The 72,089-nt window shown below is 34.2% G+C and overlaps 4 protein-coding genes across 5 annotated transcripts; 1 reads left to right on the top strand and 3 right to left on the bottom strand.

The window, feature by feature from the left end:
- The first annotated feature begins 25,972 nt into the window (after nucleotides 1-25,972).
- LOC114257119 (alpha/beta-Hydrolases superfamily protein) lies at nucleotides 25,973-31,073 on the top strand. 2 transcript variants are annotated; one of them, XM_028196860.2, is made up of 6 exons: nucleotides 25,973-26,556; nucleotides 28,306-28,795; nucleotides 28,934-29,273; nucleotides 30,038-30,136; nucleotides 30,222-30,342; nucleotides 30,579-31,073. In XM_028196860.2, the coding sequence occupies exons 1-6, from the start codon at nucleotides 26,343-26,345 to the stop codon at nucleotides 30,791-30,793; spliced, it is 1,479 nt and encodes a 492-aa protein (XP_028052661.2). In that variant the 5' UTR covers nucleotides 25,973-26,342; the 3' UTR covers nucleotides 30,794-31,073. The 2 variants fall into 2 exon arrangements, with proteins under 2 accessions (XP_028052661.2, XP_028052662.2); XM_028196861.2 differs by having other exon boundaries at nucleotides 25,984-26,556; nucleotides 28,426-28,795.
- A 316-nt stretch (nucleotides 31,074-31,389) lies between these two features.
- Nucleotides 31,390-33,600, bottom strand: LOC114257120 (Calcium-dependent lipid-binding (CaLB domain) family protein). Its single transcript, XM_028196863.2, has 3 exons — nucleotides 33,462-33,600; nucleotides 32,824-33,301; nucleotides 31,390-32,017 (listed from the first exon to the last, which is right to left on the bottom strand). The coding sequence occupies exons 2-3, from the start codon at nucleotides 33,278-33,280 to the stop codon at nucleotides 31,452-31,454; spliced, it is 1,023 nt and encodes a 340-aa protein (XP_028052664.2). The 5' UTR covers nucleotides 33,281-33,301; nucleotides 33,462-33,600; the 3' UTR covers nucleotides 31,390-31,451.
- Nucleotides 33,501-37,923, bottom strand: LOC114257121 (Acyl-CoA N-acyltransferases (NAT) superfamily protein). Its single transcript, XM_028196864.2, has 4 exons — nucleotides 37,442-37,923; nucleotides 34,955-35,013; nucleotides 34,471-34,527; nucleotides 33,501-33,955 (listed from the first exon to the last, which is right to left on the bottom strand). The coding sequence occupies exons 1-4, from the start codon at nucleotides 37,880-37,882 to the stop codon at nucleotides 33,796-33,798; spliced, it is 717 nt and encodes a 238-aa protein (XP_028052665.2). The 5' UTR covers nucleotides 37,883-37,923; the 3' UTR covers nucleotides 33,501-33,795.
- A 2,886-nt stretch (nucleotides 37,924-40,809) lies between these two features.
- Nucleotides 40,810-68,355, bottom strand: LOC114257118 (cytochrome P450 714A1). Its single transcript, XM_028196859.2, has 5 exons — nucleotides 67,987-68,355; nucleotides 45,146-45,372; nucleotides 43,415-43,671; nucleotides 42,742-43,117; nucleotides 40,810-41,446 (listed from the first exon to the last, which is right to left on the bottom strand). The coding sequence occupies exons 1-5, from the start codon at nucleotides 68,162-68,164 to the stop codon at nucleotides 41,012-41,014; spliced, it is 1,473 nt and encodes a 490-aa protein (XP_028052660.2). The 5' UTR covers nucleotides 68,165-68,355; the 3' UTR covers nucleotides 40,810-41,011.
- Nucleotides 68,356-72,089: the final 3,734 nt, after the last annotated feature.

Raw genomic sequence — 72,089 nt, 5'->3', positions numbered from 1 at the left:
AGATCAACAGGAGAATCCCTCTTTGCCATGACTTATGGCATAGAAGCAGCCATTCCACTGGAGATCGGTATCCCGGGAATTAGAACCCAGGGAGTAGAAAACGGGACTAATGATGTACTCTTAGCCCGAGATCTGAATCTTTTAGAAGAAGGAAGAGAGAAAGCTGCAATCTAGCTTGCAGCATACCAGCAGCAACTTGCAAAAGCTTATAACAAGAAGGTCAGTCCAAGAGAGTTTCAAGTCGGCGACCTAGTCCTGAGGAAAGTCGTCGGCAATAAGAAGGATCCCAGAGAGGGCAAGCTTGGCCCAAATTGGGAAGGACCCTACAGAATCATTTCGGTACTGGATAATGGGGCATATCGGCTTGAAGATAATGAGGGTAAAGAGTTGCCAAGACCTTGGAACACTTGTAATTTGAAATTTTTCTATCATTAGAATTTCTTTGTTCCTTTGCCATTTGCCGAAGTAAATAAATAAAGATTCAGTTCTCTTTTCATGATACTTGACAGTGTCTCTAGAAAACATGCATAATGAGAACCCAAGTGGAACTCAGGTTCATATTAGGAGGCAGAAAGAAGAAGAATATGTTTAACACTTATTGAAATTTGTGGACAATTTACAAGTTAAGTTAAACCGAAAACATTGCTTAACACTTGTTGAAATTTGTGGACAATTTATAAGTTAAGCCGAAGTCATTGTTTAACACTTATTGAAATTTGTGAACAATTTACAAGTTAAGTCGAAGTCATTGTTTAACACTTGTTGAAATTTGTGGACAATTTACAAGTTAAGTTAAACCGAAAACATTGTTTAACACTTGTTGAAATTTGTGGACAATTTACAAGTTAAGTTAAACCAGAATCATTGTTTAAACACTTGTTGAAATTTGTGGACAATTTACAAGTTAAGCCAAAAACATTGTTTAACACTCGTTGAAATTTGTGGACAATTTACAAGTTAAGTTAAACCGAAATCATTGTTTAACACTTGTTGAAATTTGTAGACAATTTACAAGTTAAGTTAAACCGAAATCATTGCTTAATACTTGTTGAAATTTGTGGACAATTTACAAGTTGAAGTTAAGCCGAAGTCATTGTTTAACACTTGTTGAAATTTGTGGACAATTTACAAGTTGAGTTAAATGTAAAACACTTGTTAAAAGTTTACAAAGTTAAGATTAAAACCAAAAAGTTTGTCTATCTAAGGTGTGTCACCCCGAGAAGATTGTACAAAGAAGGAAGAGTATGTGAAAAACATACAGAATATTCTAAGTATAGAATCACGCCAGAGCAGTCAAGAAAAGACAAAAGTACAAGCAATCAGTAAATGAGAGTTGTATTGGCATTCAACAAAAAGGAGACACATCGGCCATATGGAGGGCTTACATTGTTTTAAAAAAAACAAAGAAAAACAAAGTACAAAAGAAAAGAACTAAGGTTCCTCAGTGTCGACAGTGAGCTGGGTTGGGATCTCGGACGATTGTTGAGAAGCAACCTCGGTCGCCTTCTCTGCCGTTAGCTCAGCATCAATTTCTTGCAAAGTTTCTTCAATACTCTTGTCGGCGAAGAGGACGTCGGCCGATACCTTCTCATGAGCAGCGTCTTTGGGAACCTCATCACCTTCCTCATCTTGAGTCAAGTCTAGGACTTGCTCCTTCTGAAGAGGGGACTTGGCCCAATCAGCATCCTTGGATTTTCTCACCAAGGCCTCATCTTCATCCTCATCACCATCCTCAGACTCAAATTCGCCGACGTCTTGACTTGGAGGTGGAGATAGAGGGAATGGAAGAGGAATGACGTCAGTTTTCCTCAAGGGAAAGTCCTCAGGAACGTTGAGCTTTTTCAGAAGGGGCATCCAACCAAGGGTGAAACCCTTGTTGCATGCCTCATTCACCTATTTTTCATAAGCCTCAGTGACATCGGCCATGCCCTGGCCGTACGCCTTTTCATCGGCGTCTTTGATTTCAGCCTCTTTGGTGGCCAAGGCTTCCTACAGCTCTTTTTCTGCTTGAGGCATCTTCTCCTCAGCCTCTTTTCTTTGGGACTCAGCCACCTTTCTGATGGCTTCAGAAGATTCAGCTTTCTCTTCGGCTTCAGTTTGGGCTTTGATTGCAGTCTCGGCTTGGTCTTCCAACTTCTTCATTTTTTATTGTAAGCCTTTATTGGTCTTTTGAAGAAAAGAAAACTCCTTCTTCATATTGACCAGCTTCTGCCGATTTTTGAAAGATTGAACAGAAAAAGAGTGGGCATGCTGGATGGCCTGAAGAAAACACAAGGTAAAAGTTATTGCAAAAAATTTCTAAGTATAAAAATGAAAGAAAAAAAGTACCAGATGAAAGACACTTACTTGAATAGAGCGTTGAAGCATCAACGCATAGTTTTCGTATTCGCTCAACTTGGCGTTTCGCTCCAAATCGCCCGGTAGCAGCAGAGCAGTACTGAGCGCAACGCCAACATTAATATCCTCGGCGCTATCATTTTCCATGACTGGCTTATCCTTCAAAGTAATTTTGGGGGCCTAGAGGATAGCAGGCTTCTTAGACCCCGAGGTCGTTGTAGAAGATGACCTCGGCTTTTTGGATTTTGGGGATTTTGATGGTTGGGCTTCAGAGCGCCTCTTCCCAGCAGAGGGTTGAGGTTTTTCACTCTCAGCCAACTTTGAGATAGGCAAGGTATCTTCAGACTCAACCTGAGTTACCTTAGCCTTTGGTTGAGCCTTCTTTATTCTTTTCGGCTTTGGTGGAGGTTGGGTTTGTGCTGGTTGATCATCCACAGACGACGGAATGCTGGCCAAAAGATCTTTTGCAACTGGTTTTGGGCGACCCATCTCGGCAGTAGAAACTGCTCGGCATCGGAGGCGGCGTTGTGATATTGGAATCAAATATGAAGCCGAGGTTGATGGTTGATCAGCTGGATTGGAAGTTGACCCTTGATCTGTCCGAGATGTGGACGCAGTCTGTGGAGTTGTAGCAGATGGTGGAGAAAGGCTTTTTTTTTTCCTCCTAGGGACGTCGGGCAAAGCAGACCTGTATGTTGGAATAAAGTTGAGAAGCAGAGGCGCCTTTCGTTTGTGAATTGGCAAGTTCAGAAGTTTTTTCAAATCCTTGCTGGGATAGAAGGATTGGCGAAAATTCTTTGGTGGCTGAGGAAGAACTGCAAAGATAAAAACAGCACAGACATTAGAACAAGAATATTGAAAACTTTATGCAAGAAGATAAGAAAACTTATGAAGGGTGGCCCTTACCAGCTCCTTCCCCAAAACAGTTCGGCTTAAGGGATAAAGATGGAGGTCGTCGTCTGGCTGAAACTCCCAATTGCCCGAGACAATGAAGTAATCGTCTCCAGCTCCCTTGTTGGAGTCTGGGAGGTTGGCTATGATTTTATGTTTGGTGGATCTCGGCTTAAGGTAATAGACATAGTCCGTGTCTTTTCTAAGGCGACACGTGGTAAAACAGTACTGGAAATCGGCAAGTGTAATCCTGGCATTCTCTTGTTTGACTAAAGCTATGGTACCAGTAATAACTCGGTAAGAATTGATGGCGAGTTGCATTGGGTTCAACTTATAGAAGTGAAGGATTTGACAGAAAAAAAGGGTCAAGTGGAAACCGAAGTCCACACTCAATAAAGGCAACCACAGGGAAGGGCATGGAGTTGTCTGTAGGCATGATGGAGTCATCATCCTCAGCCAACCTCAGATTGACATCGGCTGGAATTTCAAACTCTTGCCCAAAAAAGTTTAGCTTAGAAGGGGTGTCTACCCGATGTTTCCACATACCCATGATATCAGGATAACTAAAGGTATTGGATTTTAGAAAGAAGATGTATCAAAAAAGGGTTATTGGGACCTCGGCAAAAACCTAGGTTTGAGCTGGTACAGAAATTTGTAAGGGATGTTTCAGTTTTGCCCTAAATTGTGGGTTCTACAAACAAATCCCAAACCTAAAACTATGGAGATGAAGATCAAAGGCACAGATCTGGAAAATACACAAAAAACGGAAAGCAAGAACGGAGTTTCAGAATCAAGAACAGAGATGGTCTATCAAGAGCATAAAGAATACAAAAAGTATATGGCCAAGATCAATGGCAAAAAATACAGGGAAGTGGTGTAACAGTGCGTGTGTTCAAGATATGGGCAAGGGCCAAATCAAGGAATAATCGCATTCAGATTCACAAATTGAACATTCGAATAAAGTAGTAATATCAACAAGTTCCAGAAAAATAATCAAAAACTGAAATAAGAAGGAACAGTTGATTACCAGAAAAAATAAAGTCGGTGTAAGGATCGCCGAAGTTAGACGATGGTTACAGAAGTAACAAGACGGCGGAAGCTTCATCGGGAGGAAGAATGAAGGCCGTTACAGAGCTTTCGGTCTGGAACAATGGAAGAAATGAGAAAAGCTAGAGAGAGAAAAAGTTTTTCATAAACGAGAATAAGGTGAAAGGGAAAAATCGAAGGGATGTTTTGTTAAAAATGGAAAAGGCGGCAAAAAGTAATCAATACGCCTGGAAGAACGTATGCGTCAGACGGCGCACGTAAGAGAGGGACGGCTTACAGGCGCGTCACAGGCACGAACCAGTAAGAAAGAAACGCGTGGCTAAAAACGGTTGGATTATGGTGTATGACAGCTCATACGCGTGAAAGGGTTCTTGAAGTTCTTGTTCTTCAAACAAAGACATGTCGGCCAAAATAATAATCTCGGCTGAGATACTATAAACCGACGTTCTAAAAAAACAGAATTATATAGGTTCCATCACCTCAGAATACCGAGGCAATAGAACCTAGGGGGCAGTTGTGGGGATATATTTTTGAGTACCAACACGTAGCAAGGTGACGCCGACGTGTCAGCCGACGTGTTACGTGTCCAGGTCGATATACTGAGGTCATCTCGGTTAGGCCGAGGTGATCTCCGAAGATATCGGAATCCGAGATAAGCGGATAAGAGATAAGGGACAAGAGTCCTAGAATAAAGAGGAGACTTAGCCAAGATAAGGATAAAACTCTTTGGGAGTTTATCTTTATCTCTGAAGGAGTCCAAAGTAAGTACTAAACAGGAATCCATAGAAGTCAGGCTTCTATTGGGATTAAGATTGAGGGAACTATAAAAGAGAGGCACCCCCCATGGGTCTAAGGTACGCAATTTAATGCTTTGAGCATTGAGTTTAGCATTATTGATTTATCTTTGAGAGATATAGTGACTTGATCGTCACAGTGTCCCCGGGTGGACGAACCACCGCCGAAATCTTCTCTTTCTGTTGTAGGTTAGTCAGGTGCCATCTATTCTACTGGTGCTCTCCAACTGGTTACTAAGCGGGCAGTGTGGTCAGAAAATCACCCACACACTAATCTTCTCACATTTGATGAAAAAATAAGATATGCAACAAAATAAAACCCACCCTCGACAATTACTTTGTTTCTATATAAGTAGGATGGCTCAAGTGGCCCAAATGATGTGCCTTGATGATACGACGATGATGTGAAAATTAAATTTATTATTATTATTACTTTATATTCTTAAGATATTAAACTTAGTTGTTGTTGATATTATATAATTTCTTGAGATACTTTATCAACTTTTTTCCTAGCAAATTCTATATCTTTAGCAGTACCAGTATTTAGTAGATCTTGTAAAAAAATTACGACGTTATTGACAGTTTGCGATTAGTACTAATACTTAATTATGATCTAGTAACAGATCTTGGATATAGAAACGGTGATAAAAACTTATAAAAATGAAAAACTTATTACTTCACTTCTTATAATTTTAAGATGTTTTGATTTTAGACCCACAATGCTTCCAAAAAAAAAAAAAAAAAGTATCTATAGATTTTGATTGTTATCTGAACGTAGTTGGCGTAGGACTCTGGCATTAGCAAACTTCCAGTTTACAGAGGTGTCTAATCTCAACGTTTTCTTTCTTAGATCAAGCTCAATACAGATCTGTTTCGTTTTCTACCTCAGACTGGTGCAGATCTAATTTAATATTAATTCTTGCAAAAACTTTCGTTGATAATTTATACTTACATTTTTCCAATGATATGTTATTTTTAATACTAGCAATTCTTTAGATATAATTTATTATAGATTGCCCCGATGTAATAGTCAATTTTTTTTAATCTATTTAATTCACTTTTTAATTTGAAAATATAATCTAAACTGTCTTTTATTTCACATCTTAGTACTGTAATTAAATGCATATAGATACTAATTCTAAATTTATACGAAAATATAATTTTTTATAATTTTTTAATAACTATTTATGTTTTTTTTTTGTAATTGTTTTTAAGTTTTTTAAGGTTAATTTATAATTTAATACTCTCTCCGTCCCAAAATAATGGTCATTTTTGGAAATCTAATTTTTTTATAGTACAATTATTATATTTTAAAAATATTAATTTTTCAAAATTACCCTTTAATATTAATTTTTTTGAGAATATCAATTGTCAAAATTGTCCTTTTTGTGTTGTTAATGAATTTAAAAGGAGGGCAAAATAATAAATTCATAATATTTTCTTTCTTAATTTTTGAAAAGGAATTAATATTTTAAGATAATAAAAAATAGAATAAGAAACTAATATTTTAAAGCAAAAGAGATAAAACCTATTGGTGATGTCACTTGATGAATTGTCCTTGGTATGATGAGATGATGGCCTTCCACCCGTGAGTTGGGCAAATTAGGGCTAAGAATTTTGGCCACTAAGGGCTCTCGGTCAACTATATATTTTAGTCAAAAAATTATTATAAATTATCGCATCATCCTCTCTATTTTTCAGTATATTTTTTCGTAAAAAATTAAAAATTTATTAAAGTAATCTCTTCCCAAACAAGGCCTAAGGAATTATTGTGAAATAAAATATCAAAAAAGGATGGATATAGATATATATAGGTAGGAGTTGAGAAAAAAATTTAAAAACACATGGGAGTACAAATGTGTCTGTAGTGGGGTGTAAATAAAACTTACATTCCCTCTATATGTTAATAAATTTTTTCTCAACTTTCACATGCAGTTCTCTAATGTTGTATTTGCTTAGGAGATTTGGAAGGAGATTCGAAAAGAAAAAGAGAACAGAGAAAGGGAAAGAGAAGCATAAAAGTTACATACCTAAAATCCAAACTCAACCTAACATAATGATAATCAAATTCAACAAGCATCAATATTCTCCATCTTAATCTTCTGGAACACAAATTCTGGATATCCTAGACACCTAAAACCCAAATGATCTATTAATCTAACAAATCTTCAATATCTTGACATTTGAAGTTGCAAAATTGAAGGAAATTCAAAACCCATTTTAAGAAATTCAAATAGAGAACAGAGATTCCATAATCAATACCAATGAGTTCTCTCCCTATATGTGTAGATTAAGAATAGATTGAAAAGTGAAGGACGTTGTGCATCTATTGTCTACTGTCTCTCTATAGGAAGTTTGTTTGGAAAGTTTCGGAGTGCAATGTATGTGACCCCTCCAAATCTGATCGCATCTGGTGTCTGAGAGAGAGAGAGAGAGAGAGAGAGAGAGAGAATGGAGAAGGAGAAGAAAAGAAACGACTGTCGGAGTAGGCTGCAGCGGCGAGGGTGGGGACTGTTGGAGGGGAGGGGGGTTGAGGTCGTCGGAGTAGGTTCCAGATCTGATCGCATCTGGTGGTTGCAATGTTCTGTTTGGTTGTAATGTTATGTTTGGTTGGGAGATTTGATGGAAGATTTAGAATGAAAAATAAAAAGAGATTTGGAATGAAAAATGTAAGTAAAATGTAAACAAAATTTCTATAATAAAGCTGGATTATAATAAAGCTGGATAGTTTTTGAATTTGTTCTAACAGAGGTTGAGATATATTTTTTAAAAAATATTCTACATGTACGTTTTTTATTTTCCCGCTTTTTTCTCTTATTTTTTTTTTCTTACCCATCATTCTATGATCCCATGAACTCACATTCCTCTCTCTTTTCTTTTTATTTTTTTATTTTCTCCCATTTTTATTTTTCTCTTTATTTGTTTTATTTATTTATTTTTTCTTTTTTGTTCACTTATTTTTATTCATATTATATGGAAAAGTCTGCGATCCAAGAATTATGAGCCAAATTTTACTTTTGTGTAATGAAGATTATATTAATGAATTTTTTAGTCCACAAATTAAATGAATTTGAATAATTAATTATTATTTTTAAATATATTAAATACTTGATAGACTTCGTAAATTTAGACTTCGTAAATTTAGACCTCATATGAATTTTCAACATCTCTATAATAAAGCATGATGGTTTTTGAATTTGTCTTATACACATTTGTCCTACTAGGACATTTGGACGGCTTAGATATATTCAAAATATAAAAACAACAACTGAGATATGTTTTTCAAAAAATATTCTACATGTACGTTTTCTATTTTCCCGCTTCTCTCTTTTACTTTTTTCTTTTCTCATCCATCATTCTATGATCTCATGATCCTACATTCCTCTCTCTTTTCTTTTTATTTTTTTATTTTCTTCCATTTTTATTTTTCTCTCTATTTGTTTATTTTTTTTTTAGTTTCTCCTTTTTGTTCACTTATTTTTATTTATATTATATAGAAAAGTCTGCGATCTCAGAACTAGGAGCTAGATTTTACTGTGTGTAATGAAAATTATATTAATGAATTTTTTAGTCCACAAATTAAATGAATTTGAACAATTAATTATTATTTTTAAATATATTGAATACCTGATAGACTTCGTAAATTTAGACCTCATATAAATCTTCAATATCTATATAATAAAGTATGATGGTTTTTAAATTTGTCTTACACACATTTGTCCTACTAGGACATTTGAACGGCTCAGCTCTGTTCAAATTATAAAACAATGGCTAAGATATATTTTTCAGAAAATATTTTACCTATATAACTTCTACTTTCCTGCTTCCCTCTCTCTTATTTTTTCCTTTTCTTACACCCCTCCTTCTATGATCCTATAATCTCGCATTCCTCTCTCTTTTATTTTTATTTTTTTATTTTCTCCCGTTTGTATTTTTCTCTCTATTTGTTTTTTATTTTTATTTTCTCATTTTTATTCAATATATTTTACACATATTTCCATACAATGTATGTATGCCCCGTAATACACTAGGACATTACGGGCATACATACAATTTCTATATAATTGTATAAGTAAAAGCAGTATTGTATGTATGCCCGTGGAAATTGTATGTATGCTAGGCACATCTATCTATTTAGATATATATTATATAAGCAAAAACAAGTTTTCGTGAGAAATTTTGTGAGAACTCCAAAATTTTATAATAAATTTGTGATTTTATCAAATTAAAAAGTAAATTTAAATAGTGTTGGGATTACAATTATATTCTAATCATAATATTACTTACACCGTGCCTTCAGGCACGGGCATACACTAGTATGTTTATATTTTACTTAATTTCACACACCTTTTCTCTTTTTCATTTCAAATCTTAGGATAATTTTTTTTTTCTTTTCATCAAAACAATTCTCTGTTACCTTACACACAAGAAGACGGAAAGGAGGCCACATTAAAACACAGATAGAATTATAGAGTTTAATTTGTCAAATTTAAAATATTGGGGTTTAAAGTGTAAAATGCGTAAAATCTTAGCCTTTTTTTAGGGTAAATTACAAATACATCCCCTGATGTTTACTTAAATTACAAATTATTCCCTGTGGTCCTGGAAGTTACATTATACCCCCTAAAATTTCTAATTTCATAACAAATATGTCATTTTATTAATAAATCATCAAGTTAATTAATAGTTTTAAATAATGTTAAAATTTTATTTCAATTAATTATTAAGATAATTTTATTATGGGTGAATTACACAAACGGTCCTTATAGTTTGGAACTTGTGTCATTTTCACCCCTGACTTTTCAATTGTGACACATTTAACCCTGAATTTTGAATCTTGTTCCAAATAAAGACAATTGAAGATATCATTGAATTTTTCAAGAGTAAAATTGTCAATTTGATAAAATATAAATTAATTTGACAAAAATATAAATGTCAAAAAAATATTTTTGAATTTTTAAAAGTTATTTCTACCCACTAAAAATAAAATTATATAAAATTGATAAATCTTTTAGACATTTATTTATTTATTTATTTTATCAAATTAATTTTTATTATGTATTTGGATAATAATCATAAAATGGGTGGTTGTTTTTGTTTTTGTTTTCATTAAATTAGTTTCTATTTTTTCAAAAGTCAAATATGGCGGCAACTTTGATATCATTATTAAACCAATCCATTAAATAAAAAAAAATATTCAAAACTAAAAACATTTCATATATTAAATGTATCGATTACACATTAAAAGCGTAACAACTAGCCATTACATAATCATCATCTAAACATATAATAAAAATTAATTTGGTAAAATAAATAAATTTCTAAAAGATTTATCAATTTTAAATAATTTTATCTTTGGAGGGTAGAAATAATTTTTAAAAATTTAAAAATATTTTTTTAACATTTATCTTTGTCAAATTAGTTTATATTTTCTCAAATTAACGATTGTATCTATGAAATTAAGGAATGATATATTCAATTGTCCTTATTTGGAACAAGATTCAAAATTCAGGATCAAATGTGTCACAATTGAAAAGTCATGGACCAAAGTGACACGAGTTCAAAACTATAGGGATTATTAGTGTAATTCACAATTTTATTATTATATAGGTGAACAGTCAGAAATTTCACTTTTTCAATTAATTTTATTAAATAAAAAATTTTGACAGGGAGATATTTGTAATTTTTCAAACCACAGGAGTCAATTCGTATTTTAAGCAAACCTTAGGAGGTGTATTTGTAATTTACCCTTTTTTTTATGTCACATCATTGTCAATGTGTCATTCTATGTCTAATTTTGAATATAAGTTAGCCATTGAAATAAATTGAAAAATAAAACTTAACATAGAAGACCAAAGTGAAAAAATGACCAAATATAAAATGATAAAATATAATTTATCCAAAATTATAAAGGTTTGGAGGTGCTGGCAATTACTGAGAAAAAAAATCCAATGAAATGGCTATACCATGTTATGGGGGTGTTTGTTTCTGATTATTTAATCTAACTTGTAGCTTTTAGCTTAAGAAAAGCAGAAGCAAACTGTTTGTTAGACTTCTATCAGCTAAAACTTAGGCCTTTGTTTGAGAACATGCAATTTTAATAACTTTTTAACTTTTTACGAATAGATGTACAGAAAAGTAGAAACAGTGATGTGACAACTTATAATGACTTTTTGGTTATAATAGTTACTCCCCAAACGAGGTCTTAAACTTCTATCAACTTATGCGGAGGGCAAATAAGCTGAATTTCAGAAGTTGCTCCAAGGTGCTTCAGATTCTCAACCCCAAGCGGAAGAGGGTAAAAATACTTAAATGCCCTTAGTGTTTTAAAGTATTTACTCTTATACCACCCATATATACTCTTTTTAGCATTAATCTTTCTCTTTGGAAAGAGAAAACGCATCAACAAGCAGCAACGCAGCAGTAAGACCTGCGGCTCTGTTTTGCTTTCGGCGATGTGTGGCTCTGGTTTGTTTCCGGCTTTGGTTCGCTTCCGGTGACGTATGGCTGTGGTTCGTTTCCGGCTTTGGATATTTTCTCTCTTTCTCTCTTGCACTCTCGCTCTCTTTATTCATCTATTTTCCTTCATCTCTTTCGATTTTTCCTTTTCACTCTTGCTTTGGATTCGCATACATGTATATATATATGTATTGTTTTGGTTATTTGTGATTTTTTCTATTTCAAATTTGTTGAAATTGGAGAAATTAAGACTATTTAGGGTTTAGGAAAAATTTGGAGAAATTTTATTCATGCTTTGATGTTAAAAATTTGTGTAGGATGTTGATTGCCATTGCATTGGTTTTTGGTTTATTAATGTATCTGAGACTCTCTACAAACCTAAATTCGATCTCAGTCTTCTTCAAATCAAAAGGTTTGAATCAATTAGTTTCTAATTCTTCTTTTTGATTTTTTTTTTTTTGGTTTTTTGTTGTTAAAATTCATATTCAGAGCTCGACAATGGAAAATTTTAGAGTTGCTCTATCTAAATAGTGTTTGGTTGCCCAGAAAATTCTGGAGAAAAAAGAATGAAACAAACTTTTGGATCTCACATTAATTTTAACTTATTTTCCACGCATACGTTGAAGTCAACTGGATGAAAAATAATTGCTTAAAAAAGTTGTAAATTTTTTTGAGGTATCTGTAGACACCCCATTTTTGACCGACCTTGAGACTTAGACGTCACCAGTTGAGCACTTGGTGATATTGCGTAATGTGCTTGTTCAGAAGTTTCAGAGTCACGGCCGTGAGCCCTACCTCCGGACTTCCGAACCCTCTTCTGTGCCTTGTCTCGGTTTGCGAACCAGACTCGGTTTTCTCTGTTTCTTTTCCTAAGGGAAGGGAGAGGTCCCGTAGACCATCTTTCAATGTCCGTAGGCTACATTTGGTGGCCGTAGGCCATTTTTCCCATTTCGGAGTCCGGTTTCCGATTTTCGGGGCCGTCAGGCCGTGTGCCTCGGTTCGGGACCGCTTAACCATCTCCTTTTGCTCCGGTTTTTGGCATACTTCCTATTTGCTCCCTTTTGAGGGACACTGGGGTCCTGGAAACCCACTTCGTGGCTGAACGCCATTTTCGATGCTTAACAGCCCATTTTTGGGATCCCGAACTGCGTGTTTTGGCCCCCGAACATTCGTTTTGCATCGGTTTTTGCTCATTTTTGGCAGGTACCTCTGTTTCATCACTAGGAAGGTCATGGAAGGGTGGAAGGCTAGTAATTGTTGCAGCAACTAGTTATCTCTCCTCCGGAGCCTCCCGGCGCCCGTTTTTCCAACTTCCGGGCTAATGTTGAACACCCTAGGGTTAGTGTTGCCAACTTTCAACCACATACCTGTGATCTACACACCTTGGAGAACCCAAAAAAGTCATGGCCGGCCACTAATTGTTCTTTCCATTTTTGCCCCTCCTCTTTGAGGCTAATGTTGAACACCCTAGGGTTAGTGTTGCCAACTTTCAACCACATACCTATGATCTACACACCTTGGAGAACCCAAAAAAGTCATGGCCGGCCACTAATTGTTCAGGCCAATTTTTCACTTGGCCGGCCGGCTAGGGGGGGTGGCCGGCTGGCCACCTGCAGCAAAAGTACTTGGCCGGCCTGCTTCCTCACTGTGTGCACTTTACAGCTGTGTAGCCCTTTCCCCCAGATAATATCTGTATCCGGGGGATATTTTGTGGGGAAAGCTTGCCTCCTTTATGCCCCACCTTTACACCCTCATTTTGGTCCTTATAACCAGCTGCCAACATGCATTATAGAGGTTAGAAAAATTCTCCTTCAAGCCTCCATACACAACTCCATCTTCATCCTTCTCAATTCTTTGAAAAACCTTAAGTTCTTAAGCACCATTCCTTCTACACCACCAAGCTCTACCACCACCACCTCATTTCCAACAACAAGGAAGGTTTCCCAAAGACAAAAGAAGCTGCAAATCCATCCAAGAAGCAACAAAAGTTTAAGTCTTCAAGGGTGAGTGATACTTTTCCCCTTTTGACCCTTTTTCTTGATTTATTTGTAAGTCCCACTTGCTTTTTGTTTCAAGCTCCGGCCCTAACTGATAAGGGCCCTCTTTTGAGCTCATATTCACTTTTTATGAAGGGCTCAACCCTGTTTGAGCCCTCCATGACACACTTGCTTCATTGATCCTCTTATATGTCACAATCTTGCATGCTATTTTTGGCCCATGAGAAATTTATTTTCGAGCATGTTTTAAACTGATATTGGGCTTATTTTGAACCCCTCTTCAACATTGAAGAAGGGCTTAACACCATTTGGGAGTTCCATGATATACCTACCTTTATACTCCTCTTTTCTTCCCCATTCTTGCATGCAATGGAAGCCTATCATGCTTTTGTTTTTAGCCATTTTACAGTTCTGAAAAAGTCCTTATTTTGGTCCATTCTTCATTTTTCATTTAGGTCCTTTCATGGTTTGGGGCCCCCATAGGTCACTTCATGTTATATCCCTCTTTTATTCCCCATTCTTGCATGTTTAGTTAGCCTACCATGCTTTTGTTTTTGGCCATTTTACAGTTCTAGAAAAGTGTTTATTTTGGTCCATTCTACATGTTTTATTAAGGGCCTTTGTCTGTTTGGTGATTATTTTGCATACCTCATGTTATAGCCATTTTTGAGCCTCATTTTGCATCACATTTTTAGCATGTTTTTATACTGATTTTGAGGCTGCCATAAACTGTAAATATTCATATTTCTGGTCCCTCTTCAATGTTGTAGAAGGAAATTTTTCAGTTTGGGTTTTTCTTATATCACTTACTTCATTACCCCTCTTTTGGCCCCTATTCTTGCATGCCATTTTTGCCATACCTATGCTTGCTGTTTGGCCATGTTTATAACTGTGAAAGTGCCTTTTTTGGGACTTTCTAGCTTCTGTCTTTGCATTGCATGTCCATGTTGTGCATGTTTGGCATAGCTATAGGCCACTTCGGGCGCCTAAATTCGCATTTCGGGACAATTCCATGCATTTCATGTCATTTCGCCTCATTTCGGGACTGTTTTCCCCCATATTTTAATGCTGAAATTCCATTAGACTGATTGCTATCATTTCCATATTATTACATCGCATTTTGCCATTGCCTCGGTTTGCGTGCCCGTGTGCACGCATTTCGAGGCACTTCATTTTCATCAACCGGCATCCTATGTGAGTGTGGCTGAGGCTCACTCATGTTGGTATAAGCCCATATCATGTTTTCATGTCATTACATCGCATTCCATCATTGCCTCGGTTTGCGTGCCCGTGTGTACGCATTTCGAGGCACTTCGTTTTTATCCGCCGGCATCCTATGTGAGTGTGGCTGAGGCTCACTCATGTTGGTATAAGCCCATATCATGTTTTCATGTCATTACATCGCATTCCGTCATTGCCTCGGTTTGCGTGCCCGTGTGCACGCATTTCGAGGCACTTCGTTTTTATCCGCCGGCATCCTATGTGAGTGTGGCTGAGGCTCACTCATGTTGGTATAAGCCCATATCATCATTCCATGTCATTACACCACATTTTGTCATCGCCTTGGTTTGCGTGCCCGTGCGCACGCATTTCGAGGCACTTCATTTTTATCCGACGGCATCCTATGTGAGTGTGGCTGAGGCTCACTCATGTTGGTATAAGCCCATATCATGTTTTCATGTCATTACATCACATTTTTCCATCGCCTCGGTTTGCGTGCCCGTGCGCACGCATTTCAAGGCGTCTCATTTTCATAACATTCTATCATTGCCTCGGTTTGCGTGCTCGTGTGCACGCATTTCGAGGCACCTCATTTTCATCATATTTTTCTATTGCCTCGATTTGCGTGCCTGTGTGCACGCATTTCGAGGCACCTCATTTTCATTGCATTCTTGTATTTTCTCGGTTTGCGTGCCCGTGTGTACGCATTTCGAGGCATCTCATTTTCAGAGCATTATACATACTAGGTTGTATCTTAGATTGCATTCTGTCATTTTCTCGATTTGCGTGCCTGTGTGCACGCATTTCGAGGCATTTTATTTCCATAGCATTGTATATGTTAGGATTGTATCTTAGTTGCATTTCATGCATATCATGCATATTGCATCGTGTCCGGAATAGGAGTTAGCCCGGGCACGGAAAACGAGGTACATTCCGTACTCCGAGTGACGGAATGTGTCTCAATTCCCCAGTCACCGACACTCCGGATTATCCATGATGGAGTTAGGTTTTAGTTGTAGTTTCATGTGCATTCATCCTATATTGAGTTGTGCATTTCGACTCCTCGGCCACCATGCCTCGGTATGCGTGATTGGTGGCACGAGGATCGAGACATGCATATATCTGTGCAAATACATTGCTATGCCCCTTTCCTGCTCTCTGTTGCAGTAAAACGAAGAATCAGCAACTTTTCGGGGCTTGGCACGCATTTCAAGAACAGGTGTAAACAGAGGCTAATTGGGGCATTCCGGTAGATTTCCGCGCAAGACAATCCGGACATGCATCATCCATCAGAAGCAAGGCAGTCCCCAACTTGCACGCCAGTTTTCATTTACTTTCTTAGTTAATTCACTAATTAATTAGGATTTTTTGTAATATTTGGACTGTATTATTTATTCGGACCCTCTGCGCGAGGGCACAACTGTAATAAGTGTGCGTGAGTGTGATGTATGTCTTCCAACCCCACGTCTTTCTCCCTTTTATTTATCCGCTTATGATGGTTAGATTAGGGCATATTTAAATTAGCATACAGTATGACAGCATGTTTGCATTCATCCATCTGTATTGCATGCACCGGGCTCGGCGCATCATACTAACTGCATTGTACTTTCAATTTCAAAGTTGAATACATGATAGTTGTAACATTCCATATGCCATCTTAGAATAGCCGAGCCTGCTATAGTTGCATTTTGCATGTGTTGCATTAGACATTTTTGTATACTTAGGATTCATGCATGATTTCTAATGTAGTTTTTGTTTTTGGCTTGGAGTACTCGGTAAGTTTTATGCTTTAGCATCCTTGCATGCGTGTGAGTGAATGCCATGATAGCATGCTTACCATAAGGCTATGTGCTTATATGATATAACTGCCTGAATGCCTGTGGGTGAAGGTTGGGTTATCTGAATTGGAATAAATCATCAAATGTTTCAAACCTACTTGCGGGTAGCAAACCATTTTCAAAAACAAGCATGAAATGTTTCGTTCCAATTCAGGCGACCCGGTCTATATTTGTATACTGTGCGCATCACATAGTAACCTAGGCTAATAAACCGGAATAAGAACATACAATGTTTTCAAAAATTGATATCATGGTTAGTAGAGGCCGGTCTATGACCGGGCGAGCGGGGGTGCTCACGAAGTGACCTTCCCCAATCGTACCCAAGTTTCCGAGCCGAGGCAACTTTGGTGATGACGGACACGTGGCCTCTTGGCATCGAGTCAGGGTTTCCTAAATTTTCCAAAATAAAATATTTAGGTGGCGACTCTGTATCTGGCAAAGCAGTCCATATTTGGCACTACTTTTTCAAAAAATCAATTTTCTCAAAACGATTTGCCGGATTTGGACTCTTTGGTTCAGATTAGAAACCGTGACATTAAAGAGTCCGAGCTGTAGTGACCCCAAATGAACAGAACGGGAGCTCACCCTCCCGGGGCGTTCGGGGACGTCTACAGTATCTTGATGAGGCCAAATTTTGTGAGAAGCCATTAACATTGGCCGATGACATAGACATACTATTCTCCGATGTTTCTAGAACTGGTGAGTGGGCATACACCCCAAGCTCTGGAGTGTTTCTTGACACTGAGGGATCTCACACCGTGATGATACTGATACGGAAATCCATCTGTCTGAATTGAGAAACCAATGTTGTCATTAAAAAGAGGGTCCATCAAATAAGCAAAAAGGGAACAAAAAACAATCGACTGTCAGTGAGTTGAATAAGACACTTAACTGCATTGTCGATGCTATGGAGGCATCATCTTCAACTGGTATACAAAATGCTGCTATTGCAAAATCCACACACAATAACTGAGTGTTTGGCTAAGATTAGCACATTCTCTGGCTTTAGTGAAGATGATGACCTTTTAGTTTTGGCTGCAAGGTTGTTCATGAAGCCCTCACTTCGTGAGTCTTTCATGGCTTTGCCTAATGATGTGTTGCGTTTGAAGTTTATTAATCTTGAAATTGTTTTGGAAAAGGCTCGCATTCCTGGTTATTGTGATTAGTTCATTGTACGAATGTTTTTTTTTTTTTGATTAGGACTATCTTCGATTAATCTGGCTTGATGTTGTATTTATGTTTGCCTTATTGGCAGATTTAATTTGTGCTCTTACTTGTGGAATAAGAAGTATTATTGCAAGTTGTATTCTCCCACTTGTGTGCTATGTGATTATTTGTCCCTACAATTCCAAGTCACAGGTTTTAGCTATTATTTGTCCAGTTGCTCGCAAGATTGGAAAACAATTTAAAAAAAAAAATATTATTTTAAATGATGGCCATTGCAATGACACTGTCTATATATACTTTCATGGTGAACTTGTTTGCCATTCTGAATTGTTAAACAACAAAGAGGCATTCCAATCTTTCCAGGTGTGCTGCTGATGTTTGTCAAATTTCATTTTTTGTCTATATATTTCCTCTAATTTTATATTTATTTTATGTATTAAATTAATTTCTTATTGAATGAATGTGGTACATGACCCCAATTTCTATTCAGTATAAAAAGATGGATAATTTCAATGATGCTAGTGATTATGATAATGATGACAATGTCGCCGGATCTTCACAACAACCAAATCATCCGTATGGAAATCCCTACCTAATGGCAGCAGCAGTGGCAGGAGCAATGTATGCAGAAAATTACCTAAATAAGCAACCATGTAGGACATCTGTCCTCATAGGACATCAATGGATGTTAGAATTGTAATATGGTAATGCTATAAGAATATAAGAAAATTTTAGAATGGACAGGGATTTTTTTTTATCAATTGTGTAATTTATTAGAGACTAACTATGAACTACAAAGTGAGGAAAAAGTTGGGGTTCAACAAGAAGTTGCTATTTTTTTGTTTGTTGTTGGTCAACATGTAAACAATGAAAATGCTCAAGAAAGATTTCAATTATCTGGTGAAACTATTTCAAAATACTTCCACTCTGTTTTAAAAGCATGTGTGAAAATGTCCGTGGATTGGATGAAGCCTTGGCAGAGAAATGGGGTCCATCCGTACATAAAGAATAGATGAAAATATTACCCTCATTTTAAGGTAACTAGAAATAATTACTCTCTCTCTCTCTCTCTCTCTCTTAAAAAAAATATTTTATGATATTTTTTGTATGTAGAATTGCATTGGGGCAATTAATGGAACACATATCAAACCTCATGCGGAAGCAAAATGCTTACCCCGTTTCATAGGTAGGAAAAGATACACTATACAAAACATATTGGTAGTGTGTGACTTTGATATGTGTTTCACCTTTTGCTTGCTTGGTTGGGAGGGAAGTGCACATGACACGCAAAGTTTTTGGGACACAATTAGGAATCCAAACACCAGAAGGAGGTATCTATGTAACACAAATTAAGATTTATTCGTTTATTCTATATTAGTTATATTTGTAATGAGTTCATATTTAACTTTGTAGATGAGTATTATTTGGTTGATTTTGGCTATCCAAACACAAAGGGTTATCTTGCACTATATAAAAGAGAGAGATATAATTAGCTCAATTTGACCATCGGCTTCCTCAAACTGCACATGAAAGATTCAACAAAACACATTCATTGCTCAAGAGCGTAATAGAAAAATCATTTGGTATTTGGAAAATAAGATGGCCTTCTATGAGAGATATTCCATGCAATTACAATTTTGTTTGTCAACGACAACTTGTTTGTATTGCCAGGGTGATCCACAACTTTATTAGACGAACTAATTTAAGGGATATTGCATTTGACTCCTATGATAAACATATTGAGTATGTCCCTATTGACGAAGAAGCAATGGTAGGGGAATACCGACATGGACATCCGGTTCATAATGATGATTATGAGATGAATTCGAGAAGATATGAGATTTTAATGTCAATTTCTGAAGGAAATAATTATTAAAATATAATAAACTTAATTTTGTGTAATGTTTATATCATTGTTATTATCTAAAAACAAAATCATTATGTTAATTTGGTGTTAGAATGATCTCTTAATATGTAATTAATAGCAAAAAGTCAAGATAAATTCAATTTACAACTAACAAGGGTAAGAAAGACATTTACACAGCAAAAAGTTATTTCATAATTTATTTAACAAACACTACTCAACAACTTAGATCTATAATCCAATAGCTACACCACACAGATTAACAGCTTATGATTAAAGTTATAATCTATAATCTGTTAAACTATAAGCTATAATCTATTTTAACAGTTATATCAAACGAGGCCATGTGTCAATTAATGAGATCAGTTGGACAATATAGTTACAATTGCATAGTAGAGTTCGCTTTTCTATGTTATATATTATAATTGGATGATGATTCTACATGTCAAAGATGGAGTTGTATCACTGTTGTATTGAAATTTATTCAGCAATTATTTTTTGAGAAAAGTTATAAAGCAAAAGCATTTATTTATTTCTAACTCCCTTATTATTAGTTCTTATCAGCCAAAGGACACAAAACTAACTCTCACTAGTATAAATCCTTCCATAGTGTATAGTATTTTTTTAGACAAAACTACCCCTATAGAGTGTTAGTACTTGAAATCAAGTAACACATAGCAACTACGTTGTTTTCATATTTTGAAGAAAAAAAAATTAATTACTTTTGATCTAGATCTCTAGTTTTGTTAAAATTTATATTTTTGAAATCCTTTCATCAAGATCTATCAAACAAGATATGTGATGAATATGAAATTGTGAACAAAAAAAAATTGATGAATTTTCACTAAGTTTGCTATTCTTTGTCAGTAAAATTTTACTGAGTTTAATCAATGAAATTTCATTGAGTCTAGCAAGTGAAATTTCATTATTATTGACTGAAGTTAGTGAAATTTCAATGTCTATGTTTGGTATTACTGAAACAATGAAATTTCATATTATTGAAACATTGAAATTTCACTAAGTCTAGTCAGTGAAATTCCAATGTCTATTTCACTGTGCAAAGATAGTGAAAATTTAGTATTTGTGTTTGCTATTATCAAAACAATGAAATTTTGCTGTGGAAAGTCAGTGAAATTTTCAATTAATGCTAAAATATTGTAAAATTAAAGGTGAATTTCAAAAATCGGATATGTATTTTGAAGTAAAGTTTTCAAATTGAAAACTAAAAAATAATAGAATAAAGAAAAATCTATTCAAAAGAATCAAAGTTGTTGATAGCCTAATATTACAAATATAGTAATATTCATACATATATTATAAGGGAAATGATTTGTAAATAGAAAATTATACAAAAAAAAAAACACATTCAACATAATGTATCAATTGCATTTATAAAAATTAGGGTAAATTACAAATACACCCCTTGAGATTTAAGTACAGATTGTCCCATATGATTTGAAAAATTACAAATACCCTATTGTCAGAATTTTTTATTTAACAAAATTAACTAAAAAAATGAAATTTATAATTACTCTCCTATATAATAATAAAATTACTTAAATTATTAATTGAAACATATTTCCAATATCATTAAAAACTGTTAATTGAATTAATAATTTATTAATAAAATGAGCGATTTGTTATAAAATTAAAAACTTAGGGGGTGAAATATAATTTCTAAAATCACAAAGAATAATTCGTATTTTAATCAAATCTCGGGAAGTCTATTTATAATTTATCTTAAAAATTATAAAGATTATGGTGAATGTTTTGATTGGAGATGAAGGAAGTACATGAAGCCACATTATTATTTATGAAAATTTTATATATAATTATACTTATATATTATTATCAATATTATGTATGCAGTAATGATAGGGACTCCACAAAATACAACTCCATAACCTTTAAAATGATCTGAACTATTTATGTCACTATCAAAGATAAAAAAAAAAAAAATTAAATACATAAAAAATCAATACATTAATAGAGTAGTAGGAATCCTCCTTTGTGCGATCCAAACATTTTCGTTATGCATGTTATATCCTACTTAGCAGACATTAACTAGGACCCGAATAGGAAGGCTTTTGATCCAACCAAGTTTTAATGATTACATGTACACCACATGCAGTGTTGAGGGCTCTGGGGCAAGACGTGTGTACCTAATTTTTTTAAATTTTATTTTATTTTTGTCAATAAAAATTTATATTAAAGTAAAAATTGCCTAATTTTTTAAATTTTATTTTATTTTTATCAATAAAAATTTCTATTAAATTAAAAATTGTTAAACAATACTTATAAGAAAATCATCAATAAGCTTACATCAAACAAAGGAAAAATCTTGTGTAAAACAAATGAAAATTTCCAAATAAAGCACTAAAGATAAATTATGAATAAATCTAGATATAAGATTCATACTACAAAGGTCAATCATAAAAGTTCGGCACTAGAATAACTTTAAAATAAATATATAATCTATATCTAAACTGTATAGGTAACTAAGAAAACACCAAAAAAAAAAAATTCAAACCCTCAAAACCCATAACTACAAACAACGAGGGATCCGCCATGACCACGATTTTGTTAATAATAAACACTTTGTTTTTGGCTCATGTGGTAATTACAGAGTGGTCGTTGGGTTTCTTGGCTCATGATTAGGGATGGTCACGAGACGGGTTTGGGACGAGTTTATTATTACTCGCCTCTGCTTTTGTGGACAAACTCTACTCCCGCCCCCTCCTACCCCTACTATGGGTAAAATTTTTCAATTCTATCCCCGCTCTCGCAATACCCATGAATTTCTGACCATATTTCAGATAGTCAAAAAAATTGAAAACTATTTAAATTCTTAGCACATTACATAATTTCCTTATTTCTATATATAAAAACAATAAGACTTTTAGAATTTTATTATTTATTTATATTTAAACAAAATCACAAACTTTTTAATGTTCTTTTCTTATATCTAATTATATTATACATACATACATATATATATATATATATTATTATTATTATTTATATCGGGACTACAAATAATAAAATCCCCAAAAACTCAGTTACAATTCTGAAAAAAACTATTCATTTTGTTTGGTTTTAGAAAATTGAACTCATTTTTCAAAAAACTAAGTTTTTTTTCATGCTATTTTGTTTTTAGTAAAAAAAATTTAATATTTTAAATTTTTTATTTTTTAGATGCACCTAACCTAGTACATTTAAAAAGTGTAATATTTATAGAAAAAATATTTAAAAAATTCATCAAATACAAAAAATACAAAACTTTAATACATTTTTATATTTTTGTGTATTTAATGAATTTATTAAATATTTTTTCACAAATATTTTATTTTTTAGTTGCATCTAAATTATGTGCATATAGAAATTAATATATATATATATATATAACATTAAAAAAATTATTAAAAAAAAAAAAAAAAAATCAATATTCAATATTCAATATTCAATATTCAAAAAATCAATTAATAAAACGAAACAAAACAGTGTGACTAATCTTCTCACATATATGATCCGATGAAAAAATAAGATATGCAACAAAATAAAACCCACCCTCGGCAATTACTTTGATTCTCTATATAAGTAGGATGGCTCAAGTGGCCCAAATGATGTGCCTTGATGATATAGCGATGATGTGGAAATTAAATTTATTATTATTATTATTATTATTATTATTATTTTATATTTTTAAGATATTAAACTTAGTTGTCGTTGATAATATATAATTTCTTGAGATACTTTATCAACTTTTTTCCTAATAAATTCTATATCTTTAGCAGTATCAGTATTTAGTAGATCTTGTAAAAAATTACGATGTTATTGACAGTTTGCGATTAGTACTAATACTTAATTACGATCTAGTAATAGATCTTGGATATAGAAATGGTGATTAAAACTTATAAAAATGAAAAACTTATTACTTCACTTCTTATAATTTTAAGATGTTTTGATTTAGACCCACAATACTTCCAAAATAAAAACAGTATCTATAGATTTTTAACCGTTATCTGAACGTAGTTGGCGTAGGACTCTGGCATTGGCAAACTTCCGATTTACAGAGGTGTCTAATCTCAACCTTTCCTTTCTTAGAACAGGCTATCTGTTTCGTTTTCTACCTCAGACTGTTGCAGATCTAATTTAATATTAATTCTTGCAAAAACTTTCATTGATAATTTATACTTACATTTTTCCAATGATATGTTATTTTTAATACTAGCAATTCTTTGGCTATAATTTATTATAGATTGCCTCGATGCAATAGTAAAAAAAAAAAATAAATAAATAAATCTATTTAACTCACTTTTTAATTCGAAAATATAATCTAAACTGTCTTTTGTTTCACGTCTTAGTATTGTAATTAAATAAATATAAATACTAATTCTAAATTTATACGAAAATATAATTTTTTATAATTTTTTAATAACTATTTATGTTTTTTTGTAATTGTTTTTAAGTTTTTTTAGGTCAATTTATAATTTAATACTCTCTCCGTCCCAAAATAATGGTCATTTTTGGAATCTAATTTTTTTTCATAGTACAATTATTATATTTTAAAAATATTAATTTTTTAAAATTACCCTTTGATAATAATTTTTTTGAGAATATCAATTGTCATAATTATACTTTTTGTGTTATTAATGAATTTAAAAGGAGGGCAAAATAATAAATTCATATTATTTTTTATTTCTTAATTTTTGAAAAGGGACTAATATTTTTGGATAATGAAAAATGAAATAAGAGATTAATATTTTGAGACAAAGGGAGTAAAACCTATTGGTGATGTCACTTGCTGAATTGTCTTTGGTATGATGAGATGGCCTTTCCACCTGTGAGTTGGGCAAATTAGGGCTAAGAATTTTGGGCACTAAGGCCTCGCTGGTCAACTATACATTTTAGTTAAAAAGTTACTATAAGTTATCACATTACTCTCTTTATTTTTCTGCATATTTTTTTCGTAAAAAGTCAAAAAGTTGTTAAAATAATCTCTTCCCAAACAAGACCTAAGGAATTATTGTAAAATAAAATATCAAAAAAAGCCGAAAGGAGAAACATATGGGTAGGAGTTGAGAAAAAAAAAGAAAAATAGTTGGTAGCTCGTTTTGCGATTTTTTTTTCCTCTCTTTTGTATATGAAACACAGACGAGGAAGAGAGAGAGAGTGAGAGAAAGCGAGAGAAGAAATACAGACGAGAGAGAGAAGAGAGAAGCGAGACAAAGAAGGGGAAGAGAGAAGAGGCTCGTCGCCGATCGCCACTTTCTCTGTTTTCTGTATTTTTTTTTTAGTCTCTTTTCTGTGTTGATGATGATGCGTTGATCTGGATCTGGATCTGGATCTGGATATATTTTTTTTTTTTTTTTTTTTGTGTTGGGTGATTTGGGTTTGAACTTTGTGTTGGGTGATTTGGGTCTCTGTAGCACTATCTGATTTGGGTTTGAACTTTGTGTTAGGTGATTTGGGTCTCTGTAGCACTCTCTCTATTGGTTTGGGTTTGATTTTTGGTTGGTCTCTCTCTCTCTGCTCCCCTCTTCTCTTCTTCCTTCTTTCTTCTTCTTCTCCTTCTTATTCTTCTTCTGTGAGTTACTACGAAGGAAAGAGAGGGAAAAAAAAAGAAAAAAAAAAAGGCCAAAACGACGTCGTTTTGGCTTTTCAGGTCATTCAAGCCTTCAGATATTCAAACTACAAAACAGGACTGAAAAAAAAATTACAAACGCATAGGAGTACAAGTATGGCTGTAGTGGGGTGTAAATGAAACTTGCACCCCCTATATGTGTTAATAAATTTTTTGCCAACTTCCACGTGCATGTAGTTCTCTAATACTGTGTTTGGTTGGAAGATTTGAGAAGAGATTTGGAAAGAGAAAGGGAAAGGGTAGATGAAATGTGAATAAAATATATTTACATATCTATTTTTTTTTTTTTAATTTTTTCTCAAATTTCTCAATTAAACAGGAGGAATGCACAAAGTGGTGAAATTGGGATTCTTGCTATATCTTATGGCACAACATGTTGTGAGGCCCATTGAGTATGTGTCCCGAGTCTTTTTCGATAATTTAAACCATTGATATTGTAAGGTTCATTGAATAGATTATTCATGTAAAAAATAAAAAAAAAATTAGACATTTGTAGCCTCTTAATAAGAGTACATTTGTTTTTAAAAAAATACATGGTTAACATGATTTTAATAAAATTTTTAAAACAATTAGGACTTGATTATAGGATTACAGATGTCTAATTAACTTAATTTTTTATATGCATATTATAATCGACAAATTTTACAATATAAACAATTTAAATTATTAAAATATAATAAAAAAAAAATACCTCTATAAGATCTCGTAATAGGGTTAATGTGCCATAAGGCACCACAGCAACCTCTCGTTCATTGGTATCCTCTCTTTCTTTCTTTCACACATAACTCAATTTTTTCACGAAATACACTGATATCTCCTTCAAATCAAGTTTGGTATCCTCTCGTTCTTTCTTTCACTCATAGCTCTCAATTTTTTCATGAAATACACGGATATCTCCTTCAAATCATGCCCTATTAGTCTATCAACCGTCCCCCGACTGGAAAAGCATTTTCACAAATCATAAACCACTCTCTCTCTCTCTCACACACACACACCCACACCCACACACACACACTCGTAGTCCCACATCATACACCTTGCAAATAGGTATAAATATAGGAGTAATTGAGCAGGCACAAAGACATGACTAGTGTTGGGTTTGTTACAATTCACCAATTTCTCTTCCTTACTCGCTCTCCATTACCCAAATTCCCAATCAGCCAAACCCATTTCCTTCTCTTTCAGAGCACCAAATTAAGCTTGGATCCCAAAAGGGTCAATCTGGTTTCTCTATCTATGGTTGCCTCTGCTTCTTCTTCTGCTTCCGTCGGCGGCGGCTCCGGCGCTGAATATTCCGGTAAATTCATGTTCTTTTTGCTATGTTTCAGTCATATACATTCATATATATGTATATAGTTCAATGAAGAATGGTAATTCAGTTTGTTATGGCTTGAATTGAATGATCTTTTTTTTTTTTTTTTTGGTTTCCCATATGGTATAATTGGAGTATTTTGATTGTTTATGTAGTTGAGCAATTGCTAATCATGATTTTACTAGTATGAAATTTTGGAAGTGGATGGAGTGGTTGAAGCCTTTGATTCTCAATTACTTAATTTACTTGGGATCACCAATATTTCTTAAAGGAACAGCTTCTCTTGCGTTTACATCTCAATATGAGAGAATTTGGGGGTCCATAGAGCCGATCACAAGTCCCATTTCGATGATTAAAACTGTTAACTTTTTAGAACTCGTTGAATAGAATATTCACATAAAAAATTAAGATGATCGGATATCAGTAGTTATATGTTTGAATCAAATTTGTATTATAAAAAATAAATGGTTATTCTTGAAATTATATATTTGTTGTCTATTTTTTTGAAACTAATATGATTCAAACATATAGTTATTCATGTCCAATCGCCTTATTTTTTTTATGAATATTTTACTTAATGAATCTAAAAAATTAAACAATTCGAATCACTAAAATCGATTCTAAAATGGGTCTACCAAACCCAAAGACTCTCAAATTGAGATGACAACTTGAGAGAGCATACCGTTTGTTAATATAGCTTACCCAAATTGTATTTTATCTAACAGTCTCCCATTCTCACTTTTTCTCTACTTTAAGCAGTGAAACCACAAAAAAAATTCTCCTTCAACAGCCTCTTTACTCAACTCCCTATTTAAGGGAGTATACTTGTGTCTCCCTACATAAGTTGTGTTTGGATCATGGATTTGTGAAAGGAATAAATACTTTTCCATTCCTATTTCTTTTCCCTCTACGAGTATTTTATTTTGACTTGTCCAACAATAGTGGCACCTAGCTTCTCAAAATGCATTGATTAATGGGAATTGCCATTTGCCGATCTTAGCATCCTTGTGTCTACTGCATTCAGTTTCAAGCATGTTATTTCTTGAATCCTCATACTCTGTACCACATGGTGTAGTCGGACTAATATCTATCTTGTCAACTCTTCCTTCTGTACCTTTGAACAACAATATTCTTTCTTTGGAGGAACACTGTATCCAAATGACTTTTGCATTTTATTCATGTAATTTTAATTTTATCGGACACCTTCCTTAATTTCTCTTTCCTTATGGATGATTAATCCAAAATAAATAAACTGTAGGTTTCTCTCAACCACTATTTCACTTTTTTTTCCCATTATTTCAATTTGTACTGAAATCACCATATATTGCCTCCTGAAACAAGCATATTGCAATTTGAAATTCATTTGCATCTCATCTTGTTGTTCCTGCACAATATCTGTTTGGGACCTTATTGTAACCTTTTTCTGAGTCAAACAATATCACATGGAATTTTTCTCCTTATGCCTAAATTTTTATCAACCATCCAAGCAGGCAAGTGGTTACATGATCAATCATTCAATCTCATTTGTTGGGTTTTTTTAGTGCTAAAATACTTCCTGGTTAGAATTGGAATGAACAAAAGAGTCAACCCTAATGCAAGATTATATGAACTTTAGGTCTTCCATTCATTTGACTGAGTTAAGTGGTGAATCATGAAATATATATTTGTATATATTTTTTGGTTTTTGTACAAAAAATCATTGTTTTTATGGGATGCTTCATTAAATATCTCTAGAGCAATTGTTGGGAGGGAAACCAAAACAAAGAAAGCGGAGAATAGCTGGCGTAGATCAGGATGAATTACTCGATCCTAAACTTTTAGCCGATCCTGACAGTTTTTTTTGCGAGTTCAAAGGGGTACAGATACACCACAAGGTATGTGATGCCGAATCACACGCACAAAACTTATTACAGGATGAGAGTAGTTCTCGAATTCTTTCCCAAACTAAAAAAATTGGACTTCCTATGATTTTGTTTCACGGCTTTGGAGCCTCTCTCTTCTCATGGCATCGAGTTATGAAGCCTTTAGCTCGGGTCACTGGTTCAAAAGTTCTAGCCTTTGATAGACCTGCCTTTGGCTTGACATCGAGGGTGAATCTTTCTGAGCATTCATCTCCTAGAAGTGAAGATAAAAAACCTTTGAATCCATACTCTATGGTATTTTCTGTGCTAGCTACGTTGTACTTCATCGAATTCTTAGCAGCTGAGAAGGTGGTTCTGGTGGGGTATGTACATTTCCGATCCTACATATTTGGTTTTTGATGTGCTTTCTTAAAAACCCTTAATTCATTTGTCTTGTCAATTTTTGATACTCTCCATCTCTGTCTGAACCTAATGAAAACAACAATATAATGAGATGGCAGGCATTCAGCTGGTTCCATTGTAGCAGTTGATACGTATTTTGAAGCACCAGGGCGTGTTGCTGCTCTGATCCTTGTTGCCCCTGCAATTCTAGCCCCGCTGATTTCACGTAATGTTGTCAAAGAAAATCAATCCAGAAGAGATGTTCAAAGGCAGGAAGATGGCTCAAATTTGAATATTCAGAGAAATCCATTTATCGGGCTCTGGAACACTGTGTCGACATTCTCCAAATACATTCTACAAGCAGTAATGCGTTTGGTGAACGGGATGGGAGCAATGTTCAATACTCTGTATAAGAAAGCTTTATCTGCAATTCTTCGCTCGGCCTTGGCTGTGATGTTGGTAAGGATCTTCTCTTCTTGATTCTGTGATACACCAAGTTATTTTGGGAAATTGTCATTTCAATCAGTTCTGTAGGCCTCAGTCAAAATATTATCAAACATATACAATACCAAGCCTCCCTTTTCATGTTCTCTTCGTAGAATTACAAGTCACAATATTCCCTTTTGAAAGGTATTAATAACCAACATAATTTCAAATACAAATCAGCTCGATAAAACTGTATCCCAACCAATGTTACCAGAAAACGTTGATTCCTAGTGAATTACGTTTTGAAACGCATATTAAGAAATATGGTACACTTTCATTTTAAAGTGGTAAATTTAGTGATCCAAAGCGATCATAAAAGTTTTTCCCAATATATTTCCTTAAGATTTCCTTGGGCGTAAAAGAGAGATTCAAATATAATGAACTAAAATCTAAGGTGGGTGAAGTTTTGACATGACAAAAGTTCAAAATATGTCATAATGCTCAAAAAAATGTGTTGTTACATGATTACTTTGGGGGAAAAACCTACAGGTTATTGGATGCGTAATGGTTTAAAAAAACTTTAGACTAGAAGTACCCCTATCATACCACAATTTAAAGCACATGGTGTACTGCATTCCTATTCCCATTTCGAACTATCTGCGTAAAATTGGGTTCAGCATCACGGTATTTTAAACCACTTTCAGGTTTCATATTTACAAGGCTAAGTTGGAAAATCTTTTTGCACTGTGTTGGATTGATCAAGCATTCTCCGGTTGCTTATGTGTCATTGTTTATAGATAAGGATGGTGATCGATAAATTTGGTGTAGCTGCTGTTCGGAATTCATGGTATGATTCAACTCGAGTTACTGAACATGTCGTATATGGCTACACAAAGGTGATTTGTCTCAAAAAGCCCCATCTTTCTTAATATTGTTTGGCTTGGTACATTGTGCCCACGTTTATCTTGGCGTCATTTACAGCCGTTGAGGGCTAAAGGTTGGGACAAGGCTCTTGTAGAATACACAGCAGCGATGCTTACAGATTCTTCGTCTGAATCAAAGCCACCGCTGACAAATAGGCTCAATGAAATCTCGTGTCCAGGTGATAATATTAACTCTTTCTTTTATTGCTCACTTCATATATTCTAAAATAAGAACAAAGGAATCAATATTTTGACAACACTAACTCCAAGTAGATCTATTAATTGCCTCAAATTTTGACATTCCACACTTTGCATGACCATTGAACTATTCACCAATTTGCGTTACCATTTCATGAACAACAAAAGCTCGAATGGCAAAGCTTATTCTTCTTGTTTTTTGATTGATGAAATCCAGTTCTGGTTGTCATGGGTGATAGTGACCGGCTTGTCCCATCTTGGAATGCGGAGAGACTTTCACGAGCCATACCTGGTTCTTGTCTAGAAGTTATCAAGAATTGCGGGCACTTGCCCCATGAAGAGAAGGCAGAAGAATTTGTGTCAATTGTGGATAAATTTCTGCATAGAGTTTTTGGCGGGTCACAGGAGCAGTGTCTGCAAGCAGCAACCTGAACGTTTTATATGCTTCATACACCCCAAATTACTTCTGTATTCCCCAAATCACCAAAACAGGTTGCTATTTTGGGGGCGGGGCGACATTACACTCAAGAATGCCCGTCCACCTAAGAACAAGTTGCTCTTAGACAGATAGACCCGGATACAACCTTCAGCAAATTGTAGGGAGATCATTTCATTTCCAAATCTCAATTGATGATTTTGATATGAAACAGTGGTGATAACATTTGTAATATAACCACAATTCAATAGTATGAAATTTCACATTAGATGTAAATATTTAGCATGCACTAGTTCTTTCCTTTTCTGTCGCTGCCAAGAGAGGCTAAAAGCTAAACCCGGAAGTTGACATTGCAAAACTCAGTCCATTTATGACCGAGCAATGGTAGAGGGCCTAAATTCTGTGGCTCAAATGTGGCTCAAATGGCCAAAACGACGTCGTTTTGAGTACAAAACAACATCAAAATGGCCAAAACGACGTCGTTTTGGCCATTTAAGCTACATTTGAGCCACAGAATTAGGGCCCCCAAACATTTTTCTTTATGACCTATGTACTGAACATGTTGATGTTTTTATCAAGCAATTGAACAACATTGCAACACTAATTTCACACTATCTTATATCATTGCAAGATAAAATTACACAGGCTGATTTGTCAGAAAGGAGGATCAGTTGCTATGGTAAGACTAGCATCTTGCAAGCCCCCGGGAACATTGAATCCTGACATGAAATCATCACCGAAGATCACAGCACCAGCTGCTAATGCTCCGGCACCCATTCCCATTCCAAAACCAGCTCCACCACCACGTCCCGGGGCGGCTCCTCCTGAGGATGGCATGTTTATGTAACTTGGTTGTAAGTGATCTGTTCTCGGGAGGAAAGTGGGTATGTAACCGACATTAGAAGGCGGTGGTGGTGGTGGAGGAGGAGTTCGGGCTGGCTGATAACTGGGTCCACCTGCTGATGGGTAGCTCGGTCCACCGGCTGATGGGTAGCTTGGTCCACCGGCTGATGGGTAGCTTGGTCGTGCTTCTGATGAATTAGAATAAGTTGCAGGGAGCAGCGCGGGGTAGGTGAATCCGGAATTTGTTGGCGGACGATTTTCTGGTTGGCGAAGCGGTGCCAGAGGAAATTGTGGTGGGTGTGCTTGAGAGATTCCATATTCATTGGCCAAGTTAATGCCATTGTTGTGATCCATGAGCTTGAATCCATCATCATTACCTACAAAACAGAGCTTACAAGTACATGAGCATTAGGAACTTGGTGTAGAACACTGTAAGGAAATAGAAGGGAAAAAAAAAAGATATAAGAACACAAAAGCCACAATCCTCATCACAAACTGCTACAGCCTAATACTCTAAGGCCATGTTTGATTCACAAGATTAATAGTGAGATATTAATAATCCTATCAAATTAATGTGATATTTACTATCCAATTGGATTAATAGCATTGGATTAATAATCTCACCCCTACCCCATTACTAATAATCCTACAAATTTGTTAGATTAATTATCCATTGGATTAATAATCCTAAACCAAAATGTTAAAACAAATATAGGATAATTGGGTCCACGGATTAATAATCCCAATCTCATGCTCTAATCCATCCAATCAAACATACCCTAATATTATTCCAAAGTTAAATATTACAAGACCTAATATTTATAGGTTAGAAACCCTTACTAAAATAGGAAACTAAATCCAATTTTTATTTGAAAACTTAATCCTTAATAAAATAAGAAACTGAAAAACACTAACATCATAATTAAACTAAATAAATATAAATATTAAAATATCAAATTATAAAAATAAATAAAATCTCCATGCCAAATTGGTCTGCATCAGAACCCCTCAATCACAAGGGTATTGTGATCAAAACTGTAATAATGTATAGGGCATTTAATCTAGCGAATTGCAATTTAAGCATAAGAAATCAAAACAAAACAAATCAAGAAACAAAAAGACTAGAGAGATCAACAAAGTTCAAGCAAATAATCAATATATTCACAAGCCATACTACAAATACCTATATAAGAACTAGGTTCTTCTTCCCTTTCCTCCGAGACTCGGATTGAAACATCAACGAATCCTTGAGGTTTGTTGGAATTCCTTTTTCGCAGTTGAAAGCTCCCGACTTCTTCAACTGGCTTCGAAACCTCAGAATTCTTGATATATTTATCGAAAAACTCTTTCAGAACAACAGTTGCTGTCCCCTGGATCCTTTCCCTGAGGAAGATGGGCTCTCTGCTGTAAACTTCAACATGAAGTGCCAAATCTTGGAAGTTTGGCTCTGAGTTATCGACCAAAGCCGAAAACTTTGTTTTCCAAACTGGATTTGCATTTCCAGAAACATCAATCCTGCTGCAGTATTTGTTGTTGGGATCAATCCACCCAACAGCATACCACTGGAGCTTAAACAGCGCTGATGTTCTCCGAAGCCCACGAGCCGAAATCAAGCATACTTCCACCCAAATCTTCCCCATTTTCAGGCAAATTCAAAGTCGCTGAAAGGAACAAGTAATGGTGAGAGAATTTGTCCTGTGCAAGGTTCTTTTTCAATAAAGTTGATAAAGTGATGCTGTTTTGCATTATGTACAAGGCTACTTTACTTTAATGCCAAGGGATAATTACCCCTAAGCTGTGGTATTCGGTTATATTTGTTACCTTTTTCCCAAACAAGTGCTTTACAGGTAAGAAGGAATCTGCAAAAGAGTCAAAAGTTGGTAACATAAAGGGAAGGTGAGAAAATTGTTGTATGGACATGTTTGTAGTCATCCCTCTTAACAAAAATGTCCAACAGTACATCAAGACCAGAAATTTTTTATACTTCAAAGATTTTAGACAAGTTCTCTGTTTATATTTGATATGAAAATTGGACATCAAAATCTGAGATGGGTTTCAACTTGAGCTCCTCATAAATATTCCTATCTTCACATTCAAAGGCTTCAGATGTAGAAAAAGCATGGTGTAGGTGACAACTTTATGATCAATTTACTATTCATGATTTAAAGGGCTCTCTCAGTGGCGCAGATAACAATATCTTTCGACCAACCAATCTGACCGTCTGATTTGCTTCGCAGCTAGAAACAGTTCTAGTATACATCATCGTAGTAGATCCCAAAATGTCTTCCCCAAATCCACACGCTTCAAAGAATAATCTGTGAGGAGGATATAGGGAAATTGTAATCAACAGCACAGTTATTAGGATATGCACAAAAATATGTCGCAATCAATGATGTACTGTATAAAACATCTATGGTTAATCTCTGTATGGACAAACTCGGTGCCATATCTATGTTACTATGTACTATATTATAAAGGTAACAACCCAGTTGATTCGAATCCAAAGATGAAGCTGGATAACTCCTTTTACTATTCCAAAATAAAAAATAACCAAAAAGTCAAAAAGTTACTGCTAAAATGTCAATTCTTCTCTCTACTTTTCAGTATGTCTTTTCATAATCAGTCAAAAAGCTAACTAAAATAACTAGTTTCCAAAACAACAAGTTCTTTCTTTTTTTCAGAGTTGGTTTCTAAACCTTCGCCTTCTCTGGCGGTTTATCCACACATTATTATTTGCACACACATTGTGTTGGCTGTGTGTAAGAATGGAGAGAATTGTTAAAAAGAAGTTGAGATTTAAATTGGTTCAGAGCAAGATTAGCAAATTCACCTCTCCTTGTCTGAGCAAAGGGCTGCTATGTCATAGACGCCTCTACTAGTGAGCACCCTGCATGGAGAATGGAAAAAAATATTAAGACAACATAATGAATGAGTATACAAATGTTAACAGTACAAATGGAACCTATTGAAATACTATCAACTACATTCACAATTTTAGCAAAAGCTTGACTGTATCGAACAAACACTATGGAACACCTTGAGGGTTATGTTGAACACTACTTCAACGTGTCCTTGTGATTACTTCGCAGTTTTTGGAACAAACTGGTGTTTGTAAGTAATGAAACATAAACTGGCCGCAAAATGGGAAAATTATTTGGTGGTCCTGTGGCACCCCAACCCAACTTGATATTTATTGGTTAAAACAATAGGACCCAGTACTTTTTTGTTGGATTTTTGGGCAACAACTTGACAAATGTCAAGTGATAAATGGTGTAAAGCATTGCTCCAAGGCCACAAAATGAGTATTAACCAACCTTATGATTCTCTTAACTATCATCCTGCCAATTCCCATACCTCGTAATGAAGGAATAACCTGTAAGACGCTGAAACAGAATTACATGAATATATACAACATGTCTATCTATTCCAAAGAAAACAAATTACTCTAGAAACCGGTACGAATAACATTAAAGTTCATAAAAATTGAAAAACAAGAAAGCACAACTTACATTACAGTTAATTGAGACACTTCTCAGAAAACACATGTACAGTTGAGCATCATTTCTTTCTAATTTTACCTCCAAATATGAAACTAGATTTCTTAACACACTTGATGTCTAAATTTTTAAATTTCCATTACTGGGGTGGTTCAATACTTATTAGCAGCAACTTTTTACTCGAATGACCTTTCTTATCCGCGCTCTCAAGTAGGAAACTCACTCATCGAGAAAAGAATTCACTCCCAATTGAGATGAAACTTCTGAAACATATATCTCTCACCAAAAAAAAAAAATTTCTAATAAGTCTGTTTAGTTTGAGTGTTTTGGATTAAGTTTTTTTGAAACTGAGTTTTTTGGTGTGTTTGGTAACGTTTACGTTTTCAGTTTATATTTATAAAAATTTTATAAACTGGTTTTTGTTTATTTTTTGTTTATTTTTAGAAAAACATAAACTACAAACGCGTTTGGTAATTGACAAAATATTTAAAAAAAATTAAAATATAAAAAAGAGTGAGAAATGGCAAGTGGCGGCGGAAAGACGGTGGTGGAAAGTGGTGACAGTGGGTGATGGGTAGCTGGTGGTGGGTAGCTGGTGGGTGGGTGAGTGACGGTGGCGGGTGGTAGCGAGTGGGTGGTGGTGGTAGTGGTGGTGGTGGTGGTGGCGGGTGGTTGGTGGCGGTGGCAGTTGGGTGGCAGATGACGGGTGGGTGGTGGTGGTGGCGAGTGGTGGTGGTGGGTGGGTGGGTGACGGTGGCTGGTGGTGGGTGGTAGCGAGTGGGTGGTGGTGGTGGTGGTGGTGGTGGCGGGTGGTTGGTGGTGGTGGCAAGTGGGTGGCGGATGGCGGGTGGGTGGTAGTGGCGGGTGGGTGACGGTGGCGGGTGGGTGGGTGACGGTGGTGGTGGTGGCAAGTGGGTGGCGGATGGCGGGTGGGTGGTGGCGGTGGTTAGGTGGCGGTGGGTGGGAGGGTGGGTGACGGTGGCGGGTGGTGGGTGGTAGCGAGTGGGTGGTAGTGGCAGGTGGGTGGGTGGCGGATGACTGGTGGTGGCGGGTGGGTGGGTGGGTGGGTGACGGTGGCAGGTGGTAGCGAGTGGGTGGTGGTGGCGGTGATGGCAAGTGGGTGGCGGATGGCGGGTGGTGGTGGTGGTGGTGGTGAGTGGGTAGGTGACGGTGGCGGGTGGTAGGTGGTAGCGAGTGGGTGGTAGGTGGTGGTGGCAGGTGGGTGGTGGGTGATGGTGGTGGTGGCGGCGGCGGCGGCGGCGGCGAGGGGTGAATGGTGGTGGCGAGTGGGTGGCAGGTGGTTGGTAGCTGGTGGCGGGTGGTGGCTGGTGGTGGCAGGTGGGTGGTGAGTGGTGGTAGCAGGTGGTGGTGGGGGGTGGGGGGTGGGGGGTGGTGCCGGAAGACGGTAGTGGAAAATGGTGGCAGATGGTGGCTAGCGTTAGGTGATAAAAAAAAAAAAAAACTCAAAATTCAAAACGAAAACACATTTTTTGTGTTTTCATTTTTTGGCCAAATTTATAAACTGAGACCACTTATTTATAAATCAAAAATTTTACCAAACAAGTTTTTGTTTGAGTTTTTTAAATTTTTGTAAATATAAACAGAAAACTGAAAACGTAAGTGCTACCAAACGACACCTTAGTTTTCGTGTTTTTTTTTTTTTTAGTGAATATTTTTAACATTTTTTTACTTTTTTAGATGCACCTTGCCTAAATGTATCTAAAAAGTAAAAAATTTGTGAAAAAATATTTTTAAAAATTAATAAATACATAAAAATATAAAAAATGTACGGAATTATTGTATTTTTTTGGGTATATTTGGTATTTAGTGAATTTTTAAAAGATTTTTTTTTTACTTTTTAGGTGTATTTATATTAGGTGTGTCCAAAAAGTAAAAAGATTATTTAAAATATTAAAAAATTCAGTAAAAATAAAAAAAAAAACTAAAAATAAGAAAGTAAAATTTCCTGAAAAGTGTTTTTGAAAAAAATGAAACCAACCAAGTTGATATAATTTCTGTTTATATAATATTTATTTATACTTTAATAAAGATGAATCTCTAGTATTTATTCATATTTTAATATATATATATATATATATATATATATATTATGACTAAGCAACAAAAAATAGTTATTAAAATATCTCTAAAATAAATAAATATATAAAAGAAAGAAACTTTCTACCTAGAGTGAATCAAATATGAATGCAATGAGCTAAAAACATTACGATGCAAGTCATAGGTGAATTTGTGGGTTTATAACATTTCTCAAATTAAAATTTATCTGATAAATGGATTTCTCACCATGACATCATAGATCGAAGCAGTCAATCCACAATCCGAAACAGCTCGGCCAAATCCCACCAACTGACCATTAGAAGGAGTCACCGGCACCACTCTCCGGAACCAGTCTCCTCCAACTCCGATCAAATTGGAGACGACCTCAGGTCTGGAGAAGACAGAAACAAGGACGGAGCTGTGGGAGAGAGCGATGCGGAGCTTGTGGAGATCGACGGGGTCGGAGTCGGTGGTGGGGAAGCGGTGGCAGGAGTGGTTGCAGAGGCTGAAGAGGTCTCTGAGGTGGTTAGGGTTTATGTGACTTGGGTTTGTTGATATGAATATTGGCGGTGGAGTGGTGCGGACCTTTCTGGTGATGTTGATTTTGGAGGTTAGGGTTGTGGGTGGTGGTCGCCGGAGTTCGGAGGGAAGGTAACCGCCGTGTACGCCGCCGCCTACAACCGCCATCACTCTCTCTCTCTCTCTCTCTCTCTCTTGTCCAGTCAGCATTATCCATAGGTGCTACTTTTGTGCCATAGATTGGAGGCAGTTCTATGGGCCGAGGGCCCGAGGCTAGTTCAAGATTCGGCCCAATTAGATCATAGAGTACCACGTCATCAGTTGGGCTTAGTGGCTGATTTTGCAGCTTCCGTTCCGGTGTGTTTGGTTAGAAAATTTAGAGAAAGATTTGAAAAGAGAAAAAAAATGTGTATGAAATTAGATGAAATATAAGTATATTTTATTTTTATTTTATCTACATTTTGTATTTTTCTTTTCAAATTTTTCTTCAAATCTCCTAACCAAACACAGCATTAATGATATGAATAGCTCCTTCTTTAGATTTCGTTGAATAAAATATTTATATAAAAAATTAAAATAATCAAATATCAATAATTATATATTTTAATAATATTTATGTTAAAAAATAGATAATAAATATAATTTCAAAAGTAGTTTATAACACAAATTTGATTCAAGTATACAATGTCTATTTTTTAAAAGACAAATGTAATTCAAATATATAATTACTGATATCAAATTATTTTAATTTTTTACATAAATATTTTATTTAACAAGTCTTAAAAAGTAAACAGTTTCAAATAACTAAAATTGACACTGAAATAGGCCCACTAAGTCAAAATTGTTTTCTTAGTGATTGTTTGGAATATTTTAAATAAGTGCACTTTGAATTTTTTAAAAATATGAGTTGGGTTTGCAGTGATGTAGTAGAAAGGTAATGTAACTTAAATATGATAATGCGATTTAAATAAGATAGCGACTTTTTAATTTTTTTGACTTTTTTAAGAAATGACAAATAAGGTCTTAAATTAAATGATAAATTTTAAAAAATCCATATCCAATAAATAAATTATGGAATCAGTTAGGCTTGGTTTGGAAACTTTTACTTTTAGTTAAAAGATTATTATATATTGTAAAATATTTTTTTTTATAAAAGATTAAAAAAATATTAAAATAACATAAATACAGAAAGAAAGAAAGAAAAGAAATAAAAAAAAAAAAAACTTACTTACATGGTGGGTTCCAAAGACCGACCATCCATATAAGAAGTCATGACATGAAATGTTTGTCAATCTATCATTATTTGATAATGGGAAGGTTCACATAGCAAAGATAAAGGTTGGTGTGCCACGTTTTAGACTCACCGCATTGTCTCTATTCTATGATTTTTTATTTTTTATTTTTTTTTTCTGTGAAAAGATTTTGTACAAATATCACAACATAATAATAATTTGTTATTTAATTTTTGATGTGTAATTTTACGAGCAGAGATATTTATATAATTTTAAAATTTTTGATGTCACACTCAAATCATGCCATTTTTTTCACTAGCCTCTTATTTGTTTTTTCGTGTTAATTTGGAGGACAGAATTAGAATCTTATGTACAAGGGGCTGTGGCTTCACTAATTTTTTTTTTTAACAAACGATTGTCACATTAAGTGGGTATAAAGTTTTGTATAAATTTTACATTCGTAAATTTTTTTTCTTTATATTATTTGGTTAACTCAATAAAATCAATTTTTTATTTTTATTTTTATTATTGTTTTGTGTACATGGGAGACTATAATTTGAAGAAATTTTTTTTTTTTTTTACTCGTGACAAGAGTAAAACCCTTTACCTCTTAATATAAATAAATTATTCCTAATATTATATTTGGTTCATTAAAATAAGAGTGAAATGAAATGAGATTACTCGTTCGTTAATCTCCATTTGAAATGACAATTCACTTATAATGGTGAATGATAATTCTATTTATAATGTATTTATTATTATTATTTTTAATAAATCAAATATACAAATCAACATTCTAATAATCATTCCATTATACCTTCATTTCATTAAATCAAAAAACTACCCAATTATAAACAAAATGTTTATAAAATGTCAAGATATAACATGGGCCTTGATTTTAACTGTGTAGTAGCTTGGTGGCCAATATATCTATCAAAGGGTAAGCATATTATCAACTATCAGATATCATACACCCAATTGTTTCTTATGAGCAGGGGCCACAGCCCCTCATGGTCTTGCTATAGTTCTGTCACTGCTAATCTTTTTTTTTTTTTTTTTTTTTTGATCGTGCTGTCACTGCTAATCTGAACATTGAAAAATATCTATGCATTTGCATTCTTAAATTTTTCTTCTTCTTTTATTAACAATGATAAGTGCAGTTGCCATATGGAAATGTCTTGAAAAACTCTTACTAGAGAACATGAATGGACTAAATTAATAATGTTCATATATTAAAAGAGCCTCTCCTTTATGCAACTTGCTATTGTCTCACTGAATTAACAAATAATAATAATAATGTAATCATAAGTTAGAAACATTTTCCAACCTATGTAAAAAATTCACAATTTATGTACACCAAGACATATGTGGAGATAAGCTATGTTATAGCCATATGAGAAAAAAGAAGAAAAAATACCAACAAACACATTTATAGAGAAAGTGAGTGAGTGTTTGGTTGTGTTTGTAGCATAGTTGGAGATAAAAAGAAGGGGGAAATGTATTAGGGTACTAACAAAAACACTAATGTTAGGAATACTCACAAACATATCAAAGAATGTATCGAAACAAATATATGGTAGATTCACTTTGAGTGTTTTGATACGCTCGTATGTTTGTTACTGTTTACAAACTTTCTCTAACAAAAACAAGAGTGTTTTTTTGTAATTTTGAATCACCACGTCAATTTTGATCTCAACTAATTATTATCGGTTAATCGCACTTTCTTGTAACCTACTTCCTTCAAAAAACTTTTTTTTTTTAAAAAAAAAAAGAAAAAAAAAAAGAAAAAGGTAGGACATGAGGCATCCTTTCACTATTTTGGCTAAACATAATTGATCGGAACCTAATCTGCCACGATAGTTCTGATAAGCAAATAATTTTCTCAATAATTATACTACATACTCATAAAAATTACTAAAAACACTAGCTAGAAAAGTAAATCAACAAACTACATACATTGTAAGCATAACCCACGTCGCACTAACTTTAAATTTACACAATACATGTTACTTTTAGGACAAGTTTTGGGATACACTCTTTGACGGTAAAAATGCCAAGGATGAGTTCAACCTTGTTTACATCTCTGAATGAGGATATGTACCCCATGCCCTGGTTCTACAATCATTTTAAAAGCAGGAGAGTGTCGATACTTGGGAGACAGAGAGAAACTAAACTTGGACATGATGAGAGTGAGGGCAACCTTCAACTCAACCATGGCAAAGTTGCGGCCCAAGCAGAGGCGAGGGCCTAAGCCGAAAGGGACATAAGCATGGGGATTGTTACAAGCACCAGAGACACCATTGGCGAATCTCTCAGGTTTGAACTCGTTGGCATCGTGTCCCCAGTTTTCAGGATCACGATGAAGTGTGGGGATCAAAGTCCAAATGCAGACTCCTTTTGGGATGGTGAGGTGCCCAATTTGTGTTTCTTGGTGTGCTTCTCTTGACACAAATGCTGCTGGTGGGTATAGCCTCAGGGCCTCATGAATCACCATACTCACCTGCATTTTATATAGACTTAGATTAGATGAAGGATGAAATGCACTCTTGTGATCTTAAAAAATATCTATGTCAAATTGATACTCAAAATTTTAGTTTTATCAAAGTTTTCTTTAAAATTTTAAATTTGAATTAGTTCAGTTTATAAAATATACATATCGTCTTTAAAATATATGTTTTGTATTTTTTTGTCTTTAAAATTTTAACTTTATCAATTTTGTCTCCAAACAATGTAACGTAGAGGGAAATTTCGACTTTATCAATTTCGTCCCTAAACACCATAATGTAGAGAACAAAAATGTAGAGGGCACAAGAAGAAAAAAAGAAAAAAAAATGGAGATCAAATGAAATGAAACACCAATTTAAAGACCATATTAGCCATTTTGTTAATGATTTGGATAACCTAGTGAAATTGGACCATTTTAATTCAAAATAAAAAATTTAGAAATTATATTAACAAAATTACAATTTGGATGACCAAATTCACACACACACACACACAAAAAAAAAAAAAAAACCAAAACTCATATTATAGCAATTGTACATGTATTATAGTATAAAATACACATATGGTCTTTAAAGCAGGTGTTTGTATACTATAGTCTTCAAAATTAGAATTTTGTCAATTTCATCATCCTTAAAGTTTTAATTTGAATCAAATTAGTCCAATTTAAACAGAACATATAAATAATTAAGAAAAATAACAATAAAAAAATACACATGTTGTCCACAGAAGTATACACTAAATGTCATTTTAGCCCAAAAAAAATTTTAAATGTCACTTTGAAGAAAACGAAGTAGTCTATGACGGTTAGAGATGAAATTGACAAAATCAAACATTGATAACAGAAGTAAATCTGAATGCTTATTTTAAAGATTAAAGGTAAATTTTACTAATTAAAGATTTTGACCATTTTCTAAAATTGGGCTAATTGGATTCAAATAAAAAAATTTAAGAATAAAATTGACAAAATTAAAATCTTAACATTTTAAAATGTTCATTTTTTATTTTTATTTTTTTTATTCATAAATGAATATATAGATAGGCTACTCCATATATCTATTAGGGAGTGTTATCCCTTAGCACCTACAACGCATTTGTAGGGAACTCCATCACACTTACGTCGGGGCCAAAGCTAAGGCTCCCCACGTGCTCTGGGCGCTAAGAAATATGTTTTAACCCCAACAAAAATAGAGACTTGAACTTAGGTTTTGAGTGAGAAATCCGAATGTTTTGCCACTTTACGGTATTTTAAGGAGTTTACGATGGTAGGCATATATATTTGGGGATACCAACCATTTTCAATTTGGGGAGTGAATCTGCATCTACCACACCATCTTGGCAAACAAGAGCCACCTCCTCGCGAACATGAGCTTGCCAGTCGGGGTGAAGAGCCAGAAGCATCAAGCACCATGAGGCAGCAACAGCAGTGGATTCATACCCAGCAAAGTATATGTTTTTGCAATTGTCTACTATGAATTGCTTTGGTGAATAATCCTTTTTATTATTCCCCACAAAGTGATGGTTGTTGATAGCTCCTTCTAAAATCAGCTGCAATAGATCCTTCTTTGTTGATAATGGTTCTTCTCTTTCTTTTATTGCCTCCCAAATCAATGTCTCTATCTCCCTCTCCAACCTCCTATTCTCATTTTGTTTCCTACTTGGAACAAATCTGCCATACACAATTGTAAAAATAAAAAATAAATCAATATGAACTTTACTAGTGAAGACACAAAAATACGTTTCAATATAAAAGAGATGATAATATTATTTTTCACTCATATATGACAGTTGAATTACTAATGAATAGGGACTAATTATTTTCACTCGTATATAACCCTCTCACATAAAGTGAGTCCCACATTTATATGAGAGGATTGTGTTTGATTCTAATGATCAGTTTTAGTAAAATAGAAAAACTGAGGGAGAAAAAAAAGTAGAGATACTGAGGAAGTATGGGCCAACATACCCAAAGGTGGAAACACCAAAGAGAAAGGCTTCCTTGGAAATGGTTTTCTGAAGAATCCCAAGCTTGGAGAAGATGTGTTTGCCTTTGAAATAAGAGGTTCCAAAACAAGCCCTAGAGATGACATCTGCTGAGAAACTCCTCAAGTCCTCATCCACTGCTATCTCTGCCATTACACCTTGACCTTGGGCTTCTTCAATGCAGGCCTCCCATTTTCTCAGTAATGGTTGTGCTGACTCCACCATTAGACCCACCATGCCCTGCCCAATTAACCCAATTAACCCAACCATATCATTCACAAAGAAATATGCCAAAAAATTATTTGATACTTGACATAACACTTTACTGGATTTCTCTATATATATAGACATGCCAATTATGAAAAACTATTGAATAAGCAGCACCATGGTAAATGCATGTGATTTTCTTGCCAATGAGACTTTGCGAAAGGGATGGATGAAATCAACTTTTTCTCCCATACAGGCAACCAAGGTAAGTCAGGTCGACTCTATCTATCCCGTGACTACTGTTCTTATTGATCTAGGATACCATTTTAGCGTGTTAAGTTGGAGCTCCAATGGGGTCAACCTTGAGGATAAACTAACAAAGCGACCTATTAGGATTTTTAATTTGGGGTTAACAAATAGGACCTCACCTAGGTCCAGCCCTTATATTAGGCCTGAAAACAAAATTATTCTTATTGTATGAATTATAGGTGTGAGTAAAGTATGCTTGTAAGACTGCTTGAAATTCAAAACTTTCAAACCACTAATCAAAGGGAGGCCCGCAATTCATGTCTAAAATTCGAAGGTCTATTTTGTCATCCTCACTACAAAAAAATTAAAATTTTAGAGACCAAAATTTAAAAATAAAATTATTTTTTAGGGACCAAATATTTTTGTTACGAAAAGTGTCGTTATTATATTTTTAGCAACAAAAATTGGACATTAGTGATGAATTATTATCATTTTGGGACTAAATTTTTTGTTTCAAAAAATAAACCATTTTAAGATCAAATTATTTTGTCCATAAAATTCTATTTATTAGTGACATTTTTAAAATTGTCTCTAAAAGCCTGGTTTTTTACTTTTCAGGATGATCTTTTAACAATTATCCCCACGACAATAGAAATTGGTCTCTAAATATCTTTTGCAACAAAATTTTCACTTTTAGAGATCAAAAAATTTAATTTCTAAAACTCTTATATGTTACGGTACTTGTTTGTATGTATATATAGCAAAGTTACCTTGCAATTTGTTCATTTTTTTTATTTACTTTTTAAAATCAAATATGATCTTTAATGGTTAAGACTTGGCTTAATAACCTTGAGGTTATGAGTTCAAGTCTTGGGGCCACCACTTTGTGCATTATGCCAAAGATTAGGTGTGTACTCAATCTTTCCCCTCCCAAACACAGATTAATGCGTTGTTTTTTATATAATCAATTGTAAATTCAATCCACTCAATTTAATAGTTAGAAACTGCCAAAATTAATCTAAGAGTTCACTTAAGTTCCTAAAAAATTCAAGATTGGATCTATGTTCGAAGGCTACATAATGATTACTCCTCAAGTAATCGTTACTTATATTAGCATGCACAAAAGTACTTAGATTTGAGACACATTTGATAAATCTAGGCTCCATCTAGTACATGATATAAATCAATAGACAATTAATTGACCTCTGAAAATAGTGACTAATTAATAATAATCATATGTTGTTTTTGGGGTACTTACCTTAACCTTATCCATGAAGAATTCAGGTGCAACAATTTTCCTCTGTTGAGCCCAAATTTGACCGTTGGATCTCAAAATGCCTTTGCCAAGCATGGGTGCAAGTCTCTTAGTCACATAACATGGCTTACCTAGGTCCAAGGTTGTAGATTGGTTCATTTCCTTAACAAGATCAAGGTTGTTCAGATACAAATGTTGTTTGTTCCCTGTCGAATACTTGTATATTGGTCCTGCGTATCATCATAAACTTTGGATTCGAAATCTTCATTTAGGTTGTGTTTAGATTTTAAGTTTGAAAATGAATTTTATGGAACAATAATATTATAAACTCATAAATTTTACTCAGAAATATTATTTTGCGGTTTAAGATTTATTTTACACACAAACCCCACGCTCCAAATTTAATCGCAACCACAAGCTCCTGTTCTGAGTAAGAATCTAGACAATTTTTCTAGGTTAACATAATTGTTGTTTATTGAATAATAGAAAAATAATAAGAAGTGAATGAAATAGAAGCTAGAATTGTTATCATTTTTTCTTCAAAAATTCCTTCTCAAATTTTAAATCCAAGAATGTTTGACTGTAAACTGGCGGTGTTTGGGAAATATTTTTTTTGATTTTTTTGGTTTTTTTCACTAAAAGACAAATTGGTTATCAAATCAAAAAAATAAATTCAAATAAAGTATCACATCAAACCCCATAATCATTTCACTTTTTCTCTCACAAATATCACATTCAACTACAAAAAAACCCAACTATTTTTCCAAACACAAAAAAAATTTTCTCTAATAATATCTTATAATTAAAAAAATTTACAAAAAAATTCACTTCCCAAACACCGACAAAGTATAGTCTGAACTGAACTCCATTTTTTTGATATATAACGTGTTAATTGATAGAGGAAAAAAACAATTTTATATATTTAGAAATGAACCGTAGAAAAGTACAAAAAGCACCCATGTGAGTGTTTTGTGTATATTTTTGTAGTTGATTTTTTATGTACTTATCATTTCTAAAAACTAATTAATTGAAGCGAGAAGGAAAGCAATGAATTACAAATAGTGTTACTTGCACAAAGTTGTGCATAAAAATTTCAATGCGTAATCTAGAGTTGTTCCACCCATTTTCCTTGCACATGTTGTGTAATATCGTGTTGATCTAACGACATGACGTTGCAATAAAATATATTTTTGGCGATTAAATTTAGCGATTAAAAAATATTTAATCGTCAAAAGTTGTAGAATTGACAATAAAAAATTATGTTAGTCAGCAAAAGTACAATATTTAACTACTAAAGAGTCGTTTCATTTTGGCTTTTTTAGTTGGCGTATTGACTTTTTTGACTTTTTTAGTAAGGGACTTTTTTAGTCGTTTGGTATTTTTGTTCAGCTTTTTTAACTTTTTTACTTTGGAATGACAAAATTGTCCTCTACTTAAAAATGATACTTTTTTGATTTTTTGTTTGTATATAGGTCAATTTAGTAATTTTGTAACTTTTTTGTCTTTTTATAATTTTATAGTTTTTTTTTTTTTTTTTTTTGTCTTTTGTGATTATATAGCCAACCTGGTTTGTCAAACCAAGGCTAAATTTTTTTAGTCGGGATATATTAATTATTGGCGATAAAAAAAAATTAGTAGCTAAAAATGCCACAATTGTCTACTAAAAAAATATTTTAGTCACTGCATAGTTAGTTTTGGTTACTAAAATTATTTAGTTGCCGAATGAAAAACAAAAAATTAATTTTTATCTTTGGCAACGAAAGTTTGGTCGCCAAAAGGTTATTTTCAACGATTAAAAAATATTTTAGTCGATGTATAGTTAGTTTTAGCTACTAAAATTATTTAGTTGCCGAATGAAAAACAAAAAATTAATTTTTATCTTTGATGACCAAAAGTTTGGTCGCCAAAAAGTTATTTTCAGCGGCTAAAAAATATTTTAGTCGATATATAATTAGTTTTGGCTATTAAAATTATTTAGTCGCCGAATGAAAAACAAAAATTTAATTTTTATCTTTGGCAACCAAACGTTTGGTAGCCAAAAAGTTATTTTAGCGACTAAAAAAAATTTTAGTCGCCCAAGAACTAAAATATTTGGAGGGAGATATTTCAAATTTTAGAGGGATTTATAAAATTAATTGGCGACTTAGTTGCGAATTGGAGGGATTTATATATTTTTGTTTCCAAACCAAACCCTAAGGTGACGTTTGGTAACACTTACGTTTTCAGTTTTCAGTTTATATTTATAAAAATTTTAAAAACTCAAATAAAAACTTGTTTGGTAAATTTTTGATTTATAAATCAATGGTCTCAGCTTATAAATTTGCCCAAAATATGTAAACTCAAAAAATGTGTTTCCGTTTTGAGTTTTGAATTTTTTTTTTTTTACCACCCAACACTAGCCACCACCCGCCACCATTTTCCACCACCGTCTTCCGCCACCACCACCCACCACCCCCACCCCCTACCACCACTTGCCACCATCACTCACCACCCACCCCCCACCACCACTTGCCACCACCACTCACCACCCACCTGCCGCCACCACCACCACCCATCACCCGCCACCACCACCCACCTGCTAGTCACTCGCCACCACCACCCACCCCTCACCGCCGCCACCACCCACTCACCTGCCATCCACCCGCCACCACCTACCACCCGTCGCTACCATCCACCGCCCGCCATCACCACTCGCCACTTACCCGCCACCACCACTCACCACCCACCTGTTACCACCATCCACTACCCGCCACCTGCCACCCACCCGCCCCCACCACCCACTACCCACCCACCTGCCACCACCACCCACCACCACCACCACCACCACCATCACCTACTACCCACCTGCCACCCACCTGCCACCACCACCCACCACCACTCACTCGCTCCCACCCGCCACCCGCCACCCATCACCCACCCACCCACTACCACTACTACCCACCACCACCCGCCATCCGCCGCCCACCACCCACCTGCCACTACCACCAATACCCACTCGCTACCACCCACCACCCGCCACGGTCACCCACCCATCCACCACCACCACCACCACCACCACCACCCGCCACCTACCCATCACCACCCACCACCACTAGCCATCTGCCACCCACTTGCCACCACCACCCGCCACCACCACCATCACCCATTCGCTACCACCCACCACTCGCCACCGTCACCCATCCACCCACCATCACCACTTGCCACCTACCCGCCACCGCCACCGCCACCTACCCGCCACCACCCACTACCACTCGTCATCCGCCACCCACCTGCCACCACCCACCGCCACCACTACCACCACCCACTTGCTACCACCCGCCACCTACCCGCCACCACCACTCACCCACCACCACTCGTGCATCCGCCACCCACCTGCCACCACCACCACCACCACCACTCACTTGCTACCACCTACCACCCGCCACCATCACCCATCCACCCACCACCACCACCACTACTACCACCACCCACCCGCTACCCACCACCCATCGTCACCACTTTCCACCACCGTTTCCGCTGCCACTTGCCATTTCTCACTCTTTTTTATATTTTTAAATTTTTTTAAACATTTTGTCAATTACCAAATGCGTTTGTAGTTTATGTTTTTTTAAAAATAAACAAAAAATAAACAAAAACCAATTTATAAAATTTTTGTAAATATAAACTAAAAATGTAAACGTTACCAAACAAACCCTTAAGTAAACCAGCGCCCCTCTCTCTCTGTCTTCAACGTCTCTCTCCCTCTCCCTCTCTCTTTCTGCTGCTTCTCTCCCCTCCCTCTCTCACCGCTGCTCCACCAGCCACGGAACAGCTCTCCTCTGCTGTTTCTCCTCGCGTTCGCCGACAACCGGAGCACCGATTCACTGCCTCTCCCTCTCTCTCTCTCCCGCCCCTGTTCGCCTTTGTTTCTCTCGCTTTGTGTCCATCGGCGTTGGGTGCAGGAGCATTACCTCCATCGTACACAGCACCACTGTCGCATCTTCGTCGATCCACGATTGACTTTACCCCAGGTATGTTTCTCTCTCGCCCTCCCTCTCTCTCTCTCTCTCTCTCTCTCTCTCTCTCTCTCTCTCTCTCTCTCTCTCTGCGTCTTCTTCCATTCGCACACTTTGACACAAACCCAGCCCTAAATCGACCCAGCTCTAAATTGTGATTTGACAGCAATGTTAGAGATTTGAATTTGATCTGCATCCTAGTCCAAAGTTATGGTAAACAATATGGTAAAGAAATTGACAATTCCAGAACCTGAATCTAAAGCTCAATTCTAAAATGGACAATCTAAAGCTCAACCTTGTGCAAAACCTGATATGCCAAGATCATAAGAAGGGGCTTCTTCATTGGATGCAAAAGCTTGGTCCTTCACACCCTAACAACAGTTCACCAATGCTGAAGCCTAAATGCACATAACTCTTCCTTATGGATTGGTTTTCGTAGTTTTACCGGGTTAGATTGTAATTAAAAAGGTTTTTTTTTTTCTCAAGCCTTTTTTTTTAATTGTTTTCCTCTATTTAAATTGTGTGCATGCATTGATGTGAAATTGCCTTTCACTTGCATATATATGTAGGCAACACATCTTACGATCAGATTTTGAATGAAACTTCGTAACTTTTTAATGCTGGAATTTCTTTCACGCTGTGGAACTCGTTAATCTTTGGTATTGTGTTTAGTGGTTTATCTAAGTGTAATAACCCTAATCTGTAATTAGCCACTAATCCGTAATTAATGATGATAATAAGAGGATTAAAATGAATTATGTGTTTATTCTGTATTTTGCATTATATTTGACTTTCTATCTGTTGCCTGTAGAAATATCTGTTTGGATTTTCCGCTTTAATATGTAAATTGAAAGCCTTATCGGCATTCGAAACCAAAATTGATTACATCAATATGTTATTTGGAATTTTTAGAACCTTGTGGCAAATTTTATTAAAAATTGATTCAGAACGATTAATTAGGTCGTGTTTGGTTAGCCTAATGTCCCAATTAATGCATTATAGCATCATAACTATATATGCATCACATTTAGCTCTTTTGAGCTCACTTCCTTTCATTTCCCTTGAGTGGAAAAACCTGAGATTTCATCTTAGAGAGAGAGAGAGTGCAATTCTAGAGAGAGGGAATGAGAGATTAAAAGAAGAAGTTGAAGATTTTACTTGAGTTCATCAATTTTGTGCAAGAGCTAGACTAATTCATAACTATAGGTATGAATTCAACTCCTAAATTTATGAATCTAAATTATTAACATGTAGATTGTGAGTTTAAATGTGTATAATGAGCCTAGGATGAAGATTTGAGTTACAACTCATACATGCATGCTTATGTAGGTGTTAAATTACCAAGTTAGCTTTGAATTACATCATTTGTGTTGGAAATGGAGGTTGAATGGTACATGCATGCATATTTCATCAAGTCTTATAAGTCAATCCCATGTTTTTGAAGTCTTGAAAGAGAATTTGGAAGAGAAATCCACATACATGCATGAATACATGGAGTTTTGACATGTTAAGTTTGATTTTGGGCATCTACGTTGTTATCATGAGTTATTTGGCACATGCATGTGTAATTCATCATATTAAAGCTTAAATCCATGTTTTGAAAAGGATTACCCTCATGCTTGGAGCCTTTGAGCTCAATTTACTAGTTTTATGAAGTTTGAAAAAAAGATTTTACATGCATGTTTTGTTTCTTGAATTTCAAGTTGAAATTGTGAGTTTTTAACAAACCCTTGGGCCATGATTTTATGAAATAATCCTAAATTTTTCATGTTTTACAAGTTTACTATGTTATCTCAAGTTTTGGGGCCCAAGAGATGTGTTTTGGATGGTTGAATTCGAGTTTTGATCTTGGTGATCAAATCTGAAAATTCCAGAATTTGAATCCACGCTCGAACGTGGGAGTTCACGCTCGAGCGACCACTCTGAGTGCGTGCACTCCGCTCGAGCGACCAAAAGTCCGCTCGAGCGTGAATTGCAAGCTCCCAGAAGTTTCATGTCGTTTACAGATCGCTCGAGCGACCATTCTCATTTTGCGTGTCCGCTCGAGCGAGGAAGTCTACGCTCGAGCAGGGACCTTATTTTCAGAAATTTTGCCTAAGTATTCAAACTCATGTTTTGGCATCCTCATTGCATCTTAGGCATTCTTAAGCCTTAATTAAGCTTTGATAATGAGGTTATGGATTAGAAACACACTAAGAAAAGAATGTACAAAGTTCCGAGACTGCAAGTGTGTGTGTGTTTTAATCAATGTGCTAAGTATGAACAACAACCAATGTAATGAAAGTTAAGCTGTGTTGGCCATGTGAACGTGTAATAATGAGATATGTTGTGTTATGTACTTTTGTGATTGTAGGTCAACGTCTGAAGATTGATTAACCGTTTGCGAGAACCATTGTGAGTAACGTTATCGTAAAGATACGTTTATATGAAATTATGTTCCAAATGAAATGTGATAAGCTTTGATTTCTGATATGATATCTGTTTACGTGAACGAACATCCCAAGTTTGAAATCTATTATGGCATCCATAGATAGTCCCAAGTCATGGGGGACGACATGAAAATGCGGGTCCATGACATACAAGTTTACGAGATCCCGTTAGCCACTTCATTGTGGTGATATGTGTTTAATCGGTATCCGGAACCGATTACTCTAGTCGGAAGACGTTCTATTATGTGTTCTATGGGATGTACCATTATTATGTTCTGATACGAGGATGATTATGCTATGATCTGTTTTCTGCTTATGATATGTTCGGATTTCGTTTACTAACCCCTTTATCTTAATGTTATTCACTGGGTTTTAGCTCACTGTTTGTATATATATATTATAGGTGAGCATTCTGGAGTTCGAGCCTGAAGGCTTTTGTCTGGATCTGTGTTCTATTGTCAGCCAACCATTGTGCCGCACGTGGAAGATCCCGAAGAGTCCTGTGTTTAAGTTCCGTTGTTTTTGTTTATTTAAGACTTGTTTGATGTTGTTGGTTGTACTTAAATTACTGTAATGTGTGTGGGTATAATGTATGACTACTGGTTATGTATATAAAGTTTTAAATATTATGTTTCATATAAGTCAGCACAGCTTATTGGACAATTATATTTATGTATTAGCTTCCGTTAGCCCCTTAATCTTGTTAATCTGTTCAGAGGCCTTCAGTAATCCAAGGATTACTGGCCGGTTACGATGCTAAACCTATAGGGGTGGGTTTGGATCGTGACACTAAGAAACTATTGTTGTTTTAGAACCAATTGTGCCAACACTGCACAGTACTTCATTAGCTGTGCATTTTAGGTTTGGTAGTAAGAGAGGTGGTAATCTTTCACTTTAAAATTTTTGCCTTTATTCTTTTTTAGTATTTAAATTGTTGTCTTCATTCTCTATTAAAAAAATGTTAATAAATATGTAAAATCTTAGCTAAAGTCTGTTTGCTTGCTCGGAAAATGTATTACTTGCTGAGTTGCCAACATATAGTGTCATTATTTTGTCTAGCATTAAATCCCGAAAAGTTGTTCATATATATGAACTGCACATGAAAAATGAACCAGAATTCTAACTACACAAATGTTAAAAAAACACAAGTGATGTTTAAAAAAATAAAGAAGCATGAGGAATCTAAGGAGATATAAGGTTGTTTACAACCTCCTATACAACATTTACATGAACTTGGGACAAGGTATGCACAAATTGACATGATATTTAAATGCTCAGTATAGTTTCTTCCACACTCTTTCTTTACACTAAAGAAGTAGTGTCCCATTACCAAGGCATGTCAGACACTTGTTCAGAACAATAATCAATCATGTTATTGAATTTAAAGTCTCATTTTAAAGACACATGCATCCGGGAGTATCTGAGAGAAGTAATGATATCTGACACACATATGGCTTTTATAATACAGAAATTCAAATCTTGGCCTTCAAAGATTCATAACTTTAGATAAATAAATGTTGGAGCAAACAATAGGAAAAGATAAGCAATATAATTGAGTTTCTTTTTTCTTAATGGTATTTTTCTATTTCCCCTTCAAGTTTAGAAATAGGGTTTGATTTATATATGAACATCATTGTGTCTTTTTTCACTCTTCAGGAAGCTCTGGATATTGTTCATGTTAGCAAAGAGGATCAAGAAAGTGTATTTAAAATGCTCACTACAGTTTTGTGGTAGGGAAATGTCTCCTTTACGATGATTGATAATGAAAACCATGTTAAATCTGTGGCAGATGAAGGTAACGATCTACTAAAAGGATAAAGTTTAACAGTTGCACGGTTGTTTTGTTTATTTGATTTATTATTATTTATTTTGCTCCTAGCTGGTTTATTGGCTGTAGGTAGCAACATTCCTAAATTGCTGGGCAAACGATCAGTGAATTGTTTCTGCTCACTGATCAGGTTGAATTTGAATGAACAATCCTATTTATTGCAGTTTGGACATAGTAATCCATACTAGCCCTCCTTGAGCCTGTTGCTCTTGAGTATGACCCCATGCACCTCAGTTCAAGGGTTCAAATGCTAGTGACGGATTGCTAGAATTGGACATGGCAATCCTTGTTGCAGTGAAGAGCTTTTGAAACCCCTTTAGAAGATATTGCATTGCTGATGGTACTTCATGAATGCTGTCAGTTGTTCTTATAATCAAATCAAAAATTTAGAAAACAAGCTCATAGGATTTTGGAAGAGGGAGAGGAACCATTAATAGATTAGATTGATTGTTGATATTTGCTGATATCTACTTGTTTCTCTCACTTCAATCCATTGTCTTGATGATAGCATGGGTGGATTAATAAATTCTTCCCAAACTTTCATTTGCCTTCAAGCAATAAGTTTTATACATGGGTGGATTAATAAATTCTTCCCATACTTTCCATAGCATGGTTGTATTAATAAATTCTTCTCATTCTTCACATCAATAAGTTTTATATATGTTTCATTTTTGTTTATCCCATACTTTCCTTTGCTGGTTGAATTTTATCTGTTAGGTCAATCATCCATTTTGGTTTCTCAATGGATTTGGTTTTCAGAATGTCCTGTATATAATCTGTTCCAATTTGGAGGAGTTGATGAATTAGATATGTGGGCTTTTCTTGTCTTAATTCTGGCGAGCAATGATTAGGATTCTAGGGTGAATCTTTTATAGAGTAATTAAGTGTGTAAGATCATCCACTAGTTTGTGTTTTATCCCAGCAAACATGAGATTGAACTAAGGCCATGTTTGTTTGGGTGGACATGAGCTTGGGATTGGACTAATAGTCCAATAAAATTATTAATCTGATGTTTGGTTAAACAATTGAAATACGGACTAATTATTTTAAACTTAACTTTGGATTTTGCAATGAAGCATGGCTTACCATTGTATCTCAAAAACTATCTGAAAAAGATTTAGAATGCATATTTGACTTCAGATGCTATTTATTATTCAATAGATATTGAATTTTTTCATTGTTTTAGTAAGCCATCATACATTTTGCATATATTATTGTTATTATTTGGAAGAACCTAAGGAGCATTTTTTCCCTTCTATTACTAGGTTGGCTTCTTTCTCAGAAAGAATAAGGATGGTGAAATTCTTGTTATAATTTGAAATGGCAATTCTATTGAATAAGTGCTAATGGTTATTTTGTTTTTGTTTTTATTTTTTATTTTTTACAAATTGCTTTTGTGTGGGCTATTGTGGATATTTATTTTTGTGTACGAAGAGCATTTGTTCTGTATATAAAAGACATTTATTTTTATACAATTCTCTATTTTGGAAATCTAGTATTTTTGTATGTAATATTTAATTTAGATGGATTATACTTGGTTGGTATGGATTTATATGATATTTGGAATAAAATGTTACAAGTTAAAGTTTTTGGATAGTTCATAATGAAATGGGTATTATTGATAACAGATTTAGATTATAATTGATAGATGTATTATTCTGTATATGTACAGGTTACAGGTTGTATTGATAATGAAATGCATATAATTTAGAAATTAATAAAAAATATTCAATTTGTGCATTTTAAAAAAAAATTAATAAATAAAGCTTTTGGCGACTAAAAATTTAGTAGTCAAAAAATAAAAAAGGGAACTTATTGGCAATTAAACAGTTAGTAGCCCAAAAAAAAAAAAAAAAATGAAGCTTCTTGGCGACTAAAAAATTAGTAGCTAAAAAGGAGCACCATGATTTTAACGACTAAAAAGCCAAACAGGAGTGTCACGTTTTTAGCGACTAAAAAATTGGTAATTAAAAAACTAAAGATGAAAAATATTATTTTTTTTGGCAACTAAATATATTTTTTTGGGCGACTAAATTTTATTTCGGCGACTAAAATAAAAATTAGTCGCTAATTCTTTTACTGACAATTAGTCAACAACCAAAAGGGCAACCAAGAATTTTAGTCGGCAAAAATCTTTGGTGACTAAAAAATGACTTTTGACAATTTAAAATTTAGTTGCCGAAAGTGTAATTTGTTGTAGTGATAAAACACTTCTCAACTTTTGTTGTGCACACCTCCAAATATCTTCTCATCATTTACAATTAAAAAAATTAATGTTATTTTACATTTTATTATTGTCTTTAAATTTTATATTGTATTAATGACATCTCATAAGTTTTTGAAATATATACATACCATCATTATATCCTTAATGTGTCACATATTTGGATCAATGCTTTTTGGGACATATATGTTGGATATATTCATCATCCGATGTGAGTGGTTAACCTACTTTAGAGAGAGTGGGGTGGTTGGAGAGCACTCTAGAGAGAAGTGGGAGTTCGTTAGAGAACTCACTAGAGAAAGTGGGGTGGTACATTCCCATTAATGGGTGGGGGTGGCAACCGCCCCACTACCAATCCACTCACCATTGTTGTCCCAACTTCCTTCCCTCATGATATGTATAAATAGAGGTTGAGGGAAGAGTAGACAATAAAAGAACCAAGAGAGCAAACCAAAGAGAGTGAGAGATGTGAGGCAGAGACACCGTCTCTCTTGGTGTGAACGAGGGAGACGGGTGAGTGGGTGAGTGAGGAGAGTGTGAGCTTATCATCTATTGTAATCTTTCTGTAATCTCTCTATTGTTATAGTGATAACCAGTTACTCTCCCGTGGATGTAGGCTTTGCTGCCGAACCACGTTAAATACTATGTCTCCTTTGGTGTGGATATGTTTTTCTGCTTGGTATAATTTCTATAAGGTCTTGAGCGGGATCCCCGATCCCTTACAAGTGGTATCAGAGCCTCATTGGTTGTTTTTAGAACAAAAACAGTGTGATTTTCGAAACTGTCTAGAAATCAAATTACTCGAAATCAGGTTTTGAGCATACCGAAAGTAAGGTCTTGACGAGAAGAGCCCAAAAATTCAAAGCAGAGCCCCAGAGGAGACCGGACGCGCCTTCACGGGCCTCCTAAAGATGGCGCATGAGGCTCAATCGCAGCACGCGCCTTCACGTGTCGTGCAATCAGCCAGTGCGTCGACCCAGTCACGAGCACGCGCCCCACGTGCAGCGAAAGGAAGAAGGTGAGTGGCAAGCGCACGTGTCCCTACGCACAGGCCACATGGCGCCACGTCAAAGCCGCGTCAGCAGTCATGTCAGCACCACGGCCACGTGGCTACCACGTCATCAACCCAGTTATCGCCACGTGGCAGACCAGTCATCTCCCACGTCATCACCACGTGGTATCCACGTCATCTGCCACGTTAGCACACAGTGCCACATGGTTGCCACGTCAACACCTCAGTTGACCAGTCAACCAAAGGCAGAGGAGAGATCCAGCGCGCCACAGCTAAGGTACAGTCGTAGATTTGAAGCGTCCAAACTATTTTGGCTTGATCTCAGCCATTCGGAGTCCGTTTCTGACGATCCAATAGTTGTTTCCAACTAGTTGGAGTATTCCAAACCCATCTATATGGTCAGATGTTTAAATCGGCGCTTCTGGAAATTACAGGTCAGCTAGAAGTTTCAAAAAATTACATATTGGCCCCTGGAAGTTTGGTAAATTGTAATTTGGTCCCTGAAATTTTCAAAAATTATAATTCGATCATTGAATTTTTGGAAAATTTTATTTTGGCCCCTGTAGTTTGTGAAATTACAGTTTGGTCCTGGTGTTTGGGAAATTTGCAATTTTGCCCCAATTTTGGAGAAATTTTTCAGTGAGGTCCCCAGAAGTGCAGCGATGGTTGGTCCTAGTTAATCGGACCGTTCCGAATGCAACCGCGAGGTTAGAATGGTGAAATTCTAAACGATTTTTTTTAAAAGATTGTTAAAACATGGGAATTTGTCATCTTTAATAGACGAAAGAAGGTTGTCGGATATTGTGGAAAGCTGCGGATTCACTGAAGAGGTTAGAATGGGCAAATTCTGACCAGATTGGACAACCAAATACAGATCGAGATAGATCATTGAAGACCAGAGGAGAGCAGGCTTAATCAAATAACAAATCAATGAAGATCAGGATTGGTCAGGGCGCAATCATGAGAATTGCACATGATTATCTCAAGATCAACAATGTCTAGGAAAATTCTGTCAAAAAGACACTGTTTAAGGAGACTAGTTCTTAAGTGGGACCGGTTGTGACCCCATCAGTCTTTCCCGAGAACTTTCCTAGTTGTTGAGGTGATTGAAAGATCTGGTTCAATCAGAAGAGAAGACCATTTATCGACGTATAAATGATTTGGCAACCAGTACAGGCTTAGGAAAATATTATGGCAGTTGGAGCTACTGTCAAACATAATACAAGAAGTACTGGTAGTATGTGAACATGGAAGGGCAACAACTACAGTAGTACACACATAAGGTGTATGAGCACGTACCTACAATAGCATATATGAGTACGCACGAATGTCGTACAAGGTGATGGCGTACAACAATGCAAGAGTACACAACAGAGTCGTACAAAGGTGCAGTGTGCCAGATTTTGGCCTAGCAGCAGCAACTAGTTCCACAGAAGAAAGCTCCAGATAGAGAAATTGAAAGGGATAAGACGCTACAATGCACACCCAGTGAGAGGTGGATTTTTTCTTTGTCCTGAATCTAGTTCGTGGCAGTGAAGTTGCGACAGGCACCCTGAGAGTTTGGGTGGAGTCGCCTCAATAAGGAAAGTATAAGCATTCCTGATGATAGAGGTGCGAGCCATGCAGAATAATGTGTGGCGGTTAAAGACATTCCAAGTAGGAAGTGCAGATTCACTCCGGATGCTCGGTGGAATGGTGGCATATTTGTACAATGGTGTTTTATCATCTATGTGGGTGATAGGGGTGAAAAAAAATTTTGTTCACCCGGTTGAAGCCAATTGGAAGCCAATTGAAGACCTTTCAGAGTCAGTTGTAAAAGTTATCAGTTCATTTGGAGACTCTTGGGTTAGTTACAGAACTTCAGAGTTCATTGGGTTTTTCTCTAGGGGATAGAGAGAACCAGCATTGGCAGAGTGTACTACGGAGATTTGGCACATGTAATAAGTCCAAATAGTAGTACTTTATTGGCATTGGCCTCTGTGGAGGCGTTAGAGATCCTTCATGAATCGTTGTTGGAAGACTCGCATCTGGTGAAGCCTTGGTTTCCGCATTTGTCGATTTGAAGAAGGTGTGACAATCTACTTCAGATCTTGGTGGAACTTTGGCGTTTTTGTTCAATGTCTATTGGAGGCATTGTTGTTGGCGGTCTTTCACGGATTACTAGCGATTTTCAGAGTCGTGGTTTATTGAGAGTCATTATCACAGTTGGGATCTATGAGCGTGTCTGATTAGTTCTAGGGGTGTCTCCAGTTTATGAGACTTGATTGTTTCTTCTTTTTGTGGATTTTCATTTTCGCAATCTGTTCCATATTCGAAGACATCAGCTATTGGTAATCTGGGTGACGATTCAGACTCCGGGTGTTTGCTTCTTTGGAAGCGGTCTGGCCGTTAGTGTTCATTGAAGATTGGAAAAGATTGTTGCGGAGAAACGTGAAGATGGTGATTTTGTGAATCTCATGTGTTGGGATCCATCCCTTAATTTGCCGTTGGATTTGGAGGGGATAGATCGTTTGTAGACTTGGTGGAGTCAGCGGGGATTGTTGGAGTTGTGCATTTACAGTGCACGCGTCTTTGGGTGGTTTTTTGGTAGCAATGAAGATGGTGCATCATTTTGTGTCTACCAGTTGGAATTGCAGTTGGAGGAATCTGGAGTTTGCTTGACACTTCAGAACTTTTTTGGCTCTTGGTATTTTGTAAATTCATTTGAAGTTTGTTCCGATACTTCCGACCTAGTTAGAGCCTAATTGTATCCACAGTCCAGTTTTGTTTGGTGGAGAACTTGCCTCAGTTCTCGAAGAATTTGTTTGGCTCTCTTGATTAATTCGAGCTTGAAGATAGCAGTATTGTGTTCGATGGTTGATCAGACATGATGTTTTTGGTACCGCTTTTGACGTTGCTTTGACGAAAAATTTGAAGCCTCTCTTGTTCAGTCTCCTCAACACTGGTTCAAGCGGGTTGCTTACCATGTTTTGTTTGGAGATGTCAAGGACAACTTGTTTGGCGCCTATGGAAATCGAAACTTGGCACTATGGTGGAGCTTGAGTTGCAGAAAATCGAAGAGCTAGCTCGATTGGTTCTGTATGTTCTTTACATTGGCTCAATGTGATTTTGAGCAATAGAATCTGCTGTGTTTTTGGGAAAAGCGCTTGTGTTTTGTACAGTAGATGGCATTCAGTTTTGACTGAATGGTTGGATATTGGGTTATGGTATTGGTTTTTTAATTCTGTGGTGGCGAACGCATCTCTTGATGAAACAGAGTAGTTGCGGATCTCTCAGGCGAGCTCGAGCGTAGGAGGAGAGATAAAGCCACAATGAGCACTCAAGAAGTATGGGTGCGGGTACTATGCTAGGCGTTGCATAGTTGATTACTTGTACAAATCTGTTGAAGTTGCTTTGGCAAAGAAAGCTACTGTTAATCGTCAATCTGATAGTACATGTGAAAGATGCGTAGGTAACGCGTATCCCTGAACTGGAGATTAGGGATTGCAAAAGGCATGAACAACAAGTTTGTGGAAATGCTGGGAAGTTGTTCAGGAGTGCAAAGGGCAAATGCTGATAAGTTCAGGATGGTTTAGAGGAAACTCCAAGCAAAGAAAACCAGGAACGTTGACCAGACAAAAGAAGAGTTTTCTGTTGCTCCAGTTTTGGCCGTGCAAAGAGATACATAGCAGGATAGTGGCATTTCAGGGAAAAACTGTAGTGTCACAGAGCACTCAAAGGAGTGCAAGGCATCTCGGGCAGGGGGTGTTGGGCATCTGAATCAGGGGGTGCAAGACATCCAATAAGGGGGGTGTCGAATATCTTGGTTGCGCAAGTTCAAGAATAGCAGGTGAAGACATCTGAGACAGGAAGCGTGAAAGAGATCTGTGGGAGATAGGAACAGAGGCTCTCTTTCCAAATCAAAGAGTGGTATGAGTTGAGTTGAGGATGTAGGATTCCCTCCTCCTCTTGTATCTCTGGTGTATTATCTCTAGCTTCAGGAGATGCAACGTCTCAGTGAAAAGATGAAGATTCTGTTGGTTTTTTGGGCGTGACAAGATTAGCAGCAGTATGTGCACTAGATCACCTCACATGGGTTGAGGGGGTGATTTGTTGGATATATTCATCATCCCATGTGAGTGACTAACCCACTTTAAAGAGAGTGGGGTGGTTGGAGAGCACTCTAGAGAGAAGTGGGAGTTCAATAGAGAACCCACTAGAGAAAGTAGATGTGACACCTTCCCATTACCAATCCACTCACCATTGCTGTCCCAACTTCCTTCCCTCACGATATGTATAAATAGAGGTTGAGGGGAGAGTAGACAAGGTGAGAACCAAGAGAACAAACCAAAGGGAGTGAGAGATGTGAGGCGAATAGACCGTCTCTCTCGATATGAGCGAGAGAGATGGGTGAATGGGTGAGTGAGGATAGTGTGAGCTCCTCCTCTATTGTAATCTTTTTGTAATCTCTCCATTATTATAGTAATAACCGGTTACTCTCCCGTGGACGTAGGCTTTAAGGCCGAACCACGTTAAATATGGTGTCTCCTTAAGAGTGGGTGTGTGTTTCTGCTTGGTATGATTTCTACAAGGTCTTAGGCGGAATTCTCGATCCCTAACAATATAACATTACTCAATGCATTAACAGATAAAGAAAAAACTCTTGTATCTACAATTATGATATTATATGTATTAATTTTTAATTTGATACATGTCTAATGATATAGAACCTAAACTCGTTCCACATGATGAATCTCCAATGATAGAGAAGTCAAACTCGCACAATTTCACACCGTTACAAGTTAGTAGGAGATGAAAGTAACTTATGGATAAATTGAAAATAAATACTCAGCATGCATTAGATAAAGGACCCATAATAGAAGATAGTACATGAAGAGCCACAAATGCGGCCCAACCCTATTCATTACTTGATTGTCCCTTTGAAAATAGAGTGATTGCAATGAATCTATAAATAATAATAATAATAATAATAATAATAATAATAAATAGTGATTGCTCAAATAATTTGGAACTTGGTTTTTTAATGATTTTTTTAGTTTTTTGACTTTTTTATAAGGTAAAAAAAGTTTGAGTAAATTATACTGATCTCCCTTAAAATTTGGAGAAAATAAAACATATTTTACAATTTTGACATAGTTATACATACATCTCATTTAGTAAGGTTAATGAAACCAAAATTAGTACATATGATATAAAAATATGACACATAATGTAAAATATACATTTCAATGCAAAAGAGATGATAATATTATCTTTTTATTCATACAACTAACGAATTTCTGATGAAAATTGAAGGCCAGGTGTTATATGAATTAAAATATTAAGATAGCCTAGCCTAATTATGTCAAACTTGTGGGGCTTATTACATTTTTTCCAAATTTGATGGGATGTTAATATAATTTATCCAAAGAGTTAATATGTTTGGAATAGTTTTTATTTTTTAGTTGAATAAATAATTGTGAAGAAAAAAAGTCGATTGATATATATAATGTGACATTTTAATATTTTTAATTTTTTTAACATAAAAAAATAAAATAAATTAAATTAAAAACACTAAAGCTAAACAAACTCTAAATATTATATTAGAAAGTATTCAAAAGTTTAATGGTGTAATGGAGATTGTAATTAGTGAAAAGAATGAGTTACAGGATTTAATGTTGAGAATTGAAGACCTAGTATTAGATGTAACATTTGGTTACACGATTTAATGTTGAGAATTGAAGACCTAGTATTAGATGCAACATTTGGTTATACTATTCATCAAAAGTCAACAATTACGGCTGTACTAACTTTCAATTCTAATTTTCTCTTACAAATCAATTTTTATAATTTTTTATTATACATTTTTTCATAAAAATTTAAAAAGTTAATCCAAACATTTATATTTCGTTCCTCAAATTTTTAGTTCAAAAAAATAAAAAGTACACTTATTTAAGGCATCCTAAACAATCCCTGATGTGTGACGTGAATCGCATAATGTCATGGATATATAATAATGGAAAAAGCCTCCGACCCCCAGGGGATACTGAGGTCTCGTGTGATTGGTGCAAAAAAAAAATTATTAAATTTTTTTTTTAACCAATAAAAAGGTGACACCTCACTAGGTGTTATCAGTAGGGATCGCCCCCACTGGGGATTCTGTAGCACGGCTCTATAATAATCTACAAAGTCGTTAGGAGTGACCAACCAGAGCTCTGTCTTGATCTGACATATTGGTTTCACAATAAAAATTCTCACACTCTATAAAAGAAGTGTCTCAAGAATATTAATTAACAATGTTTGAATGATTACATATTTTTATAACACATGCTTTTATAAATAAATAAAAATATATATAATAATTTCAAATTTCCTAATGAGTAATTTTAAGAATCTAGTTAACAGAAACTATTTTAGGCCACGTTTATTTAGTGGATTAAGTTAGATGAGATTATTAATAAAAAAATTGTTAATATATGAATTGTTAGTGAATGGATTACGTAAAAGTATGTTTGTTTTGATAATAGTGTAGGAGATGATTAGTGATAGAATTGTTAAATTATTTTTATATAAAATAAATAAATAAATTATTTCTATATTAAAAAAAAAAACTAAAACAAATAGTGCACTTGATAAAAGAAAATAATTTTTTTTATATAAAATAGACTCAATCCCCTCACTATTTTTCTAATCTCACGTAAAATTCATCCAAACTAATTCCCCTACAGAGAGAGATTACTAAGCCTCCTTCACTACTAACCTTATGACATTTTGTTGCATCTAAACAAGGGTTTAATAAATCACACGAATTGATAATCTAATCCGCCCTTCCAAACCCCCAATCAAACATGGCCTTATCGAATTCTCTTGCAACGACAAAATTAAGTGCAAATTTTACTTTGCCAACTAATAGTGACCCAAAAAATTTGTAAAGGGACCAAGGTAAAAGTAATTAGATGTTAAATGGGTTAAAGTAAGATTATACTAATTTTGTTTGGTTTTAGTTTTTAGGAAACACTTTTCATAATTTTTTTTTTTATTTTTCGTATTTTTTTGTTTTCAATGAAATTTTTTTATATTTTAAGCAATTTTTTTTTTTAATTTTTAGACACACCTAATATAAATACACTTAAAAGTATAATATTTGTGAATTTTTTTTAAAAATTCACTAAATACCAAAAATATATAATAAAAAAAATGAAAATTCAATACATTTTTTCATATTTTTGTGTATTTATTAATTTTTTAAAATATTTTTTCACAAATATTTTTACTATTTAGATGCATCTAAGTAAGATGCATCTAGAAAAGTAAAAAAATTGTTTAAAATTTTAAAAATATTCACTCAAAATAAAAATAAAAAATAAAAAAAAACTCAATTTTTAAAAAACTAAATTCAGAAAACTAAAACCAAGCACACTGAATTGTGAGATTTTTTTATGAAGTTTCAAATGACAAAGTAAAATTATTTCAAATTTGGAGGGGTTAGAATGAAATTTTACCTAGATTATTTCAATTTTGGAGGGATTAAAAGTGAAAGTTGCATAGATTTTCAGTAGTCAAAATGTTTAAATCTTTTATCAATACTCAAAATTATATATGAATAATCAGATATTTATGAAGTTTGAAGGTTATAACCTGGACATTGACTTTATATTGATAATTTATTTATGGATGGTTACTCTCGGATCAAAAGTTAGTTCAAAATTAATTGATACGAGTCCTCTATGTGATAAAAATCACAATCTAATAAGAATCAATACATCATTCCAACCTCGAATGAGGGGATTGTGCCGACCTATCAATCATTTTCATGACCTTGTGCATCTACTTCATAGCCTTGTGCATTTCAAATATTATGTCAATTCTTTAATGATAATTTTTTTGTGTTTTTTTTATTAATTCTAATGATAGTTAATAAAAAGGGCAAATTACATATACACCCCTCCAGGTTTGACAAAATTACATATACTCCTGAGGTTTGAGAAATTACGAATTCCCCCATGAATGCTATATTTGCATAAGAAATTAGGGGGTAATTTGTTATGAAATATAAACCTCAGGGGATAAATTGTTATGAAAATACAAACCTCAGGGGGCGGGATGTAATTTTCGAAACCTCAGGGATATCTGTAATTTAACCAAACCTGGAGGGGTGTATATGTAATTTGCCCTAATAAAAACTCTTGTTGTTCTGATAGGATATAGTAGGTTTTAGAGGATTTAAACTCTAACTAACAAACAAAATCGGTCCCAGGCTAAGGTTATTGAGGTGTGGGCCTTAGGTCCCAAAATATTGGTTCAAAATAGGGTCTCTAAATTAAAAAAAAAATATTATAATATATTATAAATATAAACAGACTTAAATTATTTTTGTTGTGTTAGGGCCAATCTAAAGGATCTAAAAATATTCTGTTTGGCTCATATTTGTTTATAAGCCTCCGTTTGGCAAGTTGGGTTGGGGGCTTTTTTGGCTATTTTAGCCACAAAAGACAAAATAGGCTATTTTAGCCACAAAAAACAAAACATCACATCCAACCCATAATCATTACACTCTTCTCTCACAAAAAAAGTCAAAAAAGCCAAAAAGTCAAAAAGCCCTTCCCAAACCAAGCTTTTTAGCCCAGGCTAAAATAGCCAAAAAAGCCAAAAAGCCAAAAAGCCAACCCACTTCCCAAACGGAGGCTAAGTGTAGTTTGGTCTAATTGAAATTCAAATATATACAAAATGTTGGTGGACTTGAATGAGAAACACTACATATACCTACAAAATATTGGTGGCCCAAAATAGACCCCCTAATTTTATTTTTTTTTTCCTTCCTTCTTTATCAGATTTTAGTAGAATAAATAAATTTGCTCTAATTTTTTTACCTTCTTTATTTATTAGATTTTAATGGAATAAACAATTAATTCAACCTCAACTACATTCATACACAATATATTCAATAAATAACAATGCACCCACACTTCAACCACACTCATAAACAACATATTCAATAAATAACAATTAATTGAATAAAGTTTTTCTAATTTTGGTAACTCTTTTTCTTTTTTTTATGAATACATTTTAATATCTATTTTTGGTATTGATACCAAACAGGGTGATTTTTTTTATTTTTTTTTATTTTTATGAATATAAGCCTCTATTTTTATTCCGCCTTAGGCTCCCAAAAAGTCAGGACCGGCCCTGCTAACTAATAACTCGTTAACCCATGTTTAATAAGATTAGTTATGGAAATTCGAGTTTTTACTATGTTTAAGGTTCTATAAAATATTCCTAATCAACACATTCAAAATTATTTTAATTTTTCCAGACTATTGTCTACTATAAATGGGTTGGTAGGGTCCACTGGAAATTATACAATTTCATTCAATCCCAGCCACACATGTGCCCGGCTTAGCTCAGCCTCTGTTTGGCAAGATGGTTTTCAGGTTTTTTTTGCTATTTTAGCCACAAAAAATAAAATAGGCTATTTTAGCCATAACAAACAAAACATCATATCCAACCCATAATCATTACATTCTTCTCTCACAAAAAAAGCCAAAAAAGCCAAAAAGCTAAAAAGCCATTCCCAAACCAAGCTTTTTAGCCCAGGCTAAAATAGCCAAAAAAGCCAAAAAGTCAAAAAGTCAACCCACTCCCCAAACGGAGGCTCAGTCAATGTTGCGTAGAATTTTTAGTATTTTTTTTTTTAATTTTTTTGAGATTTTTAATATTTTCATCAAAATTAGGGTTTGAAATTTTCTGCTTTTAAATTATTTTATGTACTTCTATTCCCATATAAATCATGCCTCTAAAAGCATATGTTTGAAATTTTATGTATTTAAAGATTAGTGTTCAAGTGTTTTTGTGAACGTAACTTGACCTCTTTTTGAGTTCTTCGATTAGAAAAAAATATTTTAAGTAATGAGTATATTATGTGGCCGCAAAACTTAAGTTCAGTTTAATTTTGTCTAAAAAATGTCTCTTTTTTTGGCTATTAAAAAAAATTTATTTGTTCTGATTACAAAAATTAACTAAAGGATCCATCAATTTTGCCACGACAAAAAAGAACATTTTGACATTTATTAAAACACATTGAGTGTTAATAATAATTTTATTTTAAGAATTTTTAAAAAAAAATAATTAAAAAAAACAATCATCTAATGTCACTTCTGCTCGTGCTTTGTGTGTGGGCAAGACTCAGAGCCATGCCCCCATGAATTCGTCATCAACTTCAGAAAGTCAACTAATACTAGGCTATCAACACAGTGAACACTAAATAATTATATTTGTTTATCCTAAATTATAATCAGTATTTGGTTTGAGTTTTCTGAATTAAGTTTTTAAAAATTGAATTTTTTGATTTTCATATTTTTTTGTTTTTAATGAATATTTTTAAAATTTTAAACATTTTTTTTTACTTTTTTAGATGTACCTTACTTAGATGTATCTAAAAAGTAAAAAAAATGTAAAAAAATATTTTAAAAAATTAAAAAATACATAAAAATATAAAAAATGTACTGAATTCTTGTATTTTTTTTATATTTATGGTATTTAGTGAATTTTTAAAAGTTTTTTTTATAATTTTTTTACTTTTTAGATATATTTATGTTAGGTGTGTCTAAAAGTAAAAAATTTGCATAAAATATTAAAAAAATTCAGTAAAAACAAAAAAACACGAAAAATAAGAAAGTAAAATTTTCTGAAAACTATTTTTAAAAAAATGAAACCAAACATAATGAATAGTGTTCAAGTTTTTTTTATGCACGTAACTTGACTTCTTTTTGGGTTCTTCCATTAAAAAAAATATATTTGCGAATCTACGTATAAGTTTTAATAAATAAATTTATTATTTAATAGATCATGTGAGAATTAATAATATTTTTATCAATATTATTTAAAACGTTATTAATTATTAATTTTCAACGATGGTTTAAAAATTATTATAAAAAAATTACTAATTATAAGTTTTAACGACAGTTTAAAAAAATCAAAAAAACATCACTAATTTTTAACTTTTAATAACAGTTTGAAAAATATCACAGATAAACGTCACTATTCGTAAGTTTTAGCGACAATTTATATAAATCGTGAAAAAAAAGTCACTAATTGTCAAAATTTAGTGACATGTAAAAAATCGTCTCAAAAAATTATTTTTAACGATAATTTTACTAAAATTTATTTTCATTAAGACTTGATGAGAATTAAGTTTAATTCTTAGAACATAATTTACCCAAAATTTATTGTTTCCAATTATTGATTGATTTTTCATATTTGATAGCATTGTGAGATAAATCTAATTTTTTTCTGGTCATCAATTTCTCGGCACATAGAAAGTAGTAGAAAATGAGAAGGAAAATTTAGCAAACAAAATCAAAAAAGGATGATATCTTACCATATTCTTTTCTCCACTGTTCAAAGTAGGGGAAGAGGGTGGAGGTGTAGTCGTGGGCTACAAACTCCTCGCCGCCGCGGTGGTTCACAGCAGCTGCTGATTGAATTCTCCGCATCTCAGAAACATTACCATAGAAAAGAGAAGGTTGAGGTCCTCTGATACCTTGTTTTTGGAGCATCGATCGGACCCTTTGAGGCTTTAGCCATAGAATGTTGAGGAGCTAAAAGAAAAGGCAAACCAGAAGCACTGAAAGAGCCAAAAAAGGGAAGCTTTGAACAACAACAAAAGCAACAGCAAGAAGAAAAAGAAGCAAAGGCATAGGGGCCATTTTTGTTTTTTGGGGTCATATGCTATACTGCAGTTGGAACTAGTTTATATGAACATGTGTGCACCACTTTTAATATTTTGGGACTTTTTAGATTCTTTCTAGTCCAAATTAGTTTTTGTACAGGAGAGGAACAAGTCTCCCTGTTAAACCTATTACCGGTCTTACTTCAATGATTCATTTTGTTTATTTTTTAAGTTCTTGTGTATAGATCATAAAGTCACATAATTTTATTATCTTAACATTTTAAAAAATAGTTAATTTATTTTCAAAATTATATTTGTTGTTTGTTGTTTTGAAAACAAAAACCTAAAAAATGAATAGAATGAATCATCAAAACGGACCAGCAATAGACCCAATGGTTTAGACTAGGCTATCTAGTTCAATGCACTAAAAAGAATTCAGTCTTTACTATTTAGTATGAGTACATTAGATTGTCTCCGGTCTACTATGTGAACCGAACAGATTCGATCCGAGACTGGAAGAGTTTGCGAGTCCACTATGAATTCTATTCTAATGATTTATTTTGTTCATTTTGTAGGTATTGTGTAAATCATTTAGGAAAATACTACTTATAATCCTATTTTTTATTTCTTTTTTTCTTACTCATAAATACAAGAGTGAGAAAATGAGATAAGAAGGAAGATTATGTATAACATTATTCAAACGTTTATAAAGGGAAAAAAATCATATTAATTTAATAATTATAATTATATAATTTTAACATATTTATCTTTAAAAAAATCAACGATCTTGGTTGCTAACAAGTATGTTGGACACTGGTTAATATTGCATCAAATAATTGTATATTTTTTATTTATAAAAAATTGGCCAAAAGTTCCTTTAAGTTGTATCGTTCCATAAGTCTAAAATATGTAGGTTCATAGAGTCAATAATACTTTTGCGAATGAAATCCGCATTTTAATGGAAGTATGATTTTATGGAAAATTTACCTATCAAATCGCTTAGTGTGTTTAGCTTTAATTTTTTAAATTTAATTTTTTAGAAATTGAATATTTTATTTTTCGTATTTTTTTTATTTTTAGTGAATATTTTTAAAATTTTAAGTAATTTTTTTACTTTTTTATATGCACCTTGCTTAGATGTATCTAAACAGTAAAATATTTATGAAAAATATTTTAAAAAATTAATAAATATACAAAAATATGAAAAATGTACTAAATTTTCATTTTTTTAATATTTTTGGTATTTAGTAAATTTTTTAAAGATTTTTTCACAAATATTATACTTTTTAAATGTATTTATATTATGTGTGTTTAAAATTTTTAAAAAAATTATTAAGATATTCAAAAAATTTATTGAAAACAAAAAAATACAAAAAAATAAATTTTTTTTAAAATATTGTCTGAAAACCAAAACCAAACATGGTGACTGCTTTTCAAAAAAAAAAAAGTATGCTTAACCCCTGTATGAGAATGTGATAGGTCTTCAAGAGTCAACTTCATCTTTCTAACTTTTTTTTTTTTATTTTATAAATTACGTTTCTTTTTTTAAAGTGTAAAAATACAATGCGGTTAGTTTTATATTTTTAATATAATTCTACTATTTTTTTTTTTATATAATTAAACTGACTGAACTAATGATAGACACTAAAATAAGTAAAGATAAATATATATATTTTAGTATGAAAGATATGATAATATTATTTCTTTATTTATATGACTAAAAAATTATTAATAAAAAAGAGTTTAAATGTTAGGTGAATTAAAATATTAAGAAAGATCTGTGTAATTATGTAAAAAAAATAAAACTAACTATATTTTTTTTCTAAATCTCAGAAGAGATCAGTGCAATATTCTTTTTCAACTTAATTCTCTATACTTATTTTTCTCTCTGCTTTTCTCTCCGTGCCATTTCTTTCCTTGTTTTGGGGTAAATTAATAGCTCATAAATAAACCAATTTCCTTGCCTACAAAATTGGAAAAAAAAAAAAAAAAAAGAACAAAAAAAAAATTCCTTTGATAGATCCAACTTATTACTTGATTATGTATCCCCTTTATAAGTAATTATTTTGTCTATAAGTTAAAAATAATAATAATTTATAGCTCTATAACAATTGAAAGACACAATCACATACACTGAACTTATTAAGGCACCGTTTGGGAAGCAAGATTTGAGGCTTTTTTTTGACTATTTTAGCCACAAAAAATAAAATAGGCTGTTTTAGTCACAACAAACAAAACATCACATGCAACCCATAATCATTACACTCTTCTCTCACAAAAAAAGTCAAAAAAGTTAAAAAGTCAAAAAGTCCTTCCCAAACCAAATTTTTTAGTCCAAGCTAAAATAGCCAAAAAAACTAAAAAGCCACAAAACCAACCCACTTTCCATACCAAGTCTAAATAATTTCTTATCGAATCAGGAATGTCTTCTAATATTTGTACTCCAACCAATGATGAGCAGTTGAAGAAATTGATAAAGACATGCATGTGTGAATGCATGTTTCTTAAAGAGAATATTATAATTCAATGTAATTTTTTAAATATAATTATAGATCAGTTATAAATATTATAAACATTAATAATTCAAATTATATATTTTTCTATGTATATGTAATTATTTCATGAAAGTGTTACTGGATTGTAAATTTTTCTTTTTAAAAGGTTAATTATAGTATGATTATCTACATGAAGACCCTTCAATTATTAGTAAATGTTATTTTATCCCCTTCATCAAAGAATTCATATATTTTGACTCCCACAATTATAAAAATATATTACTTTCACCCCTTACGAACCCCCTGTCGACCCCTTTCAAAAGAGATGTATTTGTATGATTTTTATAATTGAAAATGTCTATTAGTTTTGGACAAGACAAAACAGTTCAACTTATTAGACCTATCACAAGTCTTACTTCAATGATTCACTGTATTTATTTTTTAAGTTTGTGTATAGATCTTATAGCCATATGATTCTACTACCTTAACGTTCAAAAAAATAGTCAATCTATTCTCAAAATTATATTTGTTGTCCATTATTGTTTAAAGATAAAGACCTAACAAATAAACTAAATGGATCATCAAAGCGGGGCTTATCACAAGCCTAATGGGTTAGACTAGACGGTCTAGTCCACTTGGACTAAAGAAAATTTAGTCCCTACTATTTTATATGATCTACTGGATTATCTCTAGTCTATTATATGGACTAAACACGTCTCATTTGGGTTTGGACATGTCCACTCTGAGTACCTCTATGAAGTTTATTCTAATTATTGATTTTGTAGGTATTTGTGTGTAAATTATTTAAGAATATAAAATATTTAGTCATATTTCTTTTTCTTGTTTTTTCACTCCTGAACACAAGTGAGTGACTTTTATGTACATTTATTGATATATGCTCCATTATTTTGTGTCCAAGAGAGAAAAAATAAAATAAGAAATAGAATTGTATATAAGATTGCTCTACTTATTTATTTCGTAGGCATTTTGGTATGATTTATTTTGTAACTTTTTAATTTTTTGCGAAAATATGTGTAAAAAAATAGAATATTGACATGACAATGTGTAATAAATAATAAAAAACTTATTTAGGTGGTTGCCAAACCACCTCTATAAGAAAAAAAAAAATTGCATTGATAAGTAACCATATAATTTTAATATATATATATATATATATAATAAAATCAATGGTCTTAATTGCTAACATGTATGTTGAACGCTGGTTAATAATGAATCAAATAGTTGTATATTTGGAATTTATAAAAATTGGCCAAAAGTTTCTTTAGAGCTCATTTGGCATGAAGAAGTTTAGGGTTT

This window comes from Camellia sinensis, chromosome 8 (genome assembly GCF_055761805.1).
Source record: "Camellia sinensis isolate YWXY chromosome 8, ASM5576180v1, whole genome shotgun sequence".
In the NCBI taxonomy this organism is placed as follows: Eukaryota; Viridiplantae; Streptophyta; class Magnoliopsida; order Ericales; family Theaceae; genus Camellia; species Camellia sinensis.
Note: the sequence above shows the minus strand (reverse complement) of the source record. Positions and strands in the feature narration are given on the sequence as shown.

Excerpts from the sequence above, each read along its gene's own strand:
- LOC114257118 (XM_028196859.2), bottom strand. The coding sequence starts at position 68,164 with ATGCTCCAAAAACAAGGTATCAGAGGACCTCAACCTTCTCTTTTCTAT. Across the intron at positions 45,373-67,986 it reads ACAGTGGAGAAAAGAATATG|GACCAATATACAAGTATTCG; the intron begins GTAAGATATCAT and ends GATGATACGCAG. Across the intron at positions 41,447-42,741 it reads CACTCCCCAAATTGAAAATG|GTGAGTATGGTGATTCATGA; the intron begins GTTGGTATCCCC and ends TATAAAATGCAG.
- LOC114257120 (XM_028196863.2), bottom strand. The coding sequence starts at position 33,280 with ATGGGGAAGATTTGGGTGGAAGTATGCTTGATTTCGGCTCGTGGGCTT. Across the intron at positions 32,018-32,823 it reads AGAACCTAGTTCTTATATAG|GTAATGATGATGGATTCAAG; the intron begins GTATTTGTAGTA and ends TCTGTTTTGTAG.
- LOC114257121 (XM_028196864.2), bottom strand. The coding sequence starts at position 37,882 with ATGGCGGTTGTAGGCGGCGGCGTACACGGCGGTTACCTTCCCTCCGAA. Across the intron at positions 34,528-34,954 it reads ATAGTTAAGAGAATCATAAG|GGTGCTCACTAGTAGAGGCG; the intron begins GTTGGTTAATAC and ends TTCTCCATGCAG. Across the intron at positions 33,956-34,470 it reads CTTTGCTCAGACAAGGAGAG|ATTATTCTTTGAAGCGTGTG; the intron begins GTGAATTTGCTA and ends TCCTCCTCACAG.
- LOC114257119 (XM_028196860.2), top strand. The coding sequence starts at position 26,343 with ATGACTAGTGTTGGGTTTGTTACAATTCACCAATTTCTCTTCCTTACT. Across the intron at positions 29,274-30,037 it reads CGGCCTTGGCTGTGATGTTG|ATAAGGATGGTGATCGATAA; the intron begins GTAAGGATCTTC and ends CATTGTTTATAG. Across the intron at positions 30,343-30,578 it reads CAATGAAATCTCGTGTCCAG|TTCTGGTTGTCATGGGTGAT; the intron begins GTGATAATATTA and ends GATGAAATCCAG.